The sequence below is a fragment of the Hesperophylax consimilis genome, chromosome 22, assembly GCF_061612785.1.
Source record: "Hesperophylax consimilis isolate HC1 chromosome 22, BYU_Hcon_1.0, whole genome shotgun sequence".
Lineage (NCBI taxonomy): Eukaryota > Metazoa > Arthropoda > Insecta > Trichoptera > Limnephilidae > Hesperophylax > Hesperophylax consimilis.
The window spans coordinates 16,817,124-16,872,721 of NC_142857.1; the positions used below are offsets into that span (position 1 = coordinate 16,817,124).

At 36.0% G+C, this 55,598-nt stretch overlaps 2 protein-coding genes across 2 annotated transcripts; both read left to right on the forward strand.

Moving 5' to 3' along the window:
* Window positions 1-21,302: 21,302 nt before the first annotated feature.
* On the forward strand, window positions 21,303-28,003 carry LOC149413146 (uncharacterized). The gene is made up of 4 exons (XM_089644939.1): window positions 21,303-21,640; window positions 23,659-23,794; window positions 24,850-25,755; window positions 27,080-28,003. The coding sequence occupies exons 1-4, from the start codon at window positions 21,479-21,481 to the stop codon at window positions 27,262-27,264; spliced, it is 1,389 nt and encodes a 462-aa protein (XP_089501065.1). The 5' UTR covers window positions 21,303-21,478; the 3' UTR covers window positions 27,265-28,003.
* A 9,245-nt stretch (window positions 28,004-37,248) lies between these two features.
* Window positions 37,249-53,679, forward strand: LOC149413147 (BRCA1-associated protein). Its single transcript, XM_089645528.1, has 10 exons — window positions 37,249-37,456; window positions 39,280-39,511; window positions 41,532-41,705; window positions 42,376-42,554; window positions 46,695-46,859; window positions 47,085-47,157; window positions 47,329-47,420; window positions 49,086-49,278; window positions 49,478-49,585; window positions 49,861-53,679. The coding sequence occupies exons 1-10, from the start codon at window positions 37,384-37,386 to the stop codon at window positions 50,120-50,122; spliced, it is 1,551 nt and encodes a 516-aa protein (XP_089501654.1). The 5' UTR covers window positions 37,249-37,383; the 3' UTR covers window positions 50,123-53,679.
* The last annotated feature ends 1,919 nt before the right edge of the window (window positions 53,680-55,598 follow it).

Here is a 55,598-nt window from a genome sequence, read left to right on the forward strand (position 1 = left end):
CCCATTTTGCACATCTCTGGATCTATTCTAATGTTTCCTTAAAACTATAAATGTATTTATCTACAAATATTTTCCTATACATCATATTAAGAATGTTTAATTGTTAGAACCTACAGACAAGCTGCCATATGACAGCTTTGTGGGACTGCCCTAAATTTGTACAAATGTTTTATTTACTAAATAAATCAAAAATATATATAAATATTTTTTTTTAATTCCACAAACACTTAAGATTCTCTACATATCCTATGTCAGAAGCTACCTAGAGTACGGTTCAACAGTGTTTAACCCTTATCGTTATACATAGAAAGCGTTCAGAAACGTTTTTGAAATATGTTTCTTATCGCATGCGAAATGATGAAAACTATGTCTCAATGAACCTTAAAACTTGTGATCAACGCAGAGTTATTAGAGACCTAGTAATGCTTTATAAGATGATTCATAATTTTATTGATATCCCGAACCTATTACAAAATATTAATTTCAGGTATCCATTAATTGAGTACACAATCTCTGGACACATTTTATATTTAATTATTGAAGACAATGTTAGCGATTCCTAAACGAAAATTTGAAACAGAAAAAGATACGGTCACATCTAGGACTTGAACCCAGGACCCTATCTCCTCCGTTCATATTTAACTGTATCATACTTCGAATAAGAACAACCAACATTGTCTTCATTTTATCACTGCACAATTTATTGGCTTTATCTTTATGCATGATCGCATGATTCAACCCGAACTAAAAGCAAACTAGACAGTGTCTTAGATAAAGATATCTTATTTTAATTTTAATGTGCGACATCTCATTTTTTCTGTAAGTCTAGGATGAATATTTATTTTTGGAATTTATTCCAAAAGTATTACAAAAATAAACATTTTATGTTCGTAAAAGCAATACTAATTATCTTAAAAATGTAAGCTATAGCACATTTAACAGATTATGCACAGACATCGATTTGCATAACACAAACCTCACTAAATTCATAACATTTAATGGAATAAGTACGTTAGAAAACTGAAAATTATTGATTTTTTTTTTTCATGACATTTCCTTTTTTTCCTATTTTGCTTTCAGTTTGAATTGATTAAAATAATTTTCATTAACAGCATAATTGAATAACAGCAGTTTGAATTGAATAACATCACTTTCTCTCGTTGTCATTATTGATACCCATCCCATGTAATGTAAACCTAGGAAATATTTAAAAAAACACTTTTTGTACCTTTAAGATGGCCTGAGGGATATTTCAAAATTTTAAGTCCCCTGGGTCCATAACAGCACCTCGAAAAAAAATTTTAGCATGAAAAAATGTTAGACACATTAGACACATGCATTTTCTATCTCACCAATTATAAACTTAAATTATGAAAAAAATATTTATCTTATTTTAACACTGTTTATAAAATACAGCAGCTAGACACAGACGAAAATTAGTGATTTTAAATCTACTGCTAGATGAATTGACTCTTTTCTACAAAAAAACATAAAGTGATTTCAAAAGAATGTTATTTTATATTGTGTAAGTTTTAAAAGTATGTAATTTTTTATTATAATAAAACCATACATCGTTGCGCTTTTTTTTAAATTTTTAAACGTAATGTTGTAATAAACAACACATATTATTATACAATATTATGAAATTTTATAAATTATAATTCAACATTCACTCAAAAACAGTAAATTAAACCAGTCACGAATTATTTCTGTCCACAAAATATTTAAAATGAAACTTAACACACTATTCCTGTGCCATTGTGCTCCAAAGTTGTGAATCTGCTCATTTCTTTGTGTCCTCAACAATAAAATAAAAGCCTGAAGTTTTAATAACAAATAATAATAACTTTACTTAATTAATTAATGTATAAATAACACATCTGCCCTGATGATGGACACTGCAATGCTGTCCGAAACGTTGGCTAAAGAAGGAGTTAGCGCAACACGGCATAACACCCCAAAAACAAATAACAAAAATACTTTTGGCCGTGAAAATCTTAAATCATGTAACCGTAGTAGGTACTGATACCTACTCATTACTACCTGTAAGTGAACTTTATTCCAGACAGGTAGGTCATCCTTGTAACCGTAGTAGGTACTGATACCTACTCATTACTACCTGTAAGTGAACTTTATTCCAGACAATAATCAGATGAGTTCAAGCTACTATTATTTTTTTAATTTTTATTAACCTAAATCCGAACTCATCAATGATATATAACACTTATAGTGGACTAGATCGCCAATCACCCTACCTCCCGTATAGCAGCGCCCGTAGTGATTTGAAGAGCCGATCCGCCATCTTGAAAAGGTCAGCCAGCGTGATTTGCCTGCTTGTGTACAATGGAGAATTGGTTTATCAAGTTTAATTAAATATTTAGGATTGGAGACCTGTTGTCAAGCGGACCACCATGTTGCCGGCAAAGCTGGACCAGATGTAGCCGCAAACATCGGTGTCGGTCAAGAAGCGCCTAGTGCCTAGGTGCTGGCCGCAGAGCCGCCTTTGATTTTATTCTAAGGATTTCATTTTGAAAATTGTCTGCTCTGAACAAGTCTTTATGAAGCAAATGTAGGTCTATGTGCAAAATCACTTTTTAATATAATCAGGTTCCAATTGCTTAGGTAATATTGCCTACAATTTTTTTTCTACATTGATTTGTGTATATTTATAAGATAAATATGTACTGTATAATGTTTTATTTACATTAATTTTAGGCAAAGACTGATATAGGCCTACCGGTATTCCAATATTTAATGTGAGCGGTAACTTATGTTTGCCTAAGAAAGTCACTCCCTATCAATTATTACAATACATCTGTAAATCCTGATTTATTTACGTTACCAGTCTTAAACCTGTAACTATATGACTATGACTAGGCCTATGTCTTATGTGACTATATACGTTATTGCAGCACATTGTCTTATCCCATTGTAAACTTTCTAAGTAAAACGTAGAAGCAGAAATCATTCAAAACAGTATTTTTTTGGTAAACTAATGTTTAAGACAAGATTTTTTATGCATAGCACAAAGGGTAACAATTATTTTACAAGCAATAATTACTAGCCTGAAACACTCATCCACATTGAAAAATCTCCTGATAAAAGATACATGACGCCAACGCAACAAATAAAATAATGTTGGTTGTTTTCAGGTGAAAAAATTTAACAAACAGTAATGGTTGAATGAAACACTAGTATATATTGAATTATTTCGCGGATAAGAGATAAGCCGCCATAGCTCAGTGGTCAGAGCTGTCGACCGGAAATCGAAAGGACACGGGTTCAAGTCCCGTTGGCGTCATGTATCTTTTATCAGGAGATTTTTCAATGTGGATGAGTGTTTCAGGCTAATAATTATTGCTTATAAAATAATTGTTACCATTCAAAACAGTGTTTGTTATGCTTAGTTGTGTTGCTTTGAAAAATGAGTGTACATATTCTAGTTTCTAATAAAAACCCAGGAGCCTATCCTGTTAGAATATAATACGTCATTTTTTCTCTATTCCCAATTCCCAATCAAACTTTTGTCAAATCTAGTCCTTTTTCTTTCACAATAACTTATTTTAATATATTTGGCAAAGGTTGAGTCCTGAAATGATGGTGCGGTATGTATTAAAACCATAATTAGAAAAGCCTTTTGTCACACATTCCGTGAGTCGGTTAATAATCCATTTATTTATTTACTAATCATTTACTCAATATTTAATTAGAAATATAGTATACATTTCATAAAGAGATGTTTAAACAAATATGTTCTTAATGTACGATAGAATGCATGTATTTTGAATTCCCGCAGTGATCTGACTCTTTCAAGATGGCTTCAAATTCCTACGGCAATGGCCGCCAGGTTGGCTATCTAGTCCACTATGGGTGTTATATATCATTGGAACTCATCATGGATGCGCAGACATACATATCCCTTGCACAAGATGCCATCAATGCACTAACAAATATTGTGATGGATCCCAATAACAAATTTACAAAGGAGCATATTGCCAAAATAATGCCCAAAACTAATAATATCCTAGGGTTCATAGGCCAAATGGCTGCAAGAATGGCTACCCTAGAAGGCGAATTATCAGTGTACAAAAATATTCCTCCTGCTGTAACCACTACTAATTTGCAAACAAATAACATCTGTGATATTATTGCTGAGATGAATGATCAAAATTTAAGGGAAAAAATATTATAATATGTAACTTCCCCGAAAGCAAAGCAATAACCCAGACTGATATTATGAAAGACGACACTACCAGCATAAAAAAATCATTTTCGACCTGGACAACTCTACCAATTCTCTTGACCTGAAAGTTTAGAGAATCGGGAAAAGGGATATTAATAAACCAAGGGGTGTAAAAGTCGAGTTCCCTGAGTCTAAATGGCCGAAAATCCGCCTCGGCAAAAAACACTTGCTGAAGAATAACATCCGCATGTACCCTGACCAATCAGTTGCTCAGAGGAACTATCTAAATAATTTACGAAACGAACTAAAAAATAAAAAATCATCGGGTGAGCAAGACATTACAATCAAGTACATTAATAATCACCCAATAATTGTAAAATTAAATCTAAAAAACTGACCCACAAACTAATAATATATTTTCAAAATCTAAGAGGACTGAGAACGAAACTTCAAGAACTAAAATGTACATTACCAACGATGAATTACGAAATTTATGCCCTTACTGAAACATGGCTAAATGCTGACATAAACGATCAACAACTGGGGTTTTTTGATCATTTCATTTACAGAAACGACAGATGTCAAAGTTCCAGCAATAAAACAAGAGGTGGCGGCGTACTATTGTCAGTATCAACCGAACTGAATTCGAAGAAACTGAAATGCTTTCACAAACATCTTGAACAAGTGTTTGTAATGGTTTCCTTAAAAAATGAAAAACTTATAATCGGTTGCACATATATACCACCATCCTCCGGCCTGCAAACTTATAAGGAGCACCACCTTGAAGTTGAAACTATGCGAAGAAAATTTCCTGATGCTACATTTATTCTGATGGGTGACTACAACCTTCCAAATATTGTATGGGACATTGAGAACATCGCGTCCTCGAGTCCGGACAACATCAATCATGGCTCAATTTTAATTTTATTTTGATGTCCAAATTCTTAAAAAAAAAGAAAAAATAAGAAAATACCCAGATTTAGGAAATGCGATTAAAATAATTTGGCATTCTCAGACTATGATAAAAATCCCATTTGTTATTTCCGCTACTGGCATTATACCTAGTAGTCCAGTCAGTGGGGAGTTTTACCTTGCAAAAGGTTAGGTAGTAGCGATTTTGATATATGTTGTTAAGATTGGGACTCTAAGGAAAAAAAAAAGTTTTCGACCTTGGGAGGGTCGAGCTCGACCCGCCATCTTGGATTGAAGGTGCCAAAATTTGTTTATTTTAAAATAATTGTGAAGTGGTCGTTTTTACAACCAAATTGTTGAAGACAAACTTAAAGAAAACTAAATTACCTACATTTTTTGTTGAGAATTTTTTTTTGTAAGTCTAGTAGGTAACGAGTTACAGTGGCGGAAATGTGAATATTTTTCTAAAAAATGATGAAATTCCCAACTTTGTAATTTTTTCGGGTTATTCATTACATAATTATAATAATTTTCACCGACATGAGGTAGAGAACATGGCGCATTTTTTTATTGTGGTATCCCCAGTAGGTCTTCTCCACAGATATACCAGCGATGGAAGATTTCGAAATTATGTTACATTACTATGAATTATGTTACTATAAATTATGTCACTTAATAACAGTCTTCGTCATCAATGTCATCATCTAACTCATTGCCTGTGATACTGAGATTCTGGGCTTCCATTGACAAAATCTCTTCTTCTTCGTCCTCGACATCGATGTGAACCTCTGGCGAATTTCGGCATGTTTGACCATTACAGCACCCACATACAATAGAACACTTCAATCTAGCTTTCCTGCAGCTACATGCAACGCCGCATCCTTTTTTACTATTGCATGAAATAAATTTTAATAAAGTCTCGGGTGCTGGTTTCTTTGTCATTCTTACTGGAACAAGCCCGTTGGTGTCACGTTTCCAGCCCCAGTTTTCTGGATTTTTTTGGATTCCATACCATTTTTGGACTTGATGGTACGTTCTAAATGCATGGTACCGTGCAGCGTCGTTCGTTGGTGGCAAAGAGGCAAGATTGAATTTGCTTTTTGCTGTCGACTTTGCGAAACGTTTGTAGCGGACTTCTTCCAAGGTTTCCTTATCCATGTCACCCCCGTACAAAGCAACAAGAAAGCGTGTTCCTGCAACTGCTATGTCTTCTGGTGTTGCATCATGTTGTTTGAAGATTCCTATCATGGCATTGAGTCTTGTGTCGTTTTGCACAAGCGAACAAAATTTTATTTTTCCTTGGTTGAAGAAGGACGATGTTGTATCGCAGCCGCTTAAGGCATGAATAAACAGAATATTCTCAGCCGCCTCTTTTTATTTCACACTATTCGCGGAATACAGTCTTTCAAAAGTTTTGCCTCTCCCGGGTTTGTGGATATATACTACTTTTGGGTGGTGCTAATGCTGTCAGCAGAATTAGGAGATCAACGTTTTTGGCCAATAATAAGAAACAGCGTCATATGATGAACACAAGGAAATCGCAGTATTGACAATCAACTCATCAGCATCTTCTTCAGCCTGCTTAACTGTAAAATCATCCTGTATAAATTGCTTTGTAAGCATCGAAATCAGACGGACTTTGTTATTTTCATTGGCTAAAAATCGTTCTTGTGAAACTTGAACTGGCATTGTTTCATCGAAAAGAACATCTGCAGACATGTGCTTCTTCGATCGGCGAAGTCTTTCTTCGGTTTTCGTATTTTTTTCACCATCATCAAGCGGATATCAATCGAAAACAATGACTGCATGTGATCCATAGTGATTTCTTACATAGTGAACGTACTTCTCGCAAATTGACCCAAAATAATCATTCCGATTCCATATAACTTTATGTAAAAGATATCCTCCATCCACAACATTAATTTTGCTACCTCAAGTTGCACGCCTTCTGGAAGTTGTTCGAAAACACCATAAAATGATGATTTCGTACCTTTGCGCATTCCTTCTTCAGTGAAAAGCGACAAAGGAAATGGGGCGAGTTCGAATTTAAGGATATCCTTCAATTCTTCGTCGGATTTCTTCACATTACACATTCTCTGGAAAAACATTAGCGGGTTGATGGAAATAGTTGTTTCGCCGACCTTGATACTGCTGTTGACTGCTACTAATGGAATAACTTTGTCCTTACGTTTAAATTTTATAGATTCAAAAATTTCAGACGTGGTAACCATGTTCGACATCCTCTCGGTACCTATTTCTCTGGATAAATGACAATTAATCTTTTCATCCCCGACAATTCCAGTACTGATAGAAAGAAGTGAATTGATTTCGGGGAAGAGACAATGCTAAGAAAACCAATCGAACAGCTTTTTCAAGTCTTGATCGTCTCGAGTGATACGGGGAGTGACCGAGCATCCAGGCAACGTCTTGTAACCAGGACTCAATCAGTGTTGCCAAGTCAGCTGTAGACTAGGATCCCACTATAACAAATCAACGTCATCGAGCACACGGATGATGCTATATGAGTATATTGTAACGTAGAAATACGTTAAAATGATATTGTGTAATATGTTCGTACAAAATTTATCAAGAAAACTGGAGTTTTACAATTTTTTGTCAAAATTTTCTTCTTTCAACCGCTGTAACTCGTTACCTATTAGACTTACAAAAAAAAAAATTTCAATAAAAATGTAGGTAATTTAGTTGTCTTTAAGTTTGCTTTCAACAATTTGGTTGTAAAATCAACCACTTCATAAATATTTTGAAAAAACCAAATTTTGGCACCTTCAATCCAAGATGGCGGATCGAGCTCGACCCCCCCAAGGTCGAAAACTTTTTTTTTTCTTTAGAGTCCCAATCTTAACAACATATGTGAAAATCGCTACTACCTAACCTTTTGCAAGGTGGAGCCCTTTTTTATCCCCCACTGACTGGACTATAGCTCTCTCATTCAAAATTTAAGCATATTAGATCTGTCAAAGAATTTCTACATAAAAATGCAAAAATCAGTCATTTTAAATACATGTAGGATTACGAAAGATTTTTTATATATTTATATTGAGGGATCAGTAGGATTTATAGATCTAGTTAGAAGTTCTACCGAGCCGAACCCTCTGATAATATGACAATATCTGGAGTCAGTGAATTATTTTCCCATTTGATCTCTGGTGATTAGACATGTTGTTTTTGTATTATTTTGTCTTTATTATGCTTATATAATGCACTTGCATAATTTGGATTGACTAGATGATCATTTGTGGAAAAGTGTGTGGAAGGGATTAGTTTTCCCTGTGGAGAAGATTTATCCCGGACATAAAGTCGGAAAAATTAAAAAACAAAAATCATAAGATGCGTTTTGTGACGAAAATCCCCCAATTTCTCTATTTATTTACGCACTTACAAATTGATATAATTTAGATTTTTTAAAACACTTATTTTATTGAAAATAAGAAATAATTATTGTAAAAATTACGATTTCTATTATTTTATCGCTACATATATATAGTTTATTTATTTCAGAATGCGTCTATTAGAATATATTTCTAATACATTAGTAACTGGAAATGACGAAGTTCGTTTTGTATTGGCCATGGAATAATAATTATGTTTTTTGCGTAACTCCACACAGGAGTCCCTGAATAAAATAATTTCCCTTAGCCTGTGTCATCTTTGAGGATGCTGTGTGAATGGTCTTTTTGAGGAAAGGGAGGAATTAAACTGGGTCTTGAAGAGATCCATGTTGTAGAATGGAGGAAATACTTAAATTACAGCAAATAATTCCACGTTAATAATAGACGTTAGAACATAATTTTATAATACCTACATCTCACATTACTCTATAATCATTGAATGAATAAAAAAATACAGTCAAACTTGGTTATAACGAGCACGAGGGGACCAACTAAATTTGCTCCTTATAGCAGTTAATCGTTATATCTAATATAACTTAACTTTATATTTAACTTTACACCGTGTATTAAATTTTATACTAAACTTTGTACTTAACTTTATATTTAACCTTTATACCGTACATTATATTTTAAACTTTATGCTGTACACTTTATACCTTGTACTTTTGTCGTGCCGTTTGTATTTAAATAAATAAATATCCAAATCGGTTTTTTAAAAGTCGTATGTACCTACCTAAATGCCTCTACTATCAATATTTCGCAAATGTGCAGTATATTTTCAAAATACGTATAGGTATTACTTATTAACAAAATAAATTTTAACTCAAATTTATTATTACATGCTTCTCAATTTCCTTTTCAAAACAATAAACGCATTATAAAATCACCTGGTTCAAGGCTTCCAAGAAAAATATTGATATCAAATTTGTTACAAACCAGTGATGCACAACCCGCAGTCCCATTCTTGCAGCTCGCATGTCAATTTCATGCGGCCCACTTGGCTATAGAGAAAAATCTAAATTTTTGGGATAATTCTTGAAAACCCTGGCTGAGTTTTACATTACATTTTTATAGAGTTTTGGTTAATTTACGCTGCATTTCCCAAATGGAACCAAGTTTGAAGAACCGGTTTGTATAACACAAAATTCAACAGAAACCTAACTCTTGAATTTCGCTATCAACCCCCTCCCTCTCAACGAAAACACCTGTTTGAAAAATAGGCAAAGCGGCCCCTTTGCTGAAAAAGTTGTGCATCACTGGCATAAATTTACCCCATGCAGGGATGTAGGTTCTCGTAACTAGGTACCTTCATAAACATATTTAGTGGTTTTTAAAACAAAATTGACGATTAGTTGTAATACAACAGAAAATGTAAAAAGTGAACAAATTTCGCAGATTTTATGACAATTTTACATTGTGCCCGAAGGACATCTTACACAGGTAGTGCCATAAAAAATATGAATCCGTCCCTAACGGGATATGAAATTCCCGCCCTTTGTTACTACCTACTTCGAGAATAATTTACAACTACTTTTAGACCCAGCGACTTCACGTATTCAGAAATTGTGTTGACAAAATTATTTATTAAAAAGTCTTCTGTGTTACAAATAATAGAAGGTTTATAGGGTCCAAAAGTATTTCATATAAAAAATTAGCTTAAAACAACATACATTATTTCGTGTTGCAATAAATTATATATTGTATACATTCTGTATATTGTAGGTATAAAGAATATATGTGTATAATATAATTTATATAAATGTACAAAAAGTAGATATTATATAGGTATGTGTGCAAACATATGTCCCAGTGTAAAGTGAACGAATTTCGGGAGGTGATTCTGCGTGATTATACAAGTAAAAAAAGATAATGTAACTTTTTCTAAATTCCAACGTTTTGAAGTAGATTTCAGGTAAATGAGTTAATAAGGTAAATGAAAATTAAAATTCTTCAATGGAAAAATATTGTTCTATGGGAAAAAAGGATGGAATTTGGAAAAAAAAAATTTTTTACTTCTACCATCAGATTACATCATGTAGATCACATCCGGAAGTTAGTGCACTGCATTCTACCCCCGGCCCACTGTATATATATAATCTTATAAGAAAAACCTTCATGGGAGAAATTTTTATTTCAATACTATAAATGTTTTTTTAATATCATTTTATAAAAGCATGTACTTACAAAAAAAAACATAAAAAAATTAGAACAAAATAAAAAAACTTTAAAAATGAACAAAATAGACGCCACACAGTACATATCATTTTTATTTTATTGAATCTGATTTTAGAACAAAGTAGAGCAGACCCGTGAAAACACGGGATATTACAATATTGTAGGATCGAAAAATGGCATGCTAAAAGGCGAATTTACTTGTCAAGAAATTCAAACAAAAGAAATACACATATCAAATGTTGAATTTATAAGTAAAATGATTTCCTGTTAAAAAATTACAAAGGTAGGTACTTTAAGTGCTAAAGAAATCGGGTAAAAAATCAACCGGTAAAAAAGTTTTTTTTAAAACTATAATACATCTATATTTATTAACAGATGTATTTTTAGATATTATAATTTTATTTTTGTTTTGGGTCTGACTGAGTTTTGAACCTTCCTCTCCAGGGACTGGAGTAAACAACGCTAAAAACTAAGCCGAATTCCAATTGTATAGTACCGACACTTGTTTCGTATAAACTGCTGTAAATTATTATTTACTATAATGTTATCCAAATTCAGAAAAATTCATGAGTGCCACCAAAAGATGATAGAATGTATTGTCATCGAAAGCGAGTTTATCTACCGAATATCTAATTACCCAGTATCGAAATTAAACTGGTTATGGAACGCCATTGTGGAAATATTCCATATAAAATACGTGCATGATTCTAGTTGGATTCTAACAAAATACTTCTAAGAATTTTCCAATATTCTAATAATTTTCCATTAAATTTATCTCTACAGAAGATGCCCTGATGAAAATAATTTCGTCTTTGAGAATTAGTGAACATGGGTCTTGTAGTTTGGAGAATATACAGAGGCTTATATGGAGGCGTTGTCAATTCAGCCACCGACCGGTCAAAAGTAAAACATCTAAATTCTTTCATACTTCTCCGCCTACATCGAAACCTCTCCCCCTTCCAATAAAATTGGTTTCCAGGATAATAATTATAAAAAGGGACTGGGACACGGTCAAGCGGCTTGGTCGCAAGCACGTAGTTTTTTTGTCTATTGTTGTCTATTGTTGTCTATGCTTAGCGGCTTGACAGCGGGAGTCGCTATATGCACAGCGACTAGTCGACAGGGGCGTGGCCAACATATCCGAGCTAGCGATGGGCGGAATCGATGAATCATCGATGGTTTACTCGATATTTTTTACCATTCGAAATATCTCGATTCATTGTAAGAATTAATTCGAATGCAACTCCGAGACAATCGTTTTGAAACGTCATCGAAAGTCGTCGCTGTGATTGGTCAGAAATAATCGATGCCAGCCAAGCGTTGTGATTGGTCGGAATTAATTCGAATGCACGGTCCGAAATAATCGTTTTCAAATGTTATCGAAAGTGGAATCGAGACAATCGCTCTAAAATGTCAGAAATCATTCGAATGTTCAGTCCGAGATAATCGTTTTCAAACTGTCAGAATTCGTTCGAAAACGCAAATCGATTCTCACATTCGAGAGGTTATATTTCGAGATGTCAAAATATCTCAGATTGCTTGACAAACGAAGTACATTGTTGGCTGCCTACTGAAGCATGTTGATGTTATAATCAACCTCGTGTGTGAATTGTAAATTATTAATTTATACTTTTAGGTGACGATTTACGTTTCCAGTAGGTATAGTTTATGTGTAAAAGATTTTCATGGTGATAGTTTTTCACAATTGAAGGTTTAATACCTACCTTTGTTATTTTTAGGTTATGTATCATCTATTCGGGACATTCGGGTAGTGTATATTTAAAATAAAATAAACCAATAACTTAGCAAACACCATTTTTATATTTAATGCTGATCGGGTTTTACTACAACCGTAGCTTCTTCGGGTAGTATACAATATTCAGTATATATTAAACTCATCAAGTGACATGTGTTCGTTCATATAAACATAATATATCTGCTACCTATGCTACGAACAAATATATTTAATTTATTTGAAATTAACATGAATGAAACTAACATCGGTGTCTCTTAGTTAGTAATTAAAATGAAACGCTTTCTGTAGTAAAATAACTTTATTTACTTAATAATAATTTGTGAATTGCATACAAATTACAAATGAATGAATGGTTTGTTTTGGGTTCTAGTAGGCGCCTACAACGTACATGAGATTTAGAGGTTATTTTTTACAAAACGGCATTATTATTATCTTATTATTAAGAGGTACATTATAAATATTATTAATGGGAATTTGTACCTACTGGCTACACTAAGTAGCTATTCAGCAGGAGCTTACAATATTATATAAAACAGATATCAAAGTACAGCAAATGAAAATTACAGCACAATAATAATGTACATAAAAATATTTTTCTTTGTACTTAAAAAACTTGTATAATAATTTATTTTAATTGTACGTATGTAGATATTCGAATCTTATTAATTATTTATAAAAATGTCAATTGCATATGCATACATATTTGAAATTCGTGGCTAACAGGAATAATACTAATGTTGCTAGCAGACAACAAGGGAATCATTGCCAGGAATGAAAATTAGTGATTGAAATTTCGCTAGTACCTGCTTACCAAAAATATTGCCATACTAATGAAAATAAATTACAACCGGAATATGCAAACAATTTTTTTTACGATAGGAATAGTCTTGATATTCGAGTTTCTATTTTCGAATCCTAACCCCCCCCCCCCCCCCCCGACGGAAAATTTTTTCCCCCTGTCCGTAGCTATTGCTCCCGCACTCCGAGCGATTCATTCGAATGGATCATTCGATTCTTTTGATGTTTCGGTTAAAAAAAATCGATTATATAAATATTTCGATCATTCCCATCACTAATCCGAGCATACCCGAGTGTGTTCCGAGTAAATTGTTTCTCACTGCCATGTCACTGCTGTGAAACGAAACGTCAGAAATCGTCAGAAATGGCGTCTTTGTGTGCCGGTTTATACCGTCTTTTAGAAGTTTTGTTAAGTAATTTCAAAAAGAATTCAGAGACGGGTGTTATCAGTGGATACATTGACAATGAAGTAAATTATGAAGCATGTCTGTGTTCTGTGAACGCGTTGGGGCACTCTTTTTCAACGAGAGACAGTATGAAAAAGAAGTTGGGAGGTAAGTTCTAAACCTTAGGGCCTAGGTCTATGGTAGGCCTTCCCATTTCTTCAGTTCATAAGCAGCTGCTGATATTTACGAGTTATTCGAAATTAACATTTCCAATCTTTCAGATGCAGTATACACGTTCTGCCCGCCTACAGTGGAGTTCTTTGGGATTCCATTTTTTTGGGCTGCCATTTACATTCGGTATGAATGCGTACAGAGTGCGCCCAAGGCCCCCGACTACACCGCCCAAATAAAAAGAAGAAAAGAGAGTTGAATTGGTATGTTAATACACCCTTGAACCACATCAGCTAGGCCTACTCCCCCTCGTCTTTCAATAGTAGCATTGACAGAGCACCGAGGACTCTGTGGTCCAAGATTAATGTCTATAACCCCAAAATGATCACCGTATCGTCGGTGATGTGTTTTAAAATAAAAAAAAAGCGATGGGCCTGTGCCTAGGTAATCTAGTGGTATTAGTAATAATTTCTGTGGGTCAATTGTATCAAACGCTTTGGAGTTATCTATAAATAGTACTAAAACATGTCTTTTATGGTTTAATTCATTATTAATATAATTTGAAAAATCCTGTAATAAATTCTCTGTGCTTTTTTTCTTTTGAAAGCCATATTGTTTTTGGTCTATAATGCTAATTTTTTCTAAGTATATGAATCAATGAATTGCCCAACTTCCTTCATTGCTCACTTATCCTTCAACATACTATATGGCATCAAAATTTTCACATAGACTCCAAATAATGCTAGTTTTACTTTCCCATAGGTGTACTGTTTTGTAATGTAAAAAGATGAGATACTTTGAGTATATATATTATAGGCCTAGTACGAATCTGTACAAAAGTTGAACATAGGGCCTACCACAAGTCTTTTATTGTCCAAAATTAATTATATTTGCAGGAATTAGAATGTGGTTGCCATACCAAACAGTCTTTATTGAGGCTTTGGAATCGACTTTATGATATTGGCCATATAGTAATGTAATCTAACCAAATGAAATCACGGTGCAAGAATTGTATGAAACTAAAGATGAAAATTAGCTATCGGCTGCTCGGCAATATTCGGAAATGCTCGGCCGTGACGTCACAAAAAAAAATCTGAGCGGAGAACCAATTTCAAATAAAGCGCCGAAACAGTGAAACACTTCACTTCGTGTATGCTCGGATATGTTGGCCACGCCCCCTGTCGACTAGTCGCTGTGCATATAGCGACTCCCCTTGACAGCACGCATCAAGCCTCTCCGTCAAGCATGGCCACGCCTTCCTGTGATTTCGTGGTGGTCTATGTATATGTACTTCTATGCCTTCCTGTCATTTCGTGACTCGCGGCAGGGTGCGCCTGTTCTCACATTGCTGGAGGATTGGGGGCGGAGCTACGAAATCCGAACTCCACTTCATATCTGCCCGGCAAATTTAAACCTGTGACAATGAGAACTTGGCTTTCTTGGTTGGTTGTTATTTCTCCATAAGACTGCATAACAATTACATCGAAGAAGGCACTTTGTCATAAAAATACAAGTAGTGCATTCAAGTTTAAATGATCTTAAGAGTTACTAGTGAAGTAGGCCTATCGTAAAGGAATATCAGGATGGGTCACGGATTAAACACAAATTTCTTCTACTTTGTGATTTTATTCGGAAAACCTAGAATATATAAGATTAAATAACAATTGTGAGGTCAGGCTTCTGGCAGAAAGCTTAAATAATACAAACATAAGCTTCAAATATCAATACAAACTACCAGAGCTAGGTAAGTTGGAGGTTAGTAATAAAAAGTACAATAACCTATCCTAGTAATGGTTTCGTAACCAGGAAGTAGAAGGTTAGGTTAGGTTAGGTTAGGTTAGGTTAAAAAAAATGTCCGTAGGGTTGATTATGTCTTGTAAATGTTTACTAATAACGACCTCCATGTTTCGTTTCTTTCAACTCAAAATCTCCCTCATACTTGAGAGATTTTCGAACGTCAAACCACAGGGCACAGTCAAACTTCAAGACTTCAAACAAATTACTTATTCAAAATCAAGTTGATTGTTGCCAGCCTTCGTGTACACTCGGCAAACTTCGTAGTTCCGAGCCGCTTTGAGCCTTCGTGTTCACTCGGCAAACTTCGTAGCTCCGCCCCCAATCCTCCAGCAATGTGAGAACAGGCGCACCCCTCGCGGCAAAATGGAATCTGTCAAAGACAAAGCGTTCTTGGCTCTTACGTTAGCTTTATGTTTGAATAAAATAATAAAAAGAAACGAATTTGGTGTCAAGAATGGTACAAGTTAAGGTACCGCTTTACCCATGAGCATTTGCAAAGTGTATTACAGGCTACAGCTATTTTTTGTATGAATATCTTGTGCGGTATGCACACAAAAAATATGTTTTCTCCATTGAAAATTCAGAAAATTATTTATTCTACAGTTTGATTATTAATGACCTTGAAAACCGCTGTCATAATTATTTAAAAATACTAAAATACTTCCAGAATTTTTAAATTAGATGGATTTCTACAAATTGAACACAAAAACAATAACTAAGTACCTATTTTATAACAATTTTATTCAATTTATATCATTGTTTATGATACGTGATATTTATTTGTCTATTGTCGTTTGTCTATTCCCACAAAAATATAAATTCGCATCAAGCCCCGTCGCCAGCACGTAGAATTGCGCAATGCTTGCAAGCCAGCTTCGGTACACGGTCAAAATCATAAATATACCACTCTCTAGATCGATATCTTCGGGCTTTTTGTATCCAACAGAATTATACAGTACTTAACCACAGATATACAAGCAGTACCTACCGTGCGGAGCAGAGCAGTAGACAAGGTAGAGGAAACTCAAGGCCATTTAAAAAAAGATGCGACCATAGACAACATAATTGCTCTCAGCCTACTCTATTCATTCCTAGCCCAAAAAAACTATTATAAAAATAAAAATGTCCTTGAAGCAGAAAAATGTCGGAATGTTTTCCAAGGGCAAGGTTCATCTGACTAAGAAAATAAACTTTTACAGTGCATTTCCTTAAGATGAAACTTGTTAATCTGAGAAGAAGAAACCCAAAATGACAAGAAATTTGCAAAAACACTGAAGAAAATTTCCAAAACATGAATGTCCGACAGTTTGAATATAATATGTTTGTAACTCGCTAACACTATACTGGCTTATATTGTATTTTTATCACGAACAACTTTAACACGCAATATTTTCGACGGAAATGATAGTATTTCGGCAGCAAATGACAACCCGCGTGTATAAATAAACCACTCTCATTTTGTTTGAATGATTTGAAACTGTCAAACGCCAAAATTCCGTCATCTCTTTCTGTTACACGAGTCATTATGGTAGAGAGCGAGAGATCAAACCAATCCTTCTGTTCTCACCAATGAGATCTGAGCTTTTAGCCATATTATTCGTTTTCTATAAGAATTTTGAGGTGGGCGTGGCGGTTTCAAATGAGTTTCAAGGCCAAAGCTTAGTTAAATGCCCCTGGTCAAAATGCTTGTCACAAAGTGCCATAGACAATAAACTACGTGCTTGCGATCAAGCCGCTTGACCGTGTCCTAGCGATGGGCGGAATCGATGAATCATCGTATCATCGATGGTTTACTCGATCTTTTTTACCATTCGAAATATCTCGATTCATTGTCAGAATTAATTCGAATGCAACTCCGAGACAATCGTTTTGAAACGTCATCGAAATTCGTCGCTGTGATTGGTCAGAAATAATCGATGCCAGCCAAGCGTTGTGATTGGTCAGAATTAATTCGAATGCAACTCCGAGACAATCGTTTTGAAACGTCATCGAAAGTAGTCGCTGTGATTGGTCAGAAATAATCGATGCCAGCCAAGCGTTGTGATTGGTCAGAAATCATTCGAATGTTCAGTCCGAGATAATCGTTTTCAAACTGTCAGAATTCGTTCGAAAACGCAAATCGATTCTCACATTCGAGAGGTTATATTTCGAGATGTCAAAATATCTCAGATTGCTTGACAAACGAAGTACATTGTTGGCTGCCTACTGAAGCATGTTGATGTTACAATCAACCTCGTGTGTGAATTGTAAATTATGAATTAATACTTTTAGGTGACGATTTACTTTTCCAGTAGGTATAGTTTATGTGTAAAAGATTTTCATGGTGATAGTTTTTCTGTGTTGAAGGTTTAATACCTACCTATGTTATTTTTAGGTTATGTATCATCTATTCGGGACATTCGCGTAGTGTATATTTAAAATAAAATAAACCAATAACTGAGCAAACACCATTTTTATATTTAATGCTGATCGGGTTTCACTACAACCGTAGCTTCTTCGGGCAGTATACAATATTCAGTATATATTAAACTCATCAAGTGACATGTGTTCGTTCATATAAACATAATATATCTGCTACCTTTGCTACGAACAAATATATTAAATTTATTTGAAATTAACATGAATGAAATTAACATCGGTGTCTCTTAGTTAGTAATTAAAATGAAACGCTTTCTGTAGTAAAATAACTTTATTTACTTAATAATAATTTGTGAATTGCATACAAATTACAAATGAATGAATGGTTTGTTTTGGGTTCTAGTAGGCGCCTACAACGTACATGAGATTTAGAGGTTATTTTTAACAAAACGGCATATAATTATTGTCTTATTATTAAGAGGTACATTATAAATATTATGAATGGGAATTTGTACCCACTGGCTACACTAAGTAGCTATTCAGCAGGAGCTTACAATATTATATAAAACAGATATCAAAGTACAGCAAATGAAAATTACAGCACAATAATAATGTACATAAAAATATTTTTCTTTGTACTTAAAAAACTTGTATAGTAATTTATTTTAATTGTACGTATGTAGATATTCGAATCTTATTAATTATTTATAAAAATGTTAATTGCATATGCATACATATTTGAAATTCGTGGCTAATAGGAATAATACTAATGTTGCTAGCAGACAACAAGGGAATCATTGCCAGGAATGAAAATTAGTGATTGAAATTTCGCTAGTACCTTCTTACCAAAAATATTGCCATACTAATGAAAATAAATTACAACCGGAATATGCAAACAATTTTTTTTACGATAGGAATAGGTCTTGATATTCGAGTTTCTATTTTCGAATCCTCCCCCCCCCCCCGACGGAAATTTTTTTGCCCCTGTCCGTAGCTATTGCTCCCGCACTTCGAGCGATTCATTCGAATGGATCATTCGATTTGTTACAACTCTACTTAAGGGAAGTTAATAATTAATATTATTCATGTGAAAGATAAGGAGGAACGAGTACAAAAAAAAGAAGTTACTTAAGTTCGAACACGATTAAAATTTATTTTAAAAAATATATAAAGAAGGGTTAGTCTTAATCTAGCTTAATGATAGTTTTAAATTGTAATTCTTAAAACTAATTGTCCTTTTTCTTAATCCTAAATTATCTTCATTCACTGTCTTAAAAGTTGGGTCACGTTACGAGATAATTATGCAAAAATTGTGCAGACACTTCCCTTTACGATGATTCTGGAATCACGGATCTCCACGTTCGCACTTATCACCGACAACACGAGCGGCAACTTGGGTTGGATCCGAAGGGCGGAAGTTGTTCAACCTGGGCCAAGGCTCCGAAGGGCGGAGTCGGCAGGCAGCGAATTCTGAGTGGGCAGCTTCTGGGTAGGAAAATCCTCGGCACCGCTCCAAGGGGGAGAGCAGGAAGTTTCTCGGCGGAGGCGAGACGGTAACTTCTGCTAGGGCAGCTCCCTGGTCGGAAGAGCCTCGGTGCCGCTCCAAAGGGGGAGAGCAGGAAGTTTCTCGGCGGAGGCGAGACGGTAACTTCTGCTAGGGCAGTTCCCTGGTCGGCAGCTGTCTCGGCGCCGCTCCAAGAGGGAGAGCAGGTTGATGACTCCCAAGATGATGACTGTCGAGTGCGGAAATGTGAAGTGTCGAGAACTAGGCGAGATCGTGACCGCCAAGAGGGCAGCCTCCTGGGCAGAGGCGCCTCGGCGACCGCCCCAAGGGGGGGCGAGATGATGACTCTCGAAAGGCGAGATTGTAACTGTCGAGAGGGCAGCCTCCTGGGCGGAGGCCCCTCGGCGACCGCCCCAAGGGGGGCGAGATGATGACTGTCTGACTGGGTACTCTTGACTCGGGACTGTTGGTTGCGGAATCTGTCTTCAGCTGTTGAGGCGAGATCGTGACCGCCGAGAGGGCAGCCTCCTGGGCGGAGGCGCTTCGGCGGCCGCCCCAAGGGGAGGCGAGATGATCACTCTCTGACTGGGTACTGGATACTGTTTTTGGTCGGGACTGTCTTCAGCTGCGCAATCCAGCGACCGTAGCGCGCCTGTCGTGGGGTGCTGTAACTAAAGTGGTTCCGCTTTACACCACTTCGGTACGTTGTTTGAGTCCGTGGCGCTGGCATCGACATTCTCACCGCAGTCGTTATTATTATTTTAAAAGATGCTAAAATGACATTTGTACAAAAGACCTTCAAACAATTACAATTTAGCCTAGCCTTGGGCGAAGGTTTTTTTTTATTGCCGGGTCGCTGGCTTAACGATACACCCATTTCGGATTACGACTTGATGAGGGTCTAGGTCTAGAGCTAAATCTGCCGACTAATGGGTGTATTTCCAAGTTGGCTTTCTATTTTTTTTTTTTATTGCGGGACCGGTGAAACTATTCAGTAAATACTTAAGGTCTAATAATTCGAACTGCCGCCTCCGTCTGCGTGTAAAATCACATTCACAGATGCAGGCGCACGTGTTTGCTTTGGCCTTTCTGTGAATTCAAGTCATGTATATACCTAGGGACATATCAGATTATTTTGATGTTTCGGTTAAAAAAAATCGATTATATAAATATTTCGATCATTCCCATCACTACCGTGTCCCAGTCCCATAAAGATCGTTGATAACCCGAATTTTTATGCGAAGTTCATCAATTTTACGCAAAATACCTAAGTGAATTTTGACATTTTCACGCAAACAACCCGAAATGCGCATTTTTCACGCGATATTCTGGTATTAAAGAAAGTAGATACGTTCTACATATTTATTGTCTATGTTTTTGACAAACTTAAACAGCCATAAAATGGAAGGCAAGTTTTGGCATGTATCTATTGGTAACGGTGAATCTGCAACAAGTGTGCTGAATCCCCTGAGAGTGGTATATTTATGATCCCCTGTGATGAAAATGTACCATTCTGATTCTGAGTTTGTATTCATATTTGCATTCGTTTGCATTGTTCTGAATCTGTTATGATGAGCTGTCTTGAATAAATTTGTTCTGAAAATTCATACGATGAATTTAATATTTTGAGTTACCACGGAACCAAACGATGAATTAATACGTTTAGGCTATCATTTACGTCTCCAGTACATTATTTTTATGTGTAAAAGTTTTGCCATAATAATTGTTTTTCTTAATTTAAGAAGTCTGATAAATACATAATTCGATTCGTATGATATTTCGATTAAAACAAATCGATCTTTCTATGATCTATGGGTTATGGTGAGAGTTGTTTATTTATGGTATGGTCATGGTGGTATATCTATGGTTATGGTACACGGGGCTGTCAAAAGTGACAGCGTACGCGCAAAAAAAATATTTTCTATGTGTTTTAAGATGAATAATGCGTTTATTTAGTATAATTATTCGTATTAGTTACATTAATAATTGTTTGGTCACTTATTTTCATATTTCATGTAAACAAAAACAATGGAAAACGGTCAAAATTTTATAAAATTAAAGTTTGCACCTGGGACTTGTGCAATTTGTAACACTATCAATAATGAATTAAAAAGTATAGAGCGCGATTATTTATTCAACCAATCACTTGAAAATTATAGCGTCATGCTTATGAAATGCTTTGGTATAAAGGTATTTAAAAAAAACATTGTGTTAAGGTCCGTCTACACGCAGCGACTTGCATGCGCAATCATTTTGTGCAAACTTTTGAGCAAAAAAATACAAAGACTTGCATACGCAAAAGTTTAAAAAATTTAGTTTGCGCAAATTAACTTCTGGGCAGGCCGTTTTCCCGGTATACCGTTTGGCCATCGTAATGTACGAGCTTGTGCAAATTAGAGATTGTGCAAGTAAGATTGAGCGTGTAGACGGATCTTTAAAATAATAATTAACTAAATAAAATAATCTTACTGGCTTGCCACCCTTTTCACTACTTGTTTTTGCCGTACAAGATTTTTACTAAATAATATTTTGATGAGTTGTATAGCGCCGTTTTTGTGAAAAATCGCCTCAAGGGCGCTGTACAAATATATAATAAATTTCTACAATCTTATTGCTAACTATAAACTAGACCAAGGCTGCCCAACCTTTTTAACAGAGAGAATTTCTATAAAACATAATTCCCTACGAAAAAAATTCAAAATGAGTGCTCCCCACAAAATATTTTAAATCCATGGGGGGGGGGGGGTTGTTAGAGAGGTGGCTACAAGATTCCATTTCGGACGCAAAAAATATTATATCAAAAACCGGTGTATTTTTGTTTAAAAAGTAAGTTCAACAGGTTGGATTTTTTCGTCGCTGATTCTCGTTATGAGTAGCCTAAATAGCGATAAATCGCCTTCGTTGGCAACACTGGTGACCGCGCGCAAGCTGCATTGTTTGTTTTACCGCGGGCCCTTTTCAAATATGCGGATTGGCGGGTTTTTTGAAAATGGTTCACGCGGGCCACTTATAATTCGGGCCTGGGGTTGGGCAGCCTTGAACTAGACAAACTATTATCAACTTATGGCTAACATATCCAATACTGGTTCGTCAATACATTTGACCAATGAATGTGATTATTTTTATTTTAATGATAAACTAATGTTTATAAGACAAGGTTTCTTATGCATAACACAAAGGATAACAAATTATTATAAGCAATAATTAGTCGCCTGAAATATCCATACAAATTGAAAATATTTCCCGAGTACAAACAAATGTACTAAAAATAACCCGTCGGCGGCATTTATTTTTACTTTGGAGATATTTTCAATTTGTATGGATATTTCAGGCTACTAATTATTGCTTATGATAATGAATGTGATGCTGCATTTGAATTAGGGCCGGCCCTGAGCGAAACGGCGCCTGGCGCGATCAAATTTTGGTGCCCCTTGTCAAAAGCAGTAGATGCCTAATTAGGTGAAGGTGACGCTGTAATCACTAATAATACTTACACAAACACTCACTCATACGTTACACACACACCTATATACTACACACGTCACCTGGTAATTAATGAATAAACATACCACTTAGCAGACATTACAAGGAAACATATCATAGGTACCCAACATGAAGTATCTTATTCCTGTATATTGTTTCATCTCTGTAAATCACGTACTGTTTGTTTCCATAATATAAAATAAAATTAAAATACATATTTCCATTGCACTGTTTTTGTAAAAATAATCTCAAGGGTGATGTGTTCGGACTGTCAGGTGTTACATATTATCAGCGCCTTGACAATTCTTGACTGCTCCAAATGCGGCCGCATAGAACCGGCCCTGGTTACAATGTACATAAATTTTTATTTATCTATGTTCTGTTCAGGTTGATAATACATATACAGGACCATATTACCTGCAAGTCATTTCAGATTAACACTGTTTATTGTTTATTAGATAAATTTAGATACACTTCGCACGCAGAGAAAATAATTGAAAAACATTAAATTGGAAATGCCATTATTAATTCTGGTATATATTTACGTTCTTTAATGAGCGTGTTTAGGAGAGGAAAAACAAAGAACATGGGAAGTTCATGGATAATACTGACAAAGAGTTTTCCAAAAGTGCAACACTCGGAAGATATTTCAGAATTTACCTTCAGCTCCCAAGGTTGCCTAGGCCTGAATGCAGTCTTGAAGTAATTCATCTTTACTATTCCAGCTGGTAAACTCAGAAGACAAAACCGTTGATGTGGAGATCTGTGGAAGCTGTATCAGTAGCTTGAGGAGTGCTGCTGCCTTCCGTCAGCTGGTAGAGGCGGCTGAGATAACGGGACATATACCGTGCCTCAAAAATGGTAACTATAATTCATTTGTTCATGTATTTACTTTATTGTCTAAGGTTAAATCTTTTATACTGAAGACTTTACTGTGATATGGCGGAATAACAATCAATAGACACAATGTATTATCTCCAATGAGAGCTGATGACATTTTGCACACTCTTATATACCTATACTCCGTGGTGGTTCTTCACAAGGGTACAGCGGGGACAGTCCCCGTCAGATATTCCCAAACCTACTAATAGACAGTTGAAGCTTTGTCTATTCTTTTAACATGAAATTATCATAGCAAAAATATAATATAAAAATTTATTCTGGAACATTTTCAAGCGACAGATGTCCGCTCCGCACCATGTCTTGGTTGTCTTGAAGCTTAATAGCAACGCAGCGCATAGCGAGTAGCTACGCGAATAGTCAAGAGTCCTTTGATGCATTTCTCAGGGCGCAGAACTGCACACATAGGTGATATATGGGGGATAGATCATTTATTTATTTATTGCTTCTCACTATACATAAATCACGTATTTTCTCATAAAAATCAACCCCATTACAACTAAGCCTGTATCGAGGTTACGTAACGTTCCCTCGTCATGTAGTTTGGGCAGGAATTGTGCGCGTCAAATTAAGTTTGATGATAATTTTGCAAGATATTTCTTTATTTTTATGAATTGGTATATTCGTATTTAGATTTAAATTTATTTTGTGTATAGACATTTCCTAATCAAATGTCTACCTATGTGACTTGTCCATGAACATTTTTTGTTTTGAGAAATTTCATATCCTAGTCTCAGGATAGTGAGATTTCAGTACATTACATGTAAAAAATGTCAGACCCCCATTGAAGATGTGCTCGAGCCCCCACTGCCTAGTTGTCCCGTGCCGGCTATCTCATATAAGAAGCAGTAGTTTTAGTAAGAGCGTGTATAAGGGGGGGATATGCCCTTGAGTCTCAGTAGCATGTTTGTTACACTTACTTCCTCGTGTTGAAAAGCAGATTTAATAGATTTGACCAATTAGTTTTCCCAAAAGATATTAATTTTGTGTGGTTTAAAACATTGAATTTGTTTTAGGAAAACCTGCGAGAAAAAGCAGCAAGTATACAAAGAAATTGTCCTATTCACAAACAAAACAAAAATCTCTTAGCACCAAAGAAAACAAGAAAATCCTTCAACTTACCGAAATACTTACAGACAATACTGATTGGAGCAGGCCAGGAGCCCTCCACCAATTCCAAGATAAATTGGAAACGACCGATGAAGATTTTAACGATAATTTGTCAAACTTATCTGATCAACCACTATCCAAATTATTAGAAGATTCCAATAGTGTGGATAATATCTTTGACGATAAAGAGCACCTAACGGATGGGGAATCTTCTACAACTTCAGCCCAAATGAGAATAGCTACAGGATATGAACAAGAAATAAAACGAAGTAAAAAGAAAAAAGCATTTGTCATACCGCCTCTAGACATCTCCTGTTTGATATGTCCTATTTGCGATCAAAATTTCAAAACCCGGCGCCTATTGTCGATGCATTATAACAACCACTTTCCAAATTTAATATGTGATATTTGTGGATTATCATACTTTAAGAAAGGAAGTTACTATGAACATAAAAAGCTGCATGTAATAGATAGGCACGCTTGCACACTTTGTTCGAGAAGTTTTTTATCATATAACTCTGTGAGAGCTCACGTTAGGACCCACCACAATAAAGTCAAGCCGATGGGGTGCTATGAATGTGATGCGAGGTTTTCCAACTCTGTCTGCAGAAGGAGGCACATGTCTTTGAAGCATGGCATAGAATGCACCATGTATCCGTGCCCCATTTGCGAGAAATCATTTTACAGTTCGTATAAGCTGAGTATGCATGTTAAGAAGACGCATGATAATATAAAGACCTGCTTCTGCACCGAATGTGATAAGGGTTTCTACGGACAGCGGGATTTGAGAGATCACATGGTCAGGCATACAGGTCAGTTCAACACTTATTTCTTTTTTTGTTGTATGCCATGGGGGTGGTGTTTCTGGATCACACTGACGGATGGATCGGCCTACTTACTGCGGGGTGGGCCGGGACGGGACGGGTGAGGGTGGCTGAGGTAGACCCCTTAAGCTGGTTATCGCTGTCCGGGCCACTGGATAGTGCAGGGGCTTGATTCTTGGGCTCATGACCAAAGTTGGGCCGCCCCATGAGCCAGTGAAAAAACCCTGCCGATGATGACCCAGCAACAGCGTTTGGGGCGCAGTTGGTGACTTTCACAGCCGGTCTCTTCTCCCTTGAACAGCAGTCGGAAGAACATACCCTCCACAACCCAACCTTTTTAACCTGATCCTCCCCAACTTCTCCTTAAACCCCCAAACAAAACAAAAAAATTCACAATCAAAAAAACTTCAACTTAGTGACAGCGAACAACAGGAGTCATTGGTGCGGACTGAGGATGAAGGTAAATTTCGCCTAAACATACGCAGTCTACACACCAACCTATCTCCCATCCACCATCTTTTCTCCTTCCCATTTCCTCTCCCTTGCGGGAACTGTTGCCGAGATTGGACGTAAAAGCAACACATGCTATTGTTTCTCTATCTGCACAGACATATTGAGCCACAGCAGCACGTGGCAGGGTACAACCAGTAAATAAATAATATTAAATATTAATTTTAAAATAAATGTCAAGGTTTGCAAATTTTATAATAAATATTTTTAATATAAAACGAAAGACAAGTGAAGCAACAATAACTTATATAAATCCTTTGTCTAATTAAATATGTTTTTTAGCCTTGTATAAAGTGGAAGTTAATTACAGTTTACACAATATAAACACAATTTAAAAACTTATTCTATTTTTGCGATCAAAACTTTAATATTATGTCGATTTGTAATACTAAAATCTGAAATGGTCATTCATCTGCTTTAATTTTTTTTTATTTTGGAATACATTCAAAAACAGCAAATCATTTTAAATTGAAAATGAAGCGTTAATATTTGATGACACGATATTATTTTGTCGATGGCTTAACCTCTCGAATAGTGTATAAATGTATTTTGACGAGGGGTTAACCTCTCGAATAGTGTATAAATGTATTTTGTCGAGGGGTTGACCTCTCGAATAGTGTACAAATGTATTTTGTCGAGGGGTTAACATCTCGAATAGTGTACAAATGTATTTTGTCGAGGGATTAACCTCTCGAATAGTGTATAAATGTATTTTGTCGAGGGGTCAACCTCTCATATAGTGTATAAATGTATTATTACATATTCTATGCAAAGTATAAACTTTTGAAAATATTAATTTCAGATGCTAAAAAACACAGCTGTGACCAGTGTGCAAAGGATTTTCCTCGCCTCAGAAGTCTCACGGAGCACCTGAAGATCCACAACAACATCAAGGACTACGTGTGTGAAGTCTGCAACAAAGCCTTCGTGCAAAAATGCTCGTTAAATTCACACTTAAAAATGCACACTAAGATTCTAGTTGATTAATCTTGAAATTAGAGACTTGTTATTATCAGAGCCCTTGAGTTGATTTTGCATAGAAACAGCGCTATACAAATCATCCAAATATTATTATTATCTGAGGCGGTTAGCGCAAAAGTGGCATAACCCACAAAAATGTCGAGCTGATATAATTGCGTTGAGAGTTTTAAAATGTGGAGCTGGTTCAAGTAAAAGTTCAACCAAAAAAATGTAGAATTCACATTTTATTGGTTGATTCATTCAGTTTTTGATGAAACTGTAAGTGATTTTTCACAAAAACGGCGCTATATAAATTAGCCAAATAATATTATTAAGATGGGTTATAATTCATCAAATTTCGAATTTGATTTTCAAGTTCTGTGAAGGTTCTATTCAAGTTCTGTTATTATATCATTATTGGCCAGATATTTCACAAAACTGAAATTATAACAGAACTTGGATAGAACCTTCACAAAACTTAAAAATCGACTTTGAAATTTAATGAACTGTTCAAATTCTCTGAAACAACTCATCCTTTATATTATTTAAAGCCCTTTGGATTGTTAACATCATTTTGGAATTTTCGTGAGTTACGTCACTTCTGTACTGACCGCCTCACCTAAGATGTTTAGATTTTGTTAAATATTCAAATTAAAATATCGCTGGTTAATACGTGAATATGATTTATATTTATTTTTGGTCCAACTCAGCATTAAGTGACTAGAAGTGTAATTTTTGATTTTTTTAAATTTGTAATCTTAAATACTGTACTCAGTTTGTAATTTTAATAAATTAATGTCAAATTCTTGATGACATAAGACATCATATCCTCCAATGTGTTGATTACTTTTACGCCTTGTTAGACAGAATCACGTTGAAGCCACGATGAAGTTGGAGTCTAAGTGAATCCCAGGCAGCATGCAAGCGCCCCGAGGTGATTTTAACACAGAACGGTCCTAAATAAAGTTGACCATTTATTTATCCCGAATTTTCTCTTTGTCGCACTTTTCTTTTTGTCTCACTTGTAAGCTCTTAGCCCGTTGTCCCACGGGTCGGTAAGCAATCAACATAAACCAAATGATGCAAGACCCTGCCCAGAAGAGCACGGCCCACACTGAACAGCGCTGCGAATTACTATAGCGAACTTAATTTTCTGCGCAGAGTCTTGCACCATTCGGTTTATGTCGATTGTTATCAGCTCGTGGGATGACATGCTTAATTATAATCCCACAGGGCTGGACGACCCATATTAGAGGATAAGCTTATTTACCGTCCCCAGTAAAAGTACCGGGTATATTCATGCCGTACTATGTACTTGGGACAGATCTTCAAATACCTGGTTCCTAAATATTTGTAAATATCCCAGGCCTTGAAGTACTTCGTACTTTAAAATACTACTGACTTCTCACTCTGGTCTGTTAGATAGTTGTATGGGGAAAAGGGAAAGAGAAGTATTTTTACCTATGGTATTTCTTTAGTGGAATGGAAGTACTCTGACACTCCGGATTTACTCTTCACTCCACAGAAGGAGGAAAGAGATAGGTATATTTTGTCAGTTGCTGTGATGTGTCGCACTGTAAAATAGTACCTTTTCGCTTGGTCCTAATAGAAAGGTGTATGAGGAAAAAAGGACAGTAATGCGTATTCAGCCTACGGTAGTACACGTAATTTACGATGAAATTTCAGTTCAAACGCATTATCTGTTGAATACGTTTAGCTCGCTACAAGCAGTTTCAAAAACATACGTAAGTACTTTTTTAAAGTTAAATAATTTATTTTTTTTAATTTAAAATATCTGCGAGAAAAACTAGTCCCGTGTTTCCCAATTATACAATACCATACATTTACATACAATAAATTATTTAAGAATGAATGTATTTACTTAAGATTATTCCAGAAGTGGTGCCTATTACGTACTTCATTATATTTGATTGTATAACCTACCTTACGCTACGAAAGTACAAACTATAAAAATCAAGCAAACATTATATATATTGAACACCCTCTAAGTAATGTTATTCCTGTTGTTACTCCCCTCCCTACCCCTCAACTTCCCTGCTCAGTGCTCAGCATGCCTCAGGTCTCCGTCCCTAGTCCCCAGGTTAAATATTTGAGAGTATTTTGTTCCCGGTATTTTTTACAATAATGTTTACAATACAAGACCTGTTATTCTAAGTTTTGTCATCACTTTGTATAAATAGTGTATTTAGTGTTATAATATTAGATCTGTATTGGGTAAGGCAGAATGTAGGAATAATTTTAAGAACATGACCACTAAAAATAATGAATTACCGTTTTTAAGTTTGTTATAGTTAAGCGCACTTGAAGTGAAATGACAGTAAACTGCGCAATATAAATTCCATGTTATTATTATCTAATTATAATTACACGATATATTATTAATGTATTCATATTATTGGTACTGATGTTCAAGAATTATTAATTTCTGGATTAGGGATTTTCCCTTCAAAATCGAATCAATGTCATATTTTTGGTGACCGATTAAAAACCATAAATAAAAGGAAGCATAAATTAACTAAAAATTAAGTATCTGGCAACACGAGGAGATCAAAACAGAACCAATATTTAATTTAGATGGTATGGAAATTAAAAATACATAAACCTAAAAAGCATTCAGGGCCGGTCCTGGGTCAAACGGCGCTTGGCGCTAGTAAAAACCTTAAAGGCGCTTTATTAGGTGTTAGGTTTATCAACGCCTTAGCTCTTTGGCTCTTTGGAGCCTTGGCGAGTCGTTTCCCGGAGCGTGCTGCTCCAATTACGCCTGCACAAGGCTGGCCCTGAGAGCATTAGTACGATTTTGTTTGAATGGAGTTGAAGTCAAATATAGCGCGAGGGGAAATTGCTTGGCAGCCATCTTCTATGAAAAACTTTCGAAATGAATATGTGAAGTGGATTTACTGTTAGTATTTTAATTTTATTTTCATATCACGACCGGTCGGTGGCCGAGTTGACATCGTGCTTGGGTCCCACTCAGGCGTAGTGTGTTCAATTCCTCGGCTGGCTAAGTCCTCCATCACAACACAAGCAACATTTTCAGCTTACTGTGGTGGTAGTAGGAGATTTTCAAATATTGTCAGGTTATTCGTAACCCGGGAATGTTTGTCTTTCTTTAAAAAAAAAAAAATTTATTATTTTTAAAATTAAAAAAAAATTCAATAAAAAAAAAAATTTATTATATTTTTAATGGACAGGGAATTGAGACAGAGAATGGGATATCTTATTTAAAAAAAAATTAAGCAGGTAGTTCTGTCCATAAATAAACAACTCACCTTCTGTCCAGGCATAAATAAACCACTCACAGGATTTATTAGATTTTTTATTTTATTAATTTTTTTAAAAACATGACATATTACAGTGATCTTTGGCTGTCCAACAAGGAGATTACCTGTTTTAGGACAATCCAACTAGGAGATACCTGTTTTATGCCGGCGCCAGACATGTGTTCAAATAAGTGAACACTTATTTAAAGACTTTGCTCACACATTTGGTCACTTATGTGTGTCTCTGCCAGATATGTGTTCAAAGATTTGATCACTTCTTTGAGCTCACAGATTTCAAATAGACCTCACATAACATGGACGACGATTTGGTCGACACAGTTTGCTTATATTATTTATGTGCTAGTAATTATTTATTACACATGCCAATAAATAAACAAAAACAGCCAAAACGAAGACGTGAATGGATGTGTGAAATGTATCGTAATAGAACAAGGTAAGTGAATTTTATTTATTTTATTTTAACAGCTAGCACAACACTTACAAAAATAAATCAGGAAAAGTCACCGTATATAAAACAATGTTGATAATGCTTTCCCTCTAGTCGTTTTTATTTAAAAACTGTTTTTGTTTTAGAGATTCCATGAAAAAAATGCTTGATGAAATGATGCCTAGACCAGTGGGTTACTTCAGTAATTTTTGCAGATTGTCTTCTGAAGACTTTGAAATGCTATTACAAAAAGTTTCTCCTTTAATTTCAAAATTAGACACTAACTGGAGAATAGCTGTTCCTTCCAAAGTGAGATTGGCATTGACTTTAAGATTTTTAGCAACAGGCGATAGTTATATGAGTCTACAATATCGATTCAAAATTTCACATCAGTTAATCTCTACCATTGTGTACGAAGTGTGTAAAGCTCTGATTCAAGTCCTTAAGGAGGAAGTAAAGGTGAGTAAAAACAATGTTTAATATGTATTACTTTTATTAATTAATGATATAATGACTATTAATAAGTAACCATTCACACTAACTATGGTAAACAATCCATTGGTTACGCGGGGGGCAATTTATATAATTGCCTCCAGAAGGACATTAAAAACGAAAAAACTGGAAAAATTACAAAAAAAAATTTATCTATATTTATTCTTGATAAACAAAATAATGAAATAGAATAGCGCTGTATTGAAATATTTAAGTAATTTTAATGTGTTAAATTATTTCTAGTTAAATGAGTGAAAATGTAACTTTTAACTGGAATAAATTTTTTAAATAAAAATTTAAAAAAATAATAATATCAATAATCGTCTGTATCAGTATCGTCATTACGATCATCACATAGGTTATAAGCTTCTTTAATTATATTTTTATTGTATTTTCTTGGTGGTATGATAGTTTGAGAAATAATGTTAATCTGTTTATCTTTACCGACTTCTGACTTCTTGTATTGATTACGTGAAGTACTTGGTATATTAGAGTCATTTAAAGTATTATTGTCTGAAGTATACAATGCATAATTAGCAGTTTCCGGTGACAGATGAACTTCGGGCAGATTGATTTGAATGGCACAGTTGTTTTGAGCATTGGTGTCCTGAAATGGTGTTGAGGTGCGATTATCATAATTTAAAATGGATGGCGAATTATGTATATTTGTTTCCGGAGCAACTGAATGTGGTATCAATAGAGTGGATGATCCAGGTAAATTGGCAGGCTGGTGATTGTTGAGTTTGGTTCATATACGGCGAATACGCAGTTGTAGGTAAACTTTTACGCCGTCTCGCATTCATAGTATATTTGAATACTAGATTATCAATCTCATTCATTAGCACTAGCCTGTCATCTATATGTAAGGGCTTCAATTTCTCACATTCGTTAACCTCTTTTTTATTTTCTCCACGATTATATTTTTAATTAGGGAAAAAGCGTCATCCATTTGTTTCCTTGCAATCAGCATATCTTGCGCTCCACGTTGCCTCTTTGAGGGAAAAGAATCTGATCCACTTCGATTGTTGGATTCTCGTGACTCTGGCCTTAAAGAAGAAGAAAGCGAAGAAGTTTCTTATGAGTCTGTTTCACGTGACTGTGGCCTTTCTTCTGTTGTTTCCTGCAAAATAACAAATGTTACTCAAAACTAATTTAATGTCCCTTTTTATATGTTTCAGCTACCCAAATCACCAAATGATTGGTTAATAAAAGCAGCTGGTGATGGAGCTGCATTTCCAAATTGTTTAGGAGCTTTGGATGGCAAACACGTTGTACTACAGTCGCCTATACACAGCGGATCAGATTTTTACAACTACAAGAAAAGTTTTAGTGTTGTTCTTTTAGCTCTAGTAGACGCTGATTATCTTTTCATGTTCGCCGATGTTGGTTGTCAAGGTAGAATGAGTGACGGCGGAGTACTAAGAAATAGTCTACTATGGGATAAAATTAATGAAAATACGCTAAATTTACCCAACCCGCATCCACTACCAGGCAGGCAAGCTAATATGCCATATGTCTTTGTTGCTGACAGTGCATTTGCATTGAGTGATACCGTGATGAAACCGTACCCAGGTAACCAGCCAACACAAAGTAAGAAAAGGAATTTTAATCGCGCATTGTCAAAAGCAAGAGTTAAAGTGGAAAATGTTTTTGGAATAATGACATCAGTATTCAGAGTTTTCATACATCCTATGCTTCTCCAAGCCGATAAAGCCTCTATTGTGACTATGACTTGCGTTTATTTGCACAATTTTTTGAGAAAAAGCAGAGCATCACAACATATCTATTCACCACCAGAATCATTTGATCGCGTTATAAATAGTATATTTGTACCCGGAACTTGGCGAAATGAAAACCCACCCAACGGTCTGATCCCAGTTGATTCACATCAGAGAAGAGCAGCAAATTCTGCACAGAATATCAGAGAAGAGTTTGCAGAATATTTCGCTACGAGATAAAATTTGGGCATAATAACTTAAACGACAAAGTTATAGCCCACAGATACCAAATGCACTCCCAAAATTTCACACGGGGATTAATGTACAGTCAAAACTCCTAAAAACCCAAACTCGAAAGGCACTACACCATTATATTTTTAATATTTATATTTTCATTTCTTATTATTTCTACCACCCTCTAAAATTCCGATTTTCGGAAATACAATAAACTGGATTTTAAAATCCCCGTGTGAAATTTTGGGAGTGCTTTTGGTATCTGTTGGGCTATAGTTAGTACTTTGTTTACTAGTGTATACGTTTGATCCTGAAGAAGTGAACATTGTTCACGAAACATGTTGAGGTAAAATTTCGATCGCGCTGGCCTCGCTTATTATGAATATTTTTTAGATAAAACCTTTAGATTCACCTTAATTACTGTACGACACAACTTTTAACCTTCGGGGAGGTGGAAAATATTGCAATAAAAATTTCAATTACGTAAAACTAAAATTAGCTTTCGTTTTGTGAAACGAGACCGTCCATTTTCAAACTTTTATTTGTTTATTGTCAAATGTCATTTTGTTTTGTTGGTATTTCTGTTACTATAGGACAAAACGAACGGCTAGAAGTAGCTAGAGACAATCGCGCGGGCGTTTTTTTTTAATGTTAAAAATTCCGTCAAATTAGTATTTACCTAATATGCATGCATTATGTGCGTTGTGATTGAAATTTATTAGCTGGATTTTATTTTTTTACGTTCAAATTTTATTTAAGTAAACTATATCTGCGATGTTGAGCGGCTACGCTAAGTTTGTAATACAAAAAAATTTTCTTTTTCATCATAAACCATGTTACAAAAACATGGCGTAGCCGCTCAACATCGCAGAAATAGTTTACTTAAATAAAATTTGAACGTAAAAAAATAAAATCCAGCTAATAAAATTCAATCACAACGCACACAATGCATGCATATTAGGTAAATACTAATTTGACGGAATTTTTTACATTAAAAAAAAACGCCCGCGCGATTATGTTTCTAGCCACTTCTAGCCGTTCGTTTCATCCCATAGTAACAGAAATACCAACAAAACAAAATGACGTTTGACAGTAAAGTTTGAAAATGGACGGTCTCGTTTCACAAAACGAAAGCTAATTTTAATTTTACGTAATTGAAATTTTTATTGCAATATTTTCCACCTCCCCGAAGGTTAAAAGTTGTGTCGTACAGTAATTAAGGTGAATCTAAAGGTTTTATCTAAAAAATATTCATAATAAGCGAGGCCAGCGCGATCGAAATTTTACCCGAATTTGTAGTTAGGTGGGTTTTACGTGAAAATAAAAATTTCGTGGGAGGGGGGGGGGGGGGGGTGGCTAGAGAATTTCAAGAAAATAAAATTTGTCCCGAAAAAAAAAATTCATGGGGGGGGGGGGGGGGGGTGGCTAGAGAATTGTTTAAAATTGATTTTTTTACGTGAAAATTATGTTTTCAACTTGACTCTGAAGTAGCCCGACCAGTCGCCTTTTAGATTTTTTCAGCGCCGATTCTCGTTCTGAGTAGCAACTTTCTTTCAAACATTGAAACGTGAGATTTTATCTTCATATATTCTCTTACTCAATGAAAAATCTGCATTTTGATTTTGATTAAATCCATTAATTTTTTTTTTTTTTAATTTTTTTATTTATTCTTTAATATATTTGTTAAACAATGGTATAGTATATTGTCCTCCACGCTAGGAGTTCACCTGTGTTGTGGAGGACTTTAAATTTGCAATGTATTCTTGTGTTTCGTTATTGATATCCCACTTGACTGGGTCACATCCCACGATAAACAGTCTATTTTGCGACTGCCTCACAACTTCTACGGCTGACGGAGTAGGCAGCATGGACAAATCGTGTTGTTTAGAACTAGTAGGAATTTCACATTGAATAGACTCGGTAGAAGACGCACTGTGAATTGCGTTAGAAAATTCCGAATCATCACTTTTTAATTTAGAAAAAAATGTCTCAATATGTTTCGTATGCTTTATAATATTTTGATTTTTTTCTTCTTTTTCCTTAGCCTTCCTTTTATAAGCTGCACCACTAGGTTTCTTCTTCAATTCACTCATTATTTGGGTAATGAACTAAAACGCAATGTACTAATTAATTCACACAAATACCGCTGCGAGTACGTAATCAATAGAAGCGCGCGTAACCGGCGACATCCAAGCTGAAAGTGATGAGTGTGACTGTCACCCCGTCATCCGTTCGGAAGTCCGGTGCCGGCCGCTTAGCCCCTGCCCCCGCTGCGCCCTTTGCCCTGCAATCTAGCAACGCCCGCGAACGAATCCACGAGCGAGCGGTCTTCTATTAAAAAATCATGCGATGGAGGCATGGAGGAATAATCAAGAAGGCGAGTATGCTTTGGAAGCTCTGCATCTCTACAGAAGTAAATAATCTTTTATATTGTGTAAGCAGGTGCATACTTACTTACAAAATTAAGTTTATATATATATTTTTTTTAATTCTAGGGGCGCCCGCCGGCGCCCCTTTGTAGCTGGCGCCCCTAGGCACGTGCCTACTTTGCCTTAGGGTTAATCCGCCACTGAGTAGATGTACTTATAATATTGTGCTTTTCCAAATAAAACAGTGTTTACTAATGTAATAATATTGCCAATTAATAGTTTCAAACTATGTATGTACTTACCACAGAATTCCTAGTAAAAACCACTAACTTTGTAATAAAAAATCAAATAATCATAAATATACCACTCTCTAGATCGATATCTTCGGGCTTTTTGTATGTATCGGAATTATACAGTACTTAACCACAGATATACAAGCAGCATACAAGCAGTACCTACCGTGCGGAGCAGAGCAGTAGAGAAGGTAGAGGAAACTCAAGGCCATTTAAAAAAAGATTCAACCATAGACAACATAATTGCTCTCAGCCTACTCTGTTCATTCACTAGCCCAAAAAAACTATTATAAAAATAAAAATGTCCTTGAAGCAGAAAAATGTCGAAATGTTTTCCAAGGGCAAGGTTCATCTGACTAAGAAAATAAATTTTTATAGTGCATTTCCTTAAGATGAAACTTGTTAATCTGAGAAGAAGAAACCCAAAATGACAAGAAATTTGCAAAAACACTGAAGAAAATTTCCAAAACATGATTGTCCGACAGTACGACGAAGAATTCCGACATTTTTCAGCCTCATGAACTCATGGTTACATATGTTTAAAAAATTTTAATTTCACCAAAACAATAAGATAATACAGGATAACACTAATCAATAACATGAATAAGTTTATCGATATAATAAATAACATTTATACGTTCTTAGCATTGTTCAAAAAACCGAACGAATAACCTAAAAGCTGTCAATTCACTTTAAACTTGAACTTACGTAGGTAGGTTGAATATATGTTTGTAACTCGCTAACACTATACTGGCTTATATTGTATTTTTATCACGAACAACTTTAACACGCAATATTTTCGACGGAAATGATAGTATTTCGGCAGCAAATGACAACCCGCGTGTATAAATAAACCACACTCATTTTGTTTGAATGATTTGAAACTGTCAAACGGCAAAATTCCGTCATCTCTTTCTGTTACATGAGTCATTATGATAGAGAGCGAGAGATCAAACCAATCATTCTGCTCTCACCAATGAGATCTGAGCTTTTAGCCATATTATCCGTTTTCTATAAGAATTTTGAGGTGGGCGTGGCGGTTTCAAATGAGTTTCAAGGCCAAAGCTGAGAGAAATGCCCCGAACACAATGTCTGGCAAATAAGTTGCCATTCGCAAAATATTATTATTTTTGTATGTTGACAGCCCCGAATCCTTCTACAAATTTATCTATGTAATTCTAGACGTCAATGTTCACAGCTCATTATTATTTACGAAACTTTTTAGCTTGCTTATAAATTAAATTACCGTTCTCGTGTAATATGTACGCTCGATGCAAAAACTACATTGCAAATAAAGTGTCCGTTTGATAAATGTCAAGTCTTGTCTCGTTGTGTATTATTAGAATTGAAATGGAAGACGAGGCGGTTGAAGGAACTCGAAAAGGTAAGTCTTTGTGCGAACAATAATTAAAACACGGTGCTGTCTGTCTTGTAATTTGTATAAATATTGCACAACATGTCGTTTTATTGAAGCCATATTAATCAATGATATTTTTGAAATTGATATAAATTGCGTTTGCGTGTTCTGCTGCAGTCTTTTCGTAAATAAATGGTAATGAAATGTCTGGTACGTTTCTGACATCGGATTATTATAAATTGCTAGTTTGCATTGTCCTTCGCCAAATTATCAATTGTATGGTTTCTCAAACGGATTATTATTATATATCATGAGTTTAAAATTGTAAATTATGCACCTTTCTGATATATTATATTACGTACATACGCGAGCCGAACTGCCGAGCTGAACCTCAACTTATGGGAAAAAAATGAAGCAACCGCAAATGGTACGAAACGCCTCTTGCAGTTGCTTCGTTTCAGTTCGCTAATGTATACGCAATGCCGGTGTAATTGGAGCAGTCCGCTGGTGCCGAATTGCCAAGGCGCTGATAATACCTAACACATCACATTTGATATTATTTTTTCATAAAAGCGGCTCTACACAGAAATACAAATCATCAGATTACACTGATCACCTACCTAGGCGTCTACAGGTTTTAAAAATGGGCACCAATATTTTACTCGTGCCAGGCGCTGTTTAGCTCAGGGCCGTTCCTGTGTATACGTACCATTAGGTACACGCATTAGGATGGCGACACATGCTATAAGCATCATGGCCTAGCCTATTTCAGCATATCGCTCGCCATTCACAACCAATGGGAAGCAATACGCTGAAATTGGCCAAGCCACAAGGATATAGCGTGGTCTGTCACAGGCACTAGATATTAGTTTGGTCTCATTTGGTAAAAAAAATAACTCTTTATTTGTATGTATGCTTTAACCTGATTTTTTCGACTACCAGACTAGATACATAATATTATAGTGATTTTCGACTACCAGACTAGACACATAATATTATAGTGATTTTCGACTACCAGACTAGACAATATATATTATGATAGTGATTTTCGACTACCAGACTAGACATGTATTATGATAGTGATTTTCGACTACCAGACTAGACATATATTATGATAGTGATTTTCAACTACCAGACTAGACACATATGATAGCGATTTTCGATTACCAGACAGGATTATTATTATAATGTTGTATAATATGTCAAATGCAATATGCATAAAATGACAACATAATTTTTTACACAAGAAAACAGAGTTATCTCGGCTGAAACTTAATTTGGTAATTATTTACCTAACCGCCGCACTTTTAGATACGGATTACGAAAATTACACTTCGTTTCGACAATTATTACAAGTTACATGCTCAAAATAAGTTATTAGGTTCTTAACTTAGGCTAATTAAGTAATTTATGAGTATTTAGATTGAAAATAAACTTTCGCAAGTGTATCTCCATTAAAAAAAAAAAAATGGCGGCAAAGGGATTGTTTTATAATGTAAATTTTGATTTGGGTGGAAAATGGAATTTTAATGCATCTTTTGCCATTTATCCTGACATAAATCGTTGGTTCTTGTAGTAATTAATTTCCATAATTTGATTTTCATACAATAGAACTTTCTCTCATGATATAAAAATCTCTTCTGGAATTTGCATTCCAAGTAGGCAGTCTATATTTTGTGAAGGATATAAATCTATGTAATAAAAAGGGTACATATAAGATTCAAATATATATGAAGATAGACTCAAGAAACTAAAATTACCAACACTGCAAGAAAGAATGATTGAGATTTTTTAAAATAATAATCTCTTTTTTTTTAACCAATCCTAAACCTAAATTTTTTAATGTCCAGAGGAAGACACCGGAGATGTGCGCCCCATGCAGTCCATCAGTGTGGAGACCTATGCATCAGCCCTGTCCGGAGCGCCTTCCGCGGGGCTGCTGGGCGCTGTGGGGCCCCACGAGCCCTCGCCTCCGCCCCCCGCCCCTTACCAGGACCAGGCGGCTGACCAGGAGATGGACTTCTTCTTCGGGAACCCGCTGGTTGAGGTCACCAAGGGAATACTGCATCTCTACAAGGAAAAGTGAGGGTATTTCTTCGTTATACAGCTTGTAGAAACCATTTCCACCTTTTCAAGAATTATAACAATTAATTTCATATACCCATGAGAGCTACTCGTTCCAAAATCCTGTTTAAATGTAACAATACCAAAACCCTCGCTTGTAGCTAGATTACATGAAGTTAGTCATAGATAAGCAGATGTGGAGAATCCATTTAACTGCACGGAAGGTAGGTACAAGAATTCTACATCAATATTAATTTAACCTATATCTGCTTTTACGTTTTGTGTATTTGTATATCTTTCTAGAGCTAGTATTCATTTTGTACTTTCTGATATCACTGTTCTATCAAATGCCGCACTTAATTGTTATTTTCTATTCTGCTTGCATTGAACTGTGATATGCAATTATTGTTTATGGTATCTTTATACCGTTGATCATTGGCGGTTATTTAGGGGGACGATGGGGTCAGTGAAACCACCTGAAAGCCATTGATATATTCAGAAGTAAAATTTATTTCTGCATATTTATTCCTAATTAATACACGCAACAGACATCTGCTCCGTGCCATGTTTTGAAGCTGTTTGTGATTATTATGGGCGAGCGCGAGCAGCGACCAGCTAGGCCGGCAAGCGGACAAGCGATTTCAATTCTCAGTGCGCAGAACTTAGTTGTAACGTTACCAGATGGTCCAGATAAAAAAACCGAACATTTTTTTATCAAAGGGTCCCCCCTTTGATTTTTTTTGGTGAAATTTGTTGAAAATCAAAGGGTGCTTTGATAATCATAAACCTCTTTGACCAAAACAAACAGAGAAAATTACCGAAAATTTCAGAGGGTGAACACAATGAAACACTTAGTAAACATTAAAACTTATATTTATTTTAACTATTGGTAAGCAAACAATCACTTTTTAACATATTTGGCAATAGATGCCACTGCTTTAAATAATTGTATCTTTAAATCCAGTGCAACTGACATTTAAATTGAAGAAAACACATAATTCGCTTTTTTTGGTATTCACGCCTAGTCCATTTTTTCGTCAGTCCATACATTACCCTTTACACTAAAAACTCTTTCTACGAAGGCGTTGGAGACGGGAACACTGGACACATATTGTACCATTTTCAACAGATTTGAGCAAGTCTTGCTACCACCCGCCAGAATCGCTCACGAATTTTGCTCTGTAAATTATCTCTAGAGGTATATATGTCGCATGTTTAAAAAAAACCGGATATTCTATTGTGCGATTTAGCACGGCGCTGCGATTTGCAGATGAACTTTGCGCATATTTTGAAAGTTTAAATTGATATCTTGCAATAATTTTAAATATTTTTATGTGGGTAAGGTAGGGTAGGCAGTGCTTATGTGCATATATGAAATGTACGCCTCTGATGACATCCCTGTTTAGAGGCTTCTGGAAGAGTGGGAAAGTTGTGAATACCTGGCTTTTCTGATCAGGTCGCTTTACATCTTCGTTATTCCAGAGTAGAAGATGCTCTCAGTATTGCTCTAGTGAAAAACCACCATTCGGAATCGAAATGTTGCTTGAAATGACTTTAGCCATGTTAAGTGACCAGATCTGAATATCCAGGTCAACCAAACCAAACCAACCTTCCTCTTCCTCAACTCCTTCCCCTCCTCCAACCATCATCCTCACAACATATCCCAATGGGGTATTTTAAAAAACTATGAATACCATTAAAAATGTGTGGTAGATTTACGGTTTATTTTTCTGATTTTGATCATAGTGTTAAAAATTGTGTAATTTAAATATTTTCATAATTATAATTTAAAAAATGATCTAAAACCGCACATTCCAAAATGGTTCCAACTGTTTTCTTATTTTTTCGATAACAAAAAATAGTGAAAATACCCCATGGGACATGCCATAGTTCCCACTAACTGCAGACAGTAAAAGAAAACTGTGTAGGATTAATTGATTGCAACAGCAAGTACTTCCATACTAAACTATTCTTCATCTAATGTCTAATAGATCTTCTTATAACTGATCGTGTCTAACCTAAAATATTTATTTTTCAGTGAAACAACAGACGCCTCCGTGGAAGCTCCTTCCCGCACCCTCTGCCTGCTAGCCGTGCCCGCCACCGTCAGCTGCCGGGATCTGCTGGTGTTCACCGCCGCGTGCCAGAGGGACATACAGCACGTCCGTGTACTGAGGGACTCCTCTCTCGACAGATACATGGCACTGATTACGTGAGTTCTTCTCTATATCATGATATGTAAAATAAAGCAAATTACGAGCACGTATCTTCACCATTAGGGCAGATCTCGTAAGTTCTATTTATTCATAGACATGCTCAGGCTATTATTATCTCGGTTGTAAACGGATATAAACTGCTGACCTTTCTGTGGACTTTAATGTCAAGGTGTGTTGTCTCGTTCAAAGACCTCTAATTCCAGTGGGCTCTGCAATAGAAGGTCCTCTATAAACATGATATGTCTAGCCGAAGATAAAGTTGCACTCGTACAAGGACGTATACTGAGTTTTAGGCAGCGGAATTAGCACGACAGCTAGTAATAGCGAAGGCAAGGGGGCCTTTGACTTGCTTCTCCCATGGGCAAAAACTGTGAACTTCCTTTGGGGATTTACATTTTTGTAGATGGTGAAGATTTCTTGGATGCCGGGGCAACTATAATGTTCAGATAAAATTTCGAAAGTCTCAATCAAGTCATCTCTTTCTCTTCTTTCTTTTAACGTTGGTAATCTTAGTTCCTTGAGTATATCTTCATATTGCTGGTCTTAAAAAAACTCTTGGTATTTTTGAAAATCGTCTCTTGTACTCTCTATTAGATTTATATCCTTTTTTCCATTATTTGTTATAACCATGTACCAGTTACTAACATTTGTTATGTTATTTCACAGTTTCCGCAGTCGGGGTGCAGCCTACGAATTCCGCGAGACGTTTGGCGGCACTGCGTACAGCTCATTGGAGCCGGGGGCTGTGTGCCATGCTGCGTGGGTGCGCCGGGTGGAATGCACGCGCGGGACCACGCCGCCGCCCCCTGCGGCCACCGAGCTGCCCACATGCCCGGTGTGTCTTGGTACGTCTTCTTGTAGTCGATATTTAATATATGTATACAGAGGACCATTTGAATTATAATTTTATCCAATTGCATCCATCCTATGTTGGGAAAGAACTAGAGATCACCCACAGATGAAATGCTCCGATGGTCTTAAAAGCGTGCGAGCTAATAAAGAATCTTATTTTGGACGCAGGAGACTGGTAAACAAGAAACTGATTGAATAGATTCAGTTTTTTTTAGAAACTTCTTCAAATTGTTTTTTAAATTTAATTTGTCATAAACATCAGTAAATTTAGACTATACATAATGCTTTATGTGAGAACAAAAACTGTGGGAGCATAGAATAATATATATAATTAGATATGACACATCGTCGCTCTAGTTCATTTTTATCCAACAAACCAAAACGTAAATCGGGAGAAATAGCGCTTCAAAGTTATTTTTACGAAAATCGCACTTACCACTAAATTAACTAAAATTATTAAAATTATTTAAAGTGATAAAAATTATTAATCAGTAAAATTCGTTACAAATGTTTAAAATTACGCAGAAAACACGTTTTTAATTTGGATGTAGGACAAAGCGTTGGATAAACACGCTCGGAATGTTGTTTAATTTTGGTGGACTTAAGACAAACATTTACTACGTCTTGAAAATACATTAAAAATATTTTTCATTTGTATCGTATAAATAAATGTTTTCTGAGAAAAACTGCATAATTAACTCAATTTCGCCAAAAATGGTCTGTTGGACAAAAACGAACTAGAGCGACGACTTGGCGAAAAAAGCGGTTCCACTTAGTTGGATGTTGTTACCATCCTTTTAACACTGTTAAAAACATCTAACTCTATCCCACCACTTACCTTCAGCCGTTGACTGCTGTTTACTAATAGATACAATAAAATATGAATTGTAGAACCCGACATGTCGGGTCGGAATAATAAATATTTAGTTGGCGGTTCAACATGTCAGGCTCTGCAAGTTGGATCATGTGTAGGGACTTTATAACCTATCTGTAGTGTATCGTATAGGCGATCGTGCACGGCCGGAGACAGCCAAGGTTTGACGAACGCTTCTGACACTGCTCGGGGAACGCGGGCAGTGGGACGGACGGGAGGCGCGGGCATTCGATTCCTTCCATGCAGCTGGACTGGATTGTACTTTTAACAACTGAGATAACAATAAACAATACTTCGTATAATAGAACCTTTTTTATTAAAACAGCAAGAACATTACACTATCCAAATGCCTTTATTCTCTGTCTTGCATAACTGCAGTATGTAATGATCCGCCCTTTCTACTTCAAACTTTTCCTTCTCTTCTTTCTACGATAAATTTCTTTAAAGTCCCATAGGTAACTTTTCCATAAGGCTTTGCATATGTGTTCGCAGGGATGGAAAATTCCTCCCCTGCCGTCTCTACAAGCCTTTGCTCCTCTCTTTATTACACACCCCTTCAAGTGTGTACATCCTAGTTTGTCCACGTGACGTACGACCTTGAACGTACTCATTTCACGTGACGGTTCAGTATAAAAAGGCTTCACCGAACGTTGTGTTGGTTTTTTGTTTCTCGGTTTAGAAACCTAGTTATCTATGTATGTGTGGTATCCCTTGGTTCTTTTGAGATAGAGTGAGTTGAATCCATTATCGCTGTGTTTTAAAGCCATTTCATAAACCTTATTTTTCTGAAGTCGCCTGCTCTTCAAACTAGCTACGTGATTCTACCTGTCATAGGGTAATGTGAGTATAATAAAGTGTTAGATTTTATATATGTGATATACATACGATAAATTTATGGTGTTAGTTGTCGGCGCCATCCATGTATATATTTTAGGAGGGGAAGGAGAGGAAAGGAAATGAATTTTTTTCAAGCTAAGATTGACTCCTCCTCTTACCAAACAAAACTGATGGATGATAATTTGAGCAAGGCGATCGATATCTGCGTGTCTGGATATCACAACCGGCCGGGTCTCCCCTTGTTCCAAATCGGCAACCGTCACGCCAGAATAAAGAAAACCAGGTCTCATCACCAATTTCAGAATTGCCCCAATCTCATACACCTCCAGGAAAATCTACTTTACTGAGTGTAGAAGGGGAAAACCATGACATCCCTTGTCACGAATCTAGTCGCGAAAATGTGACACGCAAGGTCCTAAGTTACGTGCCACCTCTAGAAAACGTTGTAACTCCCACGCCGTCGGGGATTTACATCCCTTTCTAGGTCAATACATAGATAACACACGACGATCTTGTCGACATTTAGCCTGCTTTTTAACGATAGGTTGTGTGCCTACCCATTCAGCCAATTATCATGTGAGATATATGTAAGGTCTACTCGAAATGCCAAATTTAGGATGAGGACTGTCTGTATTTTAATATTCGGTTCTAGTAATTATTTTATGAGGTTACTAGCATCCTCGTGTATTAGGTATGGGTAACTCCTACTGAATACCTATCCTCTCAGGTAGGTATAAACGGATAATTGGTTTGATTTTTGCATTTAATTTAAAGAGGCTGCCTACCTCTCGAAAGGTACCTGTTGAGAAAAGTTGTTCGGTTGGTAGTTTTATCTCGGAGATTACCATCTCCCTCTTTCGACTTTAGATTTGTTTTTGTGCATCCCAATTCGTAACTTAGAAAGTCAAACAATAGATGAAAAGTATTAAATTAGAAAGTCAAATAACAGAAGAAAAGTATTCATTCTGTTTTGTCTGGTTGCATCCGATCGCTTTCTATTTGGGCGGTCATACGCTAGCAAAACTTCCCCTTTGACTGACTGTACCTGCGTCTTGTCCTATATATGAAAAGGTCATCGGCCCGTCTCCCTTTTCCAGCTGGTAGATAGTCTGATTGACACATTCCCTTTCGAAACATTATTTGGACGACAGGGGTTGTAACCTTGGATGCTGTATCCGTCCTTTAAAAGGGACTTCTGTTGTTTAATAAATAATATTAAAAAAACTCACCCTGCTAGTCACCTCCAAATCCTAGTGTGAAGCTTACCTGGTTACACACTATATAGCTAAATCAGTTTAATTTTCGGTCTCCTCCCTACCGGCATTCCATTACATTAATCATTTTCTCCTTTTAAGTCCTTGTAATTTGTTCCATTTTGGTCCCCTCCCTACGACTTTAAAAGGGTAATTAAATATTCCTGTAAATAAAATTGTACCTCCCTAATCTGTCAGGATTCGAACCCACAGTTAATGATATATTTGTTTCTCTGGTTTTCGGTCTCCGTGGATAAATGCCATCTCGCCAAATCAATAACCTAGCCCGATTAAACACTTCCCGCCTTTAAGTACATTCACTCTGTTTTAAAAACGCAATCATTATTTTTATTATTTTCATGTTTTTAAGACAAGCAATCTAGTTCGAACTGTATACGAAATCACGTTTAAATCAACACAACTTTATAACACAATCGCGATTGCACAACACCTGGCGCCCCTGAGGTGGGTTTTTACAAAACGGCGCTCTACAAATTATCCAATTATTATTATTGTCATTATTATTAATTGTTTTCTCACTGAGTCCAACCACTTTCACTTCACACAAAAACCGGTTCAATAATATTTCACTTTAATTCAGAAACCAACAAAGCTTTCTAACATCATCTGAATTCACTAATTAATTGTAATCTCACACATCACTTCTGGTTTGTATTCATTTCTCGGGGCTGTCAACGTATCCGAATTCAAGACTCGACTGCCTGTACCTGCGCCCTGTCCCGTGTGAATGTGTTTACTCCAGGCCTGTCTGTCAATAAATCTTCCGTCGTTGTCTAAACAAAAAATTTTTTTGAGCACGTTCGTTTATTATTTATCGTTTATTTATTTTCGTGATTATTCAAACCATCACAAGTAACAACTTTAAAAGTTTTAATAGACAAATGGAACTACATCATTCACATTCACATCCACAGGAAAATGCATTTCATTCCGACTGAAGATTGGAACATGTTTTTATGCGACATTTTGTAGGGACTGTCTAACTCATTGTTGGACTGTTTAGTAGTAGGTAACTGTCCGTCTCTATTTCTAATGGGGTTTTGTGTGGAAGCACCTTATTCCGTTGATGAGAAAACCTTTGGTCTTGAAATCTTTCACTCCCTGGTGAAGTGTTCGATTTTAATATTTGTTAATGTTTTGTTTTGCAGAGCGCATGGATGAGAGTGTGGAGGGCCTGCTGACGGTGCAATGTTCCCACTCATTCCATGCTGGCTGCCTGGGTGCCTGGAGGGATGGCTCGTGCCCTGTGTGTCGTTGTGCACAGTCACCCGATCCCCCGGCCGCTAGCGAGTGTGGCCAGTGCGCTGTGCAAGGTAATGCATTACTTGATAGCCACATGCTTTTGTTTAAGGAGTGCGGAGGTCTTGCTGATGGTGCGGTGGTCCCACTCGTAACACTCCAGCTGCCTAGGCGCCTGGAGAGCTTGTGGATTGGCGAGACCCCCAGCCGTTGCAACCAGTGCGCCATACAACATCTGATAATAAATATACAGTTATATGTGATATCTATCTGACTAATGTAAACTATTTCTGTTTCAGACGGAGATGGGGAGGCGGTGGAAGGAGGTGCACTATGGATTTGTTTAATTTGCGGCCACGTTGGATGTGGACGGTGATTAAAATGACCTTTTATAATAATATGAAACATTTTCCAGTTTGACTGCATGTGATATCTGGAAAACAATGTATTTTATAATACCTGTGGGTTACTTTCGTCTGGGCACAGCCAGTAGTCCATGACCCAAGTAGATTTAGGATACAAATTTTGCAATTCTGATTGCAGGTACCAAGCAGGCCACGCTGCCCAGCATTTCAGGGCTTCGAATCACACATATGCCATGCAGCTTGGAACCAATAGAGTCTGGGATTACGCAGGTAAATTATTTTACAAACAATCATTAAATTAATGTGAAAAACAGTTTAGAATCTAAATCGGAAAGAGTATTTACTTTGTTTAGTATTTTCTTTCTCAATCAAATTTCTGTAAGACGGTGCCACTATTCATGAAGTGACTACTGACTAGTATCATTCGTCAAGCAACCTCTGTCAAAATCAAAACTCTGTATTTCCCTTTGTGTCTATTATTATATTTATATATATATATATTTTTTAAATTTTTTTATTAAATTTAATATAATTACATTTAATACAATATAAGATATGGGTAGTCCCACAAAGCTGTGACAATCAGCTTGTCTGTAGGTTCTACCATTTAATGTTATTACATAATACACATTAGCTTAAGTTTAAATATTAATACCAAATATAATGTTTAGGATAGATAAACGTTTTGTTCATTTATCAACCACTTTTTTGTCAGTTTAGGGCAAGGTTCCTCATTATTTTTCAAGTTAAAGTTTTTGTTAAATTTGTTATAAATCACAGGTATCAAATAGTCAAGTGTTCTGCTACCATACTTATTTGATATTAGTGGAATTTTTAGGCCTTTTTTTTCAGTAAATCTTGTTTTGTGACTATGCACCAATGGCTTTTTGTACGCATTTTCTCCCGCATTATCCATAATTATAATAAACCAGAGAAGCCCTTTAATTGGGAGTAGGCCCTCAGAGCCATACAGTAATTTTAAGTTGTTTCTTTGTTTGTAAATGCTAGGTTTAACAATTTTTTTAATTATAGCAGTTTGTAGATTTTGAATGAATTTAATATTAATATTACTCGAGTGTCCCCAAGTTCGAATTCCATATCTAAGTATTGATTCGACCATAGAATGATATATAAGTTTGAGAGTACATCGAGGCAATACAAATTTTAATTTATAAAAATTACTCGCCAAACATCGGAGCTGGTTACAAATTTTGATCACACTTTTGTCCCATTTAAAGTTATTGTCTACGATTATGCCAAGGTAAGTATATTCGTTTGCAAAATCAATTTTTTCACAGCAGCAGATATTATCCATTTTTTTATGTATACAATCAAAATTATGTGCAGTTATTTTAGGTAAGTTCCACATTTTCAAGCTCGGTGATCTTATATACATGCATTTAGTTTTTTTGACATTAATAATTAATCCTACATCATGAGACCATTTAAGTAGTTCGTTAAAGTCAATTTGTAATTCTTGAATAGCTATTTCAGGGTTTTCATTAGAGACAACTAGTGCAGTATCATCAGCAAAAATAAATCTACGGGCTATTTTAAAAAGTTTAGACATGGCAATTACATATATAATGTATAATTTTGGTCCTAAAATTGACCCTTGCGGCACCCCTGATTTAATAAATCTAAAATTACTCATTACATTCAAAATCTTTACATACATTTTTCTATTTGTTAAATAGTTTTTGAAAAATGATAGGAGTTTACCACGGATTCCTATGATTTCGAGTACCTTGATTAATTGTGTATGGCTGAGTGTATCGAAAGCTTTTGAAAAATCAATTAATAATACTAGTACATGTTTTTTTGAGTTAAGCTCTGAATGAATGTGTAGTCAACGTTTGAGAGCCACCAGATTCGATTTACTTGCTACTTATAGAATTGGAAATAAAGTACCTCTCTCATAATCCCCATTACCAGGTGACAACTTTGTGCACCGCCTGCTGCAGAACAAGACGGACGGGAAGCTGGTGGCAGCCGGGGGCCCGACGGACCCCGATGTATGCGCTCCCGCCACCCAGGAGAAGTTGGACTCCATCCAGCTGGAGTGTGCGCACCTGTTAGCCACGCAGCTGGATACGCAGCGGAGACACTATGAAGAGTTGCTGGCCAGGTAATAAACATAACCTATGACTAGTCCTTCCACCTCTGGAGACACGTATACATAGCTGTTGGGAATAGAAAATACCAATAGTTGTAGCAAATGTGAAGAAGATTCTCTTATGGTGCCAATGTCCCGTCCCGATGGAAAGTAGAGTGGAGTCAGGAGACATATAAGCGTCTGTTTCATGCATATTTGTTTTCTGTTACAGAGAAAAGGCTGCCGCGCAGGTTGAAGCCGAAGAGTTAAGGGAGAAGTTGAAAGAGACAGAAAAGAATGTGAGCCAACTGAATAAAAAGATGACCAACTTGACCACCAAGTGAGTAGAGTTTTGTTACTATTGTTGATTGATTTTGTCTCTTACCTTGTTCCCTTGATAGTACCAAATCCATTTAATTGACTGGGTAGCAGAGCCTTGTTTTAACTCGACTGTTTTGCATTTTGTCTCTCTGTAAATTTGTTATTATGTTCCTTTCCAAGATGATGGCCGTTTTCATAGTATTAACCGTAGAAACCGCACAACCTTTGCCAGATATTTTTCAGTAATTCACCATCATCAGGTCTTAGATTAATGTTTTATAAAATGAATTCCAGAGTGTCCACCCTGCAAAGCAAGCTGGCCGAGGAGAAGGCCATGGCGTCAGCTGCGGTGCAGGCGCGCTCCGAGCTCGCTCTCCGTGCTACGGGCGGAGAGGCGGAGATAGCCTCGCTGCGGGAGCAGGTGCGCGACTTGGCCTTCTATGTGCAGGCCGCCAGCTCCATCGGGGCGCGGCCCGACTGCCAGGAGCTGCAGGGGGGACAGCTGATTGTCAGCCCGCCTCAGCCCAAGGGGAGGAGGGGAAAGAAGAAGCCATAGACTCAGATAATAGAAACAAGGGAGAATGACCATGAACCTAGTGTCGTCAACATCGTTTACACCGAACGCCTAGCTTTAATAGCATAGCAGTTTGTTCGTAGAAACATGTCATATCTTGCTTTGTTTCTATTATCTATGAATAGACAAGAATAGCAGTTATGGTGGAGATTGAGAGGAATTCATACAATGTTTTGGATTGTGCATTGTATTTTTAAATGTATTTGGTTTTTAATGTGATATAGATAGTCTGGTTCCATGATAACTCAACACAGTGACAATTCAACACACTTTTAAAAAGTGATATAAAGTCATTAGCAACGATGTAAATAAATAAGATTTAAACCCAACCTAACCTAACCTACTTAACCCAGTTAATAAAGTTTTTGTTTCATCACTTTCCATGACTTTATATAACTTTTTAAAGATGTGATGATTTATCCGGTCACCAGATAGTCTAGTATAGAGTCTAAAATGAAGAATCAAAAGAATGGGGTATTTTCACAACTTAATTTATTAACTATGAACGCTGTTAAAAATGTGTGGAAGATTTAAAGTTTATTTTTCTGATTCGGAAAATTATATAAAAAATTTATGATTTTAACGTTTTCATTCTCAATTGTTGATTTTAAAAACGATCTAAAACTACACATTCCAAAACGGTCCCAACAGGCTACAATGTCATTGTGACATGGAAACGTCACTGTAAGAGACGGCTGGCACTGACTTTGCCCGGCATGACATCAATGCCATAACATTCACAAATAAAAATAAACATGTCATCTTGGCGGCAAAAACCACATTTTAAATCGTTGTAGAAAATTTATTCGTCAACCTTCATTATTGTAATTTTTTTTTGAGACTAAAAACCGGTGAAAATACTCTAATGCGGAGAAAGTGGAGGAAAATGGTATCTCTATTTGGGAAATTATGTGAGGTTAAAGAAAGTGTGCCAATACCACAGTGGTAGATGCTCTCAGCACCGCCCTGATGAAAGACAACCATTCCGAATCGAAACTTTGCTTAAAGCTAATAGTCGTGTTTGGTGACCAGATCTGAACCAATTGGGGATGCCATGGCCTCATTGGCTCCAGACAGTTGCGGTAGATTACTCCTGGTTATCAGATCTGAAATATGGTATCTCACCACAATACATACTGACATTAACTACCACTCTGGAACGAGTTACAAAAAAAGTTGAAAAATACCATGAAATTGTTTATGTTGGATTCCTCCCAATTTCTAATATAGGGAGAGGCCTCGGTTATTCGGCGAGCACTTTTGCTATGTTTACTTTTGTTAAAAAATTACTTTATATATTTAAAATGCTTGTCCTGTAATTGACTTTACAATGGTTGGGATAGCACTTTTTTTTTTTTTTAACATTTGAAAGGTCCCAGTTAAACGCTGATTCGCAATCCATTTCAATTTTTATATAAAGTTGTCATAAGCTGACGAGCATAATATCATGACAATTGCGCTTTTCTGCTGATCAAAAATTATTCACAGGCTGAAGAGAAACTTGAATCGGTGTAACTCCAACTTATGTATTTAAATAGATTGGATAAACGCTTTAATTGGGGCTGCAATATTTTATGAAAATCTCTTTTTCTTTATCTATTTATTTTTGTATAGGCGCATGTGATAATAATGTAGGTACACATCGGTGGTTTAAATCACAATTATTCTATGTCCACTTTTCAGTTAAACTCGAGATAAATCTTCCATTAAAATGGTCATCTTCGTAAATATTTTGTAATGCCCAGATGTGTGTAATGTATGTAAGTCCCACATATATTCATAATTATTGCAATTTCAAAACTGAAATACAATCGAAACAGAGTCAAACATTAAAATAATGCTTTTTTGTCTCAAAACTAACTATATGTTCTGGACATACAATAAGTGTGCGATAAACCATCGATAAATGTTTATTGTGTAATTTTTATTTGGACATAAGTGCACTTTTCAAGGCCTAAAAGATAAAATTTTCTGTTTAATTCTCTGCCATAATTTTGCACTTTAAAAATTAAAATAAAAGTTTGTTATTATCTATCGTTGATTTTAGAGATCCTAATGGCCGATTTCACCAATTCAAAGAGCAAAGGATTAATCAATTCAATTTTACCAATACTTTGTGGCTGAACATGTTTTATGTAACATTCTAAAATGCAGAACTAATAATTACAATTAATTTAGAAATATTGTGATTCTTGGCTCCGCTGTCATTGCAGCCGATCCACAAATAACAAAATCGCTTTGACAGATGAATTAGTTTAAAGAAGTTTAATACACAACTGAAAGCTCGTTTAACACTGATTGAAGATAACACTCAGCCCCATGGGTGACATTGCACATTTAACACTGATTGAAAATAACACTCAGCCCCATAGGTGACATTGCACATTTAACACTGATTGAAGATAACACTCAGCCCAATAGGTAACATTGCACATTTAACACTGATTGAAGATAACACTTGGCCATATGGGTGATGTTGCACGTTTAACACTGAAAGCGACCATTACAGAAAAAAAAGATCAAGTAAGAAAAGAAATTAATTGATTGCTTGTGTAAATTTGTTTTCAATGTTATATTATATAGACCCCTCAGAATAGCAAGGTTCCATTTGACTCATCAATCTAATGCCATAATGGGTATAGAGGGAGTTACTTTAGAGTTCAATATTGCATAACGTAGCCGTGTCAGATTTAGTATTAAGCGCCTCATGCAAGATGCACTACAAATGTCCCATACTAAAATGCAGAATGTCCCGCAACTTCACAAAATGTATTTGTCCAACTTTTTTTTCTTTGTATTAGTACAAATGAGGTGGTGAGGTAAGCCGTACATCATGGGACCTTATAATATTTGTAGTGCATCTTGAATGAGCGACCTCAAACACACCTCATAAAACAATACAAATCCACAGGAGGAAGGGGTGCGGTGGGAGGGTTAGGTCAGGATTTTTATTATTTATTACGTGGGTGCCGCACAAAAGTCCCAACCGGCTGGAGCCAGTCGAGGGACTCAGTAATATATACATGCATCCGTACGACATCTTTGACGCTTAGCGTATTTATTATTGTGACATCTCGCCTCATTTGAGGTGGGACGCCCCATTTGAGGTGGGATGCTTCAACACCTCATATGAGGTGGGACGCCTCATTTGAGTTGTGATGCTTCAACGCCTCATTTGAGGTAGGACACCTCTACGCCTCATTTGAGGTGGGACGCCTCAACACCTCATTTCAGTATTTGAGTACGAACTTCATTATTTGTCTCTTACCCAACGCTATGCAGATGGAACATTGTTATTCGGATTGGTCAATATGTAGATTCCTCTAAAAGCTGCAGATTTTTCATTTAAACGTGAATTCAAAAATTTTTACTGCATTCAAATTTAATCAGACAAATTATTGTAATAATACAGAGTGAATAATTAATGTTCCTAAATATATTTTGAGAATTAAAAAAAGACTGCAGAATTTTATCAATTATTGTGGACCATCATACCACATAAGGACTGTTTTAGGAATATGTATGGCTGAATTTCGCTTGTCCATAAATAATATGTAAACTATTTATATGTAAAAAATATTTAATAAAAGATATAAAATAAATTATTATATTTTATTCTAACCCCTCGAGATAATTTGTTCACAGCTCATATGGTCCCTTACTGTCATTTGAAGGCCTTCGTGGTCGATGGGTAAGGCTCTCGACTAGCAAGTTGGAGGTAGGGTTCAAATCCCGGCGTGCGCAAGTAAATTTTATTTGATTAATTTGTATTATATCAAATTTACTCATTTAAAAATAATATATAGTATATTTGTGGCACGTTCCAGAGTGGAAGATACGCTTGTATCGCCCTGGTGTAAGACCACCATTCAGAATTGAAACGTTGCTGGAAATGGCTTTGGCCATGTTTAGTGACCAGATCTGGATAGCCAGGTACTTTCCCACCTTCCTCTGCACCATCTCCTTCCCCTCCTCACTAGTTAAGCCTCACAACATACTCCAATTGGGTATATACTCCAACATACTCCATAGTTTCACTGGCTTCAGACATTTGGGAGCAGTTGGGACTCTTGTGCGGTTTCACATAAATAAATAAAAATGATGAGAAGTATGAACTAAACGGTGTACGAATGAGAAAACACCACGCTTTAGATTCAAATCTAGAAGTTAACCGCAGTAGAATTAAAATTTACTGTTTTTATGTTTGCATACAAAAATTAAATGTTTATTTTTGATACATAATAAAATTCGACAGCAAATTTAAATTTAAATTTCTTCACCTTTGAAAAACAGTTTTAAGTTTGTGGATATGTTCAGAAAAATTCCATTTATTTGGATTTTTTTGCTAAGCGGGAATACTCTGACCTTTTTGACGAAATATGCCAGAGGCCTGAGAGGTTAAGGACCTTAAAAGGATAAATCAGGATATATAGATTAAAAAACGGTTGGTTCTGAGAGGAAGATTTCATTTGGGGAATATTGTTAGGCTGAACGATGTTGGAAAGGGGAAGAGAGGGTTTGGTTATATCTGAGTGTTTAGATCTGAACACTAAACATAGCTAAATCCATTTCAAGCAACGTTTCAATTAGGAAAGGTGGTTGCACCAGGTTATCACTCTTACACGAGATTACAAAAATCTGCTAGGCATAAAAAGGTGATAGAGAGTAAAGGGAACAACTTCAGGAAATGATTCTATACAATGGTAGAAGTTATAGTGAATACCTCACAAGAGTCCCAACTGCTAGCCAGTGAGACTATGGCATCCCCAATTGGGGGATGTTGTGAGGCTGAAGGTAAGTGGGGAAGGGAAAGAGGAAGGTAGGGAAGTACCTGGCTATTCAGATCTAGTCACTAAACACGGCTAAAGCCATTTGGAGCAACGTTTCAATTCTGAATGGTGGTCTTACACCAGGGCGATACTGGTAGTATCTTCCACTCTGGAACGTGCCGCAAATATACTATATATTATTTTAATTAATTAATTGTGGAATAACACAAATCAATCAAATAAAATTTATTTGCGAACGCCGGGTTCGAACCCGCGACCTTCGGAATGGCAGTCCAATGCGTTACCACTGGACTATGCCGGCCGTCAAAGAAGTAAATAAAATAAATAGATTTTTCAAAATTTCATTATTTTTCTACTAACAAACAATTTTTTTTACCTTGAATTCATGTTGAATCCTATACTTTTCCCTCGGATACTTGAAAAAATAATATATAATTTTAAATGTATGTGAAAGAAAAATTAAGTAAAAATTGAGTTATTTTCCACTTGGTTTGAACCCATGATGGGCTCTGATTACTCTGCTCTGCCATGAAATTGATATTGGATAATGAGGTTGTCTTCTACATTGAAATTTCATGTTATTTACAAATGCATCCTATTAATTGTAGCGTGCTGAGAACAGAACTTTTTGAAGTTTTGAAAAATACTGAATATTACCGAAGATATAA

Bases quoted from the DNA above. Each gene is read 5' to 3' on its own strand.
- LOC149413147 (XM_089645528.1), top strand. From the start codon at position 37,384: ATGTCAAGTCTTGTCTCGTTGTGTATTATTAGAATTGAAATGGAAGAC. The intron at 46,860-47,084 runs GTAATGCATTAC...TTTCTGTTTCAG, and splicing joins TGGCCAGTGCGCTGTGCAAG to ACGGAGATGGGGAGGCGGTG. The intron at 49,279-49,477 runs GTAATAAACATA...TTTCTGTTACAG, and splicing joins TATGAAGAGTTGCTGGCCAG to AGAAAAGGCTGCCGCGCAGG.
- LOC149413146 (XM_089644939.1), top strand. From the start codon at position 21,479: ATGGAAAACGGTCAAAATTTTATAAAATTAAAGTTTGCACCTGGGACT. The intron at 21,641-23,658 runs GTATTTAAAAAA...TTACTATTCCAG, and splicing joins TGAAATGCTTTGGTATAAAG to CTGGTAAACTCAGAAGACAA. The intron at 23,795-24,849 runs GTAACTATAATT...AATTTGTTTTAG, and splicing joins TATACCGTGCCTCAAAAATG to GAAAACCTGCGAGAAAAAGC.